This window comes from Dama dama, chromosome 32 (genome assembly GCF_033118175.1).
Source record: "Dama dama isolate Ldn47 chromosome 32, ASM3311817v1, whole genome shotgun sequence".
Classification (NCBI taxonomy): Eukaryota; Metazoa; Chordata; class Mammalia; order Artiodactyla; family Cervidae; genus Dama; species Dama dama.
Genome location: NC_083712.1, coordinates 42828746 through 42889693, shown reverse-complemented (window position 1 = coordinate 42889693; position 60948 = coordinate 42828746). Strand labels below are relative to the sequence as shown.

The 60948-nt window shown below is 54.5% G+C and overlaps 1 protein-coding gene and 1 non-coding gene across 3 annotated transcripts; both read right to left on the bottom strand.

The window, feature by feature from the left end:
• Nucleotides 1-1369: 1369 nt before the first annotated feature.
• Nucleotides 1370-53107, bottom strand: IKBKB (inhibitor of nuclear factor kappa B kinase subunit beta). Of its 2 annotated transcripts, none has more exons than XM_061134870.1 (22): nucleotides 52981-53107; nucleotides 52349-52471; nucleotides 39858-39952; nucleotides 38610-38727; nucleotides 36011-36080; nucleotides 24095-24183; nucleotides 22955-23044; nucleotides 20485-20609; nucleotides 17042-17149; nucleotides 13072-13201; nucleotides 12636-12830; nucleotides 11965-12079; nucleotides 11244-11367; nucleotides 10629-10780; nucleotides 10412-10473; nucleotides 9314-9423; nucleotides 8260-8309; nucleotides 8076-8175; nucleotides 7787-7934; nucleotides 6016-6143; nucleotides 3676-3766; nucleotides 1370-2630 (listed from the first exon to the last, which is right to left on the bottom strand). In XM_061134870.1, the coding sequence occupies exons 2-22, from the start codon at nucleotides 52451-52453 to the stop codon at nucleotides 2565-2567; spliced, it is 2271 nt and encodes a 756-aa protein (XP_060990853.1). In that variant the 5' UTR covers nucleotides 52454-52471; nucleotides 52981-53107; the 3' UTR covers nucleotides 1370-2564. The 2 variants fall into 2 exon arrangements, with proteins under 2 accessions (XP_060990853.1, XP_060990854.1); XM_061134871.1 differs by lacking the exon at nucleotides 52981-53107 and adding an exon at nucleotides 52793-52811.
• On the bottom strand, nucleotides 28534-28605 carry TRNAC-GCA (transfer RNA cysteine (anticodon GCA)). Its single transcript has one exon. It is a non-coding gene; the product is annotated as a tRNA-Cys (tRNA).
• Nucleotides 53108-60948: the final 7841 nt, after the last annotated feature.

Below are 60948 nucleotides of genomic sequence, written 5' to 3'. Positions count from 1 at the left end.
CAGCTCATTTATCGATCATATTGTTTTCCTATTTGTCAATGTCTTTGATTTCTGCTCCCATCTTTATTGCTTTGTTCATTCTGCTTGCTTTTATTTTGCTCTTCTCTTTTTTAAGTCATCCTTGATACCATGAATTTTGGGGAGGGGCTAGATGGGTTCAATGATGGCCCCCAGGAAGAAATATCCACATCCGAATCCCCAGAATCTATAAATATTGCCTTATATTGCGAAACGTGATCAAAGTAAGGGTCTTGAATAGAGACACTTATCCTGGATTATCCAGATCAGCCCTGCATTTGATCACAAAGGTTTTTCTACAACGCACACAGGAGAGATTTGAGACAGAAAAAGTGGTGGCAATATGACCACAGAGGCAGAGATGCGGCCACAAGTCAAGGATCTCCTGGATTCACCAGAAGCTGGAGGAAGCAAGGAACAGAATCACCCCTAGAGACTTTGGAAAACTTGATTTCAGACTTCCGGCCTCCAGACCTGTGAGAATAAGGGTGTGTTAAGCCATGAAGTTTGTGGTGGTCTGTTATAGCAGACCGAGGAAGCTACCAGAGCTGGAGAGCAGCGTCTCTGTTGGTGTCATTGGCTGCTGTTTCCAGCACCCGCCAGGGACACGTGGGGGCAAGAGGAGTTCCCGGGGAGCTCACTGCGTGTGACCGCTCAGGGCCAAGGTCCCCGCTGCTCTGCATCCTTCTCACTATCTTTCAGAGTCTTCTTTGTTTGTAAATAACATCCCAGGGTCTCAGCTGTACTAGAAGGTGGGGAAGTACATCTGCTCCACTTTCTGGAAGTAGGAGTCCAACCTCCAGGGTTTTCATTTTTTTCAACCTATTAGCATTTTCGAGTTATATTACTCTTTTATCATTTTTGTATTTAAAATTTTCTATTTATTTATTTGGCTGCATTGGGTCTTAGTTGCTGCATGCTGGATCTTCCCCTGCGGTCTCTCTAGTTGTGGTGTGTGGGCTTAGCTGCCCCCTGGCGTGTGGGATCTTAGTTCCTCGACCAGGGATCGAACTCATGTCTCCTGCAGTGGAAGGCGGATTCTTAACCCCTGCACCACCAGGGAAGCCCCCATGTTACTCTTTTGAAGCACGAACTTTGGTGATGGTTTCTTACTCAGAATTCTTCAGTGACTTCCAACTGCCATTGAAATCGGCCCCTGACAGTCATTCCCTCCCTGATCTGACCCCATCCCAGCCTACCATTCCGGTCTAAATTCCCACTGTGTTCTTCACCAGTGTTTCCAAAATCATGCTTTATCACACTCTAGTTCTTTGGGAGTTACATCAATGTTACATGCACATGGCAGGAAAATAAAAGGTGTTATCATCAAGCGAGTTGGGAAAACAGTGGATTTAGGCAGAATGAAGCCAGTTTATTATCACGGGACTTTCAGATCCTTCAGTAAACCAGTGCACAATGTGAATCTCTAAGAGGCACTTAAATCTCTAAGAGGTTTGGGGAACCGCTGTTCCCCAAACGTCCTTTACATGGAACCCACGGTACCGCCTCCACAGAAGGCACTCTGTGAAACTCTTCTCGTCTGGCTTTCTTCTCCAACCACACCTGCCTGCTCGGGATCACCCGAGCTCACCATGCAGCCCTTCTGTTACACGGAGGAGAAGCTTTTGTGAGACGACAGAGACACAGTGTGGGCTCTGGCACCGCTCGATTTCTTCAAACGTTCCATCGCAGTTGGGTTTTGAGTTTGTTAAGTCCTAACCAGAGGTATTACAAAAATAGTGAGATCTGAGTCATGTTCCAAAATAGAGAATCTGTTTTTTAAATAATTCACTAAATAACACCGCGAGAGGATAGGAGGGGCGGGACCTCCCCCGTCCCCCCATGGCCGCACACGGGGCAGGGCTGTGGGCACAGGGGGTCAGCAGGCTCGTGGGTGACAGACACCCATTCCTTCTTTCCTTCTTCTCCAAGGCAGCTCACTCCCAGGGACTCTTTGGGACCTGCAGGAAGGGAGATGCTGTTCCCTCCTGGCTCCAGACAGTCATGCTGGCTGGAAGGACCGCAGCCTGGCTGCAGGTCGCAGGTGGAAGGACAAACGTTAGCAGCAGTGAGATCACAGGAGGAAGGAGGATGGGGCAGGGCAGGATCCACGGTTTCGAGGTCTGCGCAAGAGAAGCCAGATCCAGATGAACCGTGAGCCATGAAGACAGGCCTCCTCTGGAGAGCAGGAGGGGTCAGGAGGAGGCAGCCGGCACTGAGCGCCGCTCAGACTTCGTCCTGGGAGCCAGCTGGGTGTGGCCACTGTGTCTGGAGCACTCCTCTCCCCATGCGGGGGCAGTGGTGGCCCCGGCAGCATCTCCTACATGCTGCCCCCCTGCATCCACGTCCGCTGGGCCTCTGCAGCAGAGGAAATCCGGCGAGTGGACGAGCTGCTGGCCGTGCCCACGGAGGGCCACGCCTTTGGTCCACGGTGACCGTCACGGCTGCTGGAGGAGCGCAATCTCCATCTGGGTGCCGAGGACGCCGGATGCGATGACGCTGGGGCTTGGGGCCAGGCGGCCCATCACGGCCAGGGCCGCCCACCGTCACGAGGCCCGCTCCAGGCTCTGCTGTTCCTCCTCCTCCGAATGCAACCAGCTCCAGTCTAGAGACTGAAAGTCAACGGGCACGTTAACAACTCTGCAGCCACCCTGGCACAAGGTTTTCTTCTTCGGGAGGCAACCAGCATGATTTAGAAGGAAGGCAAGAGCCTTTCATTGAGACAGTTGAGTTTCTGTAAGGGACCCCAGAGCCAGAGCTGTGTCTTCAAGACCACGCAGGAGCCTATCTTCAGACGGGCATGGAGCCCCTGAGACTCTGGCCAGGCAATTTAAGTGTTATTCCTACAGCTCACAGCACTGACCTATGCTCACTGCACACCCAGGTGCCCAGGGCTCATCTCAGCTCTCCACCTCCAGCCTCACCAGGTGGAACCGCCCGGCCAGACTTCCTTTTCCTCCAGCAGAAGCAAACAGGCAGTGCAGGGATCAAAACATATAGGGCCCAGAGGAGGAAGAGCAGCAAGAAGGAGACACAGAAAGCCCCAATCCGGAGAAGGACACTTGAAGAAATAAAGAGGTGATCACCACTGGTAGTGATCCCTCCAATCCTTCCCCAAACCAAGAAGTTCCAGTCTCCCCAAACCGAGACTGTATTGGCAGGAAATGGCCATTAAAAGACCCAAGCGGATGATCAAGCATCCTCTCAGCAAGTTCAGCTTTGCCTCGATGTCTCTGCACCTGGACTCATTTTTCTTTAGATCAGCTTCCCTAGAGCTAGTCTTGCTGAGTTCCTAAGCTCCGAGTCCCTGAGAGATGGGGTGGTGATGGCTTTGTCCCTGGAGCCCAGCACTGCACCTCCTATGTGCATGCCCAGCAACCACACGGAAGGAAGAGTGGGAGAGAGGCCTTCCCACGGGGATGCGACCTGCCTCGTAAGGACCAAGCGTGGTGAGGATGAGAGGAGACAGAGCACGAGAGGTACCTGTCCTCGTTCAACAGCCGTCAGCCCTGCTATCAGGATGAATAAAAAGGATGTACCAGAAAATCCCAAGTGTACACCGAGATCAAGGCGGCAAGGCGTCGCCTCTCTCTCAGCTTCTCGTTGGCTGCGGAAAAGGAAAGGTGTGGCGCAGCGGGGGTCCCCGTGGGCTGTTACCCGCAGACTCTGGTCCTGCTCCTTCATGGTGTCCTGCAGGGCGTTCTCCAGCTGGGCGCAAAGGGTGTGCGCTTCGGCCACCAGGTCTTCACTGCAGAGAACGATTGGATTATTAGAACACGGTCAGTGTGAACTTCTCAAAAGTAATAGATTACTGTGTACAGATATGCTAAAGGGCTTCTGGAAAGATTTCAAAAATTAAACGATTACTCTGATACTGAGTGTCTTAAAATATATGACACGGCCTCGGCGATTTCCTCTGTCTTCTTGAGCGCTGTCACAGAAGCTCAAAGCCAGCCGTGAGCATCGCCATTCATGAAGTGAGAAAGCACAGGTCTGGCCTGATGAAAAAGTTCACAACCGAAGAGATCTCTTAGGTTCTCTCTAAACTGCCACAATCTGAAAATCTCTCCCAGATCACCTGTGTCACAGTTTTTGAAACAGACAAAGACCTACAGACCACGAGACTTCCGCCGGCGTCCTCAGCTCTCTGAGACTGGGAGCAGTGTTCTAGCAACTGACTCATCTGCTGCCCTCTCGCCTCTCCTATGATGAGAAACGCACACGTCTCACCATCTCTACGGGAAGAAACGCACACGTCCTGAGAACAGGCCGTGGCAGAGAAAAGCGAGAGCAAAGCAAGCCACCTGTCCTGTTCTAACTTCGGCTCCAGGATGTGGGCAGACAGACGGCAGCCTGCGCCCCCAAGACGCCTTACCCAGCGCTTTGAGGATCTCCTGGAGGAACGGGACAAACCCAGCAGGAAAGGCCCCGCAGTTCCTCCTCTCACCGCAAAGGGGGCGCTGGTGGGAGGAGCAGAGCCCAGACTCGGCCACCGGCCACTGACCAGGCACCAGGCTGGGACACCAGCCCCAGAGGCCCCGGACCTGGTTACCACCCTCAGGGAGCTAACTGGAAGCTGGGGAGAGAATTAGGAATCTGACACGGGGAATCCTCTGGTGGCCCAGTGGTTACGACTCTGCCACTTTCACTGCCGAGGGCCCAGGTTCAGTCCCTGCTCAGGGAAATGCATTCTGCAAGCCAAGAGGCCAAAAAGAGAAAGAGAAAAAAAAAAAAAATCCACAACAGTACAGGCTACAAACTCCCCAGAGTACGGGAACAGGACTTTTTGAAAACAGCTTTACTGAGATAGACTCACAAACCATAAAATTCACCCGTTTGAGGTGCACGACTACATACTTCTAGTGCACTTACAGCGTCGTGCAACCACCGCAGAGGTCTAGTTCTCGACTGTTTGCATCACCCAAGAGGAAACCCTGTACCTGTTGTCAGTCACTCCCCTCCCTCAGCAATCGAGTCTACTTTCTAGCCTGTAGATTTCCCTTAGGAATCGATCTTAACCGTCTCCAGTGCCTGGGGCCCAGCAAGGGATGGCTCTGAAGAAATGGGCGTGAGACTGAACCAGAAACAAGAAACCACATGGGAGTCTCAGGAGACGGCGATCTGTGCGTGTCTGTCTGCGCCGCGGAGGGGGTGGGAGGCAGGGTGTCAGCAGAGCTGGGGACCCGGGACTCCAGGATGCAGGGGTGTCAGCCCGGCCTGGTTACCCAGGGCTGCCAATCCCGAACCTGCACGTCCAGCGAGAGCCCAGAACCCACTCATGCTGCTGGTCTGGACCAGGCTCCAAGACCCCCAGGCAGAGCCAGGAGCTGCTTGGGAGTGGGGGTGAGCCTGGAGAGGACACTTGGAGGCTGGAAAAGGCCCAGCCTTGGCCCCAAGGCAGCGGGCCGCCATGGCTGGTCCCTGAATATCCAGAAGAATAACTCGATCAAAACGGTCCCCCATGAAGACGAATTTGACCAGAGGGGGCCTGGGGTAGCAATGGGCAGTAGACAGGGAGGGAAAACCTCACAGGAAGGGCTCTGAGGCTGCACGCCCAGCTCTGCAGCAGGGGAGTGCGCAGCTGGCAGGGTGGGGAGGGGTGAACGGCGTGGTGGTGGGGAGGGACCACAGGAGGGACCAGCAATGCGTGACTGGGGTGCGCTGACCAGCGGACACCTGGGGACCTGCTTCTATGAGCAGATAGTGATGGACGGACGAGGGGACAGCACGGGACTGGTCAGCGCTGGACAGAAGGTTCCCAGCCAGTGAGAGCAACCCAGCCTCAGATAAGGATATGTGTCTGAGCAGGTCTCAAGCAGCTCTGCGAGCAACACACCACGTCCACCTCCACCGCGCCCGACACAGGGTACAGATGCCAACGGGCGCACATGGAGCTACGGATGGGTGATGCGGGTGACAAGAGACCCGTGCTTCTGTGCCCATGACCTCCCAACGTGCCCTGGACTTCGGCACTGGGCGCCACGGATGAGGACTGACCTCTTCTTGGCAGCCTCGGACAAGCTGTCGGAAGCCGTGCAGTGCTGAGACATCAGCTGGCCAGGGTGACTCAGGCGGGAGGCGTTCATGCTGTCCGGGCTTCCACTGACGGGACCCCGGACCTTGCTCTAGAGGGCAAAACCAGAAAGACAGTCAGTGGTCTGGAGGCTTAGGGATGACTGAAACTTTGCTTTCACGACAGGAGGTTTTCTCATGAGCCGCCTGGCCATGAGACACTTGCTCTTCCTGCACAAATCAGGCAACATCGCTGTCTGATGGTTTGCATTTTGGCTTAGAAACTGCTTCTGCATCTGCAGGTGTAACTTTTTTGATTAAGGGTTCTAAATACAGAGAGATGTGAGGGTTTTATTTCTTCTTCTTTTTTTTTAAATCAACCATTGGCCATTTAAGTTTTTTGGATTCTAAATACAGAGAGATTTGAGGGTTCTATTTCTTTTTTTTTTTAATCAACCATTGGCCATTTAATTTTGGTTTTTTGGCTCTGCAGGCTCTTGACTGCTGTCACAGGCTTCTCTGGTTGTGGCGTGAGGGCTTAGTTGCCCTGTGGCATGTGGGATCCTGGTTTCCCGACCAGTGAACGAACCCTCGACCCCTACATTGGAAGGTGGATTCTCTACCACTGAACCACCAAGGCAGGCCCTGAGGCTTCTACTTCATTAGCTGGATTGCTTAACAAACCCTTACAAGGAAACGAGAAGGAAGGTGCGTTTACTCTTCCCAAGGAAAAGACAAACACACGGAGATCCTAGGTGACTTCCTGGGATGTGCGCCACCTGGGGAACAGACGGGGCCGAGGTGTTCTGACTCCTGGGCCACGGCAGCCGGTGCTCCTGAGGCAGCGGGCCTCCCCCGGCCCGTGGCCGAGCGGCTCTGCTGTCAGCGTCCACAGCCACAGCCTCCCTGCCGCCTGCGCGCCGGGCTCTGTCCAGCCAGCTCGCTTCCAAGCTTTTCTCGGCTCTTCTCCCATCTCTGTCCTGGGCTTTCTTCTGCGCTGTGGTTTCTCTCTGAGCAGCACACAGGGGGATCACAGCCACCTCGGGATGGTGGGCGCACGCAGAGCGGGCTGAGCACTACGCACCACAGGCCTGGCTCAGGGCCCCGCAGGCACGCCCCGCGGGGGCTGAATGCAGGTCTCCAGGAACCCGGGGTGTGACCTCGTTTGGAAAAAGGATCTTTGCAGATGTAGCTAAGGATCCTTTGATGAGATCGCTCTGGACTATCTGGGTGGGACCTAGACCCTGGAACAAGTGTTTTTACAAGAGACGCAGAAGAGGACTTCCTTGGTGGTACAGTGGAGGAGAGTCCGCCTGCCTATGCAGGGGACACGGGTTTGATCCCTGGTCCAGAAAGATTCCACGTGCAGTGGAGCGGCTAAGCCCGCGCACCCTAGAGCCTGTGCTCTGCAACCAGAGAAGCCGCCACAGTGAGAAGCCTGCGCGCTGCCAACTCGAGAATAGCCCCCGCTCACCGCAACTAGAGAAAGTGCGCGGGCTGCAACAAAGACCCAGTGCCCCCAAAAAGAAACAAGTTTTAGAAAGAGAGAGAGAGAGACGTAGAGAAGGAGGCCGCACGGAGTCAGAGGCAGAGACTGGAGTGATGCTGCCACGAGCCAAGGAGTGCTGGAGCCAGTGGCCTCTGAGAAGTGGCGAGAAGGGATTCTGCCCTCGAGCCTCCCGAGGGGGCTCGGCTCAGCTGACACGTGGACGCCGACCCTGCCGCCTCCAGGACGGGCCTGCCGGGGCTCACTCACACATGCGATCTTCAGCAGGTTCCAGAGCTCCTTCTGCCGCTTCTCCTGCAGCCGCACCACCGTCTTCTCGTCCTCGCTCATCAGGCTGACCACCTCCTCCACCTTGGGCAGCAGCTCCAGGGCCTTCTGCTTGCAGACCACGGTCTTACTGTGAAGACCAAGCGCAATGAGCTCCAGCGCGCCTGGGTCAGTGGGGAGCAGGACGCGGGCCCCGGGGGGGAGGACTCTGCTCGGCTGCTTCGGGCGGGAGCGCCTTTGGGGCCCAGGGGAGGGGACGGCAGCCTGATACCTGAGCTGCGTATAAATCACTCGCACTTTCTTCTCAAAGCCTTGGATTGCCTGCAGAAGCAGCCGCACCATTTCCTGGCTGTCGCCGTCAGTCCGCTGGTCTGCAAAGCGGGACGGAGCCACACGGTCTGTGGGGGGCCGGCCCGGTGCCGGGCAGCGGGGGACCCGGAAGGCGGCCCACTCACCTCTCGGTTTCTCCCTCAGCCTGCGGTAAAGCTCCCGCGCCTGCTCTTCTCTGAAACACAAGAGGCAGCGGATCCGTCAGTGCCAGAGGCTAATGAACTCACCTGGAGCACCAGAGCCACTTCCGGCAGCATCACCGACTTCTAGAAGCCAGGCGGGCAGCATGTCCCGGCTGGAGGAAAGGATGCTTCCTGGGGACATCACGGGCGAAGCCCACGACACAGGGAAGCCCGGCTCACTGTCGAAACTCCAACTCAAAGCTCACTGCTGAGACTTCCTGAGAGTCCTCAGGACAGAAGCCCCCTCTGTCCCTCAGGATTCCCCATCCACCTGGCCCCTGCAGTTCAGAGGTGCGGGTCCTGAGTTCAGAGAACGTGGCCCCTGAAACTCAAGCCAGGAGAAGACATGCCCTCCCTGGGGCCCTAAGACACAGTGAGATGGGCTGACATTTTCAGGAGTTGGCTTTTGTTTGAAAACCAGAGTAAAATAAAACGCTGAATAACTTGACAAAATACAGGCTACAAATAATCAGAGCTTCCGGTCCTAAGAGTCCTGGCAGATGCATCAGAGGCCTGGCTGAGCCCCAAGGAGGCTCTCCTGGTGCCCCCATCTGCTCCCAGGATGCCAGTAGGGGTTATTCTGCCCAGCGGGGGGGGCGGGGGGGGTGTCCCTGGAGCTGAGGCCAAGTCCTGATCAGGACTCAAATGAAGAGTCAAGGTCCTACCTTCTAAGACTTGCCCAGCTCCTTCCCTTCCTACTTCCTGCTTCTTGGGCCGTGCCCGGGTTGGGGTATGCTGGGTAGCCAGGCGTCTGACCTGATGCTTTGGAGCTCACGAACCATGGCTCGGGGCCTTATCTGAACTGCTCCCCACAACTGTGAGGTCAGATGGCTTTTCTGCATCAGGTGAGGCTCAGACAGACGGAGGTCTGCCTGGGGTCATCTTCCAGACGTGCCAAGAGGGCTTCCCCGGGGCCGGGCTGCACGGGAGGGCGCGCTCCAGCGGACCCACACTTAAACAGCCTGCCTGCCCCGCACAGACGCATGCACACACTCACAGGTCGTCCAGCGTGCCACCCTGCTTCCGGCCCATGGGGCTGCGCTGCAGGTCCACGATGTCCGTCTGTAGGGCCATCATCCGCTCCACCAAGTGCTTCACCTCGTTCTCCTGGAGACAGAGCTGCTCTGAGGCCAGCCGAATCGGCCAGGGACTCCTGGGACGCTGGGCTCTCAGGGGAGCCCTCGGGCCTCTCCATGGACCTTTAGCTGCCCAGCTAGAAGGGACACGGACTTGGGAGTCCGCAGCTGGGACCTGGGCCTGCCACCCGCCAGCTCTGTGGCCCTGGGGCAGGTCACCCTGGCCCCACGCTGCATTCTCCCCCACTGCAGACTAGAGCGAGATGTGATGGGGCCGGAGAGGACCTGGCCTGGCCCCGGGGTGGAGACCAGCCGGGGCACGCTCCCCTCTCCTAACTCATCCTTGATCTCAGGGGTTACACCCACGAGGACAGAGATCGGGGGGACGGGGGTGGGTGTGGAGTGGTGGCTCGCGTCCCTGTGCCTGAACAAGGGGTCACCCACCTCGAACGAGACACATCGGCACCGATTTACAGAAACAGACGCTACGACATGGAGGGGAGGCTCCCTGCCTGAGTTCACCGGGCAGATGGTGGAAACATCCAGGAAAAGGCCTTGGAGCCCAGGCTTCTGAGTGAGGTCCACCGGGGCACTCCGCCTCCCCAGCCTCATGACCAACACTGTTCAGTGGCGTTTGATTCATAGCCCTCAGACTTGCCCCTTCAGACCCGTTCCTTCCTATGGGTTCAGTGTCCCGAGGAGGAGGTCAGGGCAACTTCTGACATGACCGAGTGCTACTCCTTTAGCCAAGGGCCCTTCTCGCAGGAAGAGGTCTGCACTCCCCGCGACACGTCACGTCGTAAGCCTGACTCTGTGTGGCTCCCGGACTGGCCACACTGGGGACCTCTGCAAGGCAACCCCGCCTCCTGCCAGTACGTGCTAGCTGAGGGTAGAGAGCCTTGGCAAGGAAAATGTGATTTTCGACACAGAAACTGGACTGAGCGCTCAGTGAGAAAGGAGAAAGATGGCAGGGATGGGGGTGCCCTTGGCCGGGCTGGGGACCCCAGGGGGCCTCCTACCCGTCCGCAGAGCTCCACGGCCTGCTCCATTTCCCTCCAGGCTAGCAGCAGCTTGTCTGATGCTGGAGGAAAAACATGGAGGGAAGAAAAAAACACAAAATGAAAACACCCCAAAACCAAGAAAGTAAAAAGGAACTCCACTATAAGAGAACAAAAAAACACTTGAGAAAGAAGAGTTTAATGGTCTCTCCAGACTGATTGCAAAGGACGCACTCACTGATCCCAAACTCTGTCTGCTCCCTGTACTTCTCCAGGTCAATCTGGATGCTGGTCTTAAAGAAGTCCAGCTTGGCCTTGAGCTGCTGGGACATGGAAGCCATCGAGTTCTTCATCTTGGACAGACAGCTGTTGTTCCGCAGCAGATTCATCCTGCAGGGCCCCCCAAGAGACACACCACGGGCGTCTTTGGGATCCAGGTACCACTTCCCGGACAGTAATAAAAGCAGCCTCCAACACCTTGGCAGGCCCCTGCTATAATTAGTATAATCATAACCAGAGCAGCCACTTATAACCCTCACGACAATTTACTGGCCCGTGGTGATGGGTGAGGCTCTGCTCCGAGACCGGAATTAGGTGAAGTGCCACGCAAAGGAACCCAGACCAGCCACAACCCAGGGAAGGAGTCGGCCCGGCCCGGCACGGTGGCCGACCCACAGTGGAGCCGGGCCAGCCCCCCGCCCCGTCCACACCCCTGCTCCGCACGGACCACACCATCCCGCCCACCGACGGCTTCCCGCCCGTCCAGAGCAGTGTCTCCCTCCTGCCCCTCCCGACGACGGCCGACCCCAGGCCCCGCCCCGCGGCCGGGCCACCAGGCGCTCTGGGCACCTACATGGCTGCGCGCTGGCCCTGCTGCAGGCGGCTGCAGTCTTCCTTCAGTGCCTGGATGCTGTGCCAGACCTGGCCCCACACCTTCCGCAGCTGGAAGAACGGGAGGTTCCTCTTGGGCTCTTGCACTGAACGGAAACACAGGCGACGGTCAGGGCGCAGTGCCTGCGGTGGACGCAGGCACCCCGCCCCCGGAGCCCGCTGGCTCAGCTGTTACACAACCGCCTTGGGTGTTGGGCCTGCTTGGGTGTTGGGTGTTGCTCACTTTTGCACCCCGCTGTACACACACACATCCAAATTTACAGAAGCACAGAATACCCTGGAAGGAAGACCCAGGAGCCTGGCAGCAGTCTTCCCTGGGAAACTGGGGACACGCAGGGGCTTACTCTTCACTGTATGATTCTATTGTGCCTTTTGGTATCACGTGTGTGTATTAATTACTAACATACAAAGACAACTTCAAAAATAAAATGGTTTTGCGATTCAAGGTCAACGGCCCGTGGGCCATCTTCTCTGTCCTCTGTTTAGATGAGGCTGAAATTAGCTGAAGACATCCTGTCCTGCCTCTGGCGGGGCTGCTCCTTGCATGTGCGACTGAAGATGGCTGTCTGAGGACCGGGTGGACTCGCCTGCTTGGGGGACCCCTCCCGTGGCCAAGGCTCTCCCCCTAGCTCTGTCCTGAGAGCTGTAAGGGATCCATTTTTAAAAGAACAGGCCGTGCTTACGGATGCAGCTGACGCTTTCAGGCTGGGGCTGTGGGGAGACCTGGCTTTCATAGACGACCCTGCTGTTGTCAAAGAGGAAAACGAGGTCCATGTCCAGCGTGCGGCCCTCGTTCAGCTGCAAAGGGACCAGAGGCAAAATGAGGTCTCGCGGCCCCCACCCCACCGTCTCCCCCAAGAAATGGGGGAGACTACAGAGCATCCTGGGCCAGGATGTGCCAGGCGCCCACCAGGCCTCTCCCAGCACCTCTGGCCTCTGCTGTCCTTGGCTGTGCCCTTTATGCTTACTACCTGAATGCACACCTCATCTACAGCGTAGTACACTCTGCTCTATCCCGTCTTTATTGTGTAACTCAGATGCCTGCCACCTCCTTTACTGTCCAATTCCTCTTCCCCTGTGTTAACTTTGCAGCTCATTTTGTGCAGCGGTCAGCATGGTACTGCACATGTCGGGGGGTCAGAAACAGTTCCGGGTGATGTGGAAGAATGAAGCATCGCTTTGGCAGCAAGGGCAAAAGGCATGCCCAGTGGTCTGGAAGGAACAGGTAAAGTGTGGGGCGACCTGTGTCTCCCACCAAGCCCGTGGGATCTCGTGTTCCCACCTCGGAACGGGCAGGCGCTGCCCGGTGGTGTGGCTGGCGGGCCGCCCGGTGCCCGCAGGAGGCCGGGCTCACCTTGCCGTCCGAGAGGCACTGCGCGGCGGGCTTGTCGGGGATCAGGGCCAGCCCCGCCTCCTGCAGCAGCTCCTGGTCGTCCTCGAGGATGCCGGTGTCCTGGCGGATGCGCGCCTTCAGACTCTGCAGGCTCTCGTCCTCGGTCACAGGGTACGTGTGCATGGTGCCTGTGACCATGTTCAGGACGTGAAGCAGCTGCAACAACCCGGGGGTCACGGGGGGGTCACGGGAGGGCCACGGGAGACACTGCTCGGCGGGGATGGCTGCCTGCTGGCCCGGCCTCTCGGGAGCCCCGCCTGGGTCTGCAGGCCGGGGTCTCTCCCCTCCTGTGCATCCCCGGTGAGCGCCTCATGACCCGTCAGTCAGCAAGGGTCCCATCACACCCTCACAGGGGTCAGGGGGCCCACGGCCTGGGGCGGACCGGGCGCAGGCTCACCTTCAAGTTCAAGATGTCGTCCAGAGCCTTGAAGCAGCCGTTGGGCCCGTAGACGGGGTCGGTGCCCCTCTGGCGCGGATGCCACATCAGCATCAGCTGAAGCCACTTCTCCAGCCGCTGGGCCAGGACGCTGAGAGAGGGCGGGGGTGTGTGTGTGTGCCCACGCACGTGTGCAAGGCCCAGCGCCAGCTTCCTGTCCCACGTGTACGCACGCGTGCAAGGCCCAGCACCAGCTTCCCATCCCATGTGTGTGCACCCACACGCGTGTACAAGGCCCAGCGCCAGCTTCCTGTCACATGTGTACGCACGCGTGCAAGGCCCAGCACCAGCTTCCCATCCCATGTGTGTGCACCCACGCGTGTGTACAAGGCCCAGCGCCAGCTTCCTGTCCCATGTGTGTACATGCATGCGTGTGTGCAAGGCCCAGCACCAGCTTCCCATCCCATGTGTGTGTGCCCACGCGCGTGTGCAAGGCCCAGCGCCAGCTTCCCGCCTGTGTGTGCACCCATGCGCGTGTGCAAGGCCCAGCACCAGCTTCCCACCCAGGTGTGTGCGTGCATGTGCGTGTGCGAGGCCCAGAACCAGATTCCCGCCCCACGTGTGTGCGTGCATGTGCGTGAAGCCCAGCACCAGCTTTCCATCCCACATGTACACACGTGTGTGAAGTCCAGCACCAGCTTCCCATCCCACGTGTGTGCGTGCATGTGCGTGCGTGCGAGGCCCAACACTAGCTTCCCGTCCCATGTGTGTGTGTGCATGTGCGCGCGCATGCATGTGTAAGGCCCAGCACCAGCTTCCCGCCCCATGTGTGTGCGTGCATGTGCGCGCACATGCATGTGTAAGGCCCAGCACCAGCTTCCCGTCCCATGTGTGTGCATGTGCGTGAGGCCCAGCACCAGCTTCCCATCCCATGTGTGTGTGTGCATGTGCGTGCGTGCAAGGCCCAGCACCAGCTTCCCATCCCATATGTGTGTGCCCACATGCATGTGCAAGGCCCAGCACCAGCTTCCCATCCCATGTGTGTGTGCCCACGCGTGTGTGCAAGGCCCAGCACCAGCTTCCCATCCCATGTGTGTGTGCCCACATGCGTGTGCAAGGCCCAGCACCAGCTTCCCATCCCATGTGTGCCCACGCGCGTGTGCAAGGCCCAGCACCAGCTTCCCATCCCATGTGTGTGCACCCACGTGTGTGTACAAGGCCCAGCGCCAGCTTCCTGTCCCATGTGTGTCCATGCATGCGTGTGTGCAAGGCCCAGCACCAGCTTCCCATCCCATGTGTGTGTGCCCACGCGCATGTGCAAGGCCCAGCGCCAGCTTCCCGCCTGTGTGTGCACCCACGCGCGTGTGCAAGGCCCAGCACCAGCTTCCCACCCACGTGTGTGCGTGCAGGTGCGTGAGGCCCAGCACCAGCTTTCCATCCCACATGTACACACGTGTGTGAAGTCTAGCACCAGCTTCCCATCCCACGTGTGTGCGTGCATGTGCGTGCGTGCGAGGCCCAACACTAGCTTCCCGTCCCATGTGTGTGCGTGCATGTGCGCGCGCATGCATGTGTAAGGCCCAGCACCAGCTTCCCGCCCATGTGTGTGCGTGCATGTGCGCGCACATGCATGTGTAAGGCCCAGCACCAGCTTCCTGTCCCATGTGTGTGCATGTGCATGAGGCCCAGCACCAGCTTCCCATCCCATGTGTGTGTGTGCATGTGCGTGCGTGCAAGGCCCAGCACCAGCTTCCCATCCCATGTGTGTGCACCCACGTGCGTGTACAAGGCCCAGCGCCAGCTTCCTGTCCCATGTGTGCACATGCATGCGCGTGTGCAAGGTCCAGCACCAGCTTCCCATCCCATGTGTGTGTGCCCACATGTGCGTGCAAGGCCCAGCACCAGCTTCCCATCCCATGTGTGTGTGCCCACGCGCGTGTGCAAGGCCCAGCACCAGCTTCCCATCCCATGTGTGTGTGCCCACATGTGCGTGCAAGGCCCAGCACCAGCTTCCCATCCCATGTGTGTGCACCCACGCGCGTGTACAAGGCCCAGCGCCAGCTTCCTGTCCCATGTGTGTGCATGCATGCGCATGTGCAAAGCCCAGCACCAGCTTCCCATCCCATGTGTGTGCGCCCACATGCGCGTGCGAGGCCCAGCACCAGCTTCCCATCCCATGTGTGCCCACGCGCGTGTGCAAGGCCCAGCACCAGCTTCCCATCCCATGTGTGTGCGCCCACATGCGCGTGCGAGGCCCAGCACCAGCTTCCCATCCCATGTGTGTGCCCACGCGCGTGTGCAAGGCCCAGCACCAGCTTCCCGCCTGTGTGTGCACCCACGTGCGTGTGCAAGGCCCAGCACCAGCTTCCCATCCCATGTGTGTGTGCCCACGTGCGTGTGCAAGGCCCAGCACCAGGTTCCCATCCCGTGTGCGTGTGCCCACGCGCGTGTGCAAGGCCCAGCACCAGCTTCCCATCCCATGTGCGTGTGCCCACATGCGTGTGCAAGGCCCAGCACCAGCTTCCCACCCACGTGTGTGCGTGCATGTGCGTGTGCGAGGCCCAGAACCAGATTCCCGCCCCATGTGTGTGCATGCATGTGCGTGAGGCCCAGCACCAGCTTCCCGTTCCATGTGTGTGCGTGCATGTGCGTGAGGCCCAGCACCAGCTTTCCATCCCACATGTACACACGTGTGTGAAGTCCAGCACCAGCTTCCCATCCCACGTGTGTGCGTGCATGTGCGTGTGTGCGAGGCCCAACACTAGCTTCCCGTCCCATGTGTGTGCGTGCATGTGCACGCGCATGCATGTGTAAGGCCCAGCACCAGCTTCCCGTCCCATGTGTGTGCATGTGCGTGAGGCCCAGCACCAGCTTCCCATCCCATGTATGTGTGTGCATGTGCGTGCGTGCGAGGCCCAACACCAGCTTCCCGTCCCACGTGTGTGCCTGCATGTGCGTGAGGCCCAGCACCAGCTTCTCGGCGCACGTGGGGACTGAAAAGCACATATGCTTCTCACGCTCCACGTGACCATCACACAATGGGGCTAAAGTGATCCCTGAGGCTGAATCACCCTGAGGAAGGGTAAGCCTTCCCCTAACAAGATGAATCGCTTGGGGGCTCGACCCCCTCGCCCCCACCAGATCTGTGCAAACACACTCCCGTCGGGGGCCTCTGGGCAGAGGGCCGTGCGAGACCCTCCAGGCAGCTTTCCAGGTGCTGAGCAGCCCCCTCCCGCATCGTAGATTCGATCCACGTTGTCAGTCGCTCCCTGGAAAGCATCTGAGGGGTCCATGCCGCACTGCTGGGCACCCCCAGCACTCCTCCCTGCCCCCCGACAGAAGCCCTCCAGAGGCCAACATCGCTACCCGCTGCATCTCCCTGGCCGCCCCCAAGTCTTTCCCCCTTGAAGAGCCTTCCTCTTCACCCACCCGCCCTGCCTATCGGTCCAGATCCTTCCGGGAAGTTCCAGCCCAGCTCCTCCACAGGGGACCCCCTCCCCGTCCTCCAAAGACTCATGGAAACTCTGAGCCGCGCCTCAGCCACGGGGCTGCAGGCTGCTGTCTTCCGAACCATCTCCCGGTTCTGGTAAGAGGACCTGACGGCTCATATTCTGGCTCTGAGACCAGACCGCTATGCTGTTCAAAATGCAAAGGTTTATTTGTTGACAAAAACACAGTGCTGGGCTTCAGGAGGACGGGCAAAGAGCAACAAGGGGCAATTCCCTACCCTTCAGAGGCTTATGGCTGACCAGGAGATAAACCCCCTGCAAGACCAGACGCGGGCAAGGCAGAGCCACCACGGGTGAGGAGGGCGGCAAGCGATGTTGGGAGCCGAGGAGGTGACTCCAGATGGGCAGGGTGGGGATGGCGTGCTAAGACCCAGACGGACGATGGCAGGACCGGGGGTCACAGCTGCCGGGGACGTCGGCCTGACCTCCAGCTTTAGAAAGGCAGGACAGGAGGAGGAGGAGGAGGGGGGCCGGGGCCATACCTGTTGAGGTTGTTGGGGTGCGGCAGCGAGCTGGAGAACTTCACGGCCCCGTTCAGGTCTTCACTCACCACGATGTCCATCTCGCTCTTCTGCCGGACTTTGGAGTGCCTGTGGACATGGACACCCGACCGTCACGCTGTGTGTAGTGACCCTGATGTCAGCAGGCGCCCAACAGCCCCTTACATGGTGACCTTCCATTTGACAATCAGACAGGATCCCCCCTAGGGTGCTACTGGACCACTTGTGAAGCCCAGCAACCCGCTGGGACGCGTCTTTGGGAGGTGAAGGGCATCAGTACTGCCCTGACAGTCAGGAACCTGCAGGCTTGTACTGCTGTCTCCTGACCTCACCCCGGCCCATCCTGCTCGTTCTTTCACTTTCCATCTAACACAAAGAATGAAGACAGGACGTCCTCACCACGGTTCCTTCACGTGAAATCTGCACACACCACGTACTTCCCTCTAAATGCAATGGCTATGCCTGACTTCTGAAGGCGAGTGAAGTGCTAACGTTTTCCAACTTAGGGAGACCCTTTTGATGTATCTGAAATAGTGTTTAAGGAAAAAAGATTTTAAACTGGCTTCACATGTTCTCGGCGACAAGCGTGATGACAGGAGTCTGAACAACACTTCACAGAGAATCAAGCGCTGACAGTGAACGCACCCTTCTCCGCCCGGAGACCTCCGTGGGGCAGGCGGTTTTCAGTCCTCCATCCCCCACCCTCACCAGGTGAGGAAATGACCTGCCCAACGCACACAACTAGAGACAGAACCAGGGACTTGGATTCAAGGGCAGCTGCTCTTTCTACTCTGACTGTCCGCATCCTTCCTTTCCAAAAAGATGCTGGAGATTCAGACAGAAGATGCTTTAGCCTCAAGTCTCATTGGCAGAGAGGGCAGACTGAGACGAGGAGCACACGGAGCCTGGAAGAGCCAGGGTGGGGCTCGAACCGCCTGCGGGAAGCCAGGCGGTCATTACACATGGTGGGATGGTGCTCTGATAGAAACTCAAGTTTGTCCATGGGAAATTACACAGCTAAATAAAAGGACACAGTAAGTGAAACGCTTACTGCTGAGGCTTGTCCTAAAATGTACTTTCAAGACTGGTCCTTCAAAGCACCTTTATGATAGGATAATAAAGCTTAAATTGCATTTGTTCTGCCGTTTGAGATGAGAGCGAAATTGTTCAAGTTGCCTAAGGCACTGCAGGCAGACCAGACAGGTACGTCTCACAAACTCTCGGGTTTCAGAGATGTGTGCTTGGAAGTGGTCACCTGGCCTCCCGGCAAAGTGAGGAAGGCTGGCTCTGCAGATGGCCAGGCCATCAGGGATGGTTTCAAACGGTATTTCCTCTAGGTCTGATGGATTCTGATTCACCTTGCTATAAATGATGGAAACGCTCTACATTGAACGGGGGAACTGCAGTCAACCCTCGGGGAGTTAAAAACACAACGCACGTGCAGACAGTTTACAGTTGCTGTCTTGACCGTCGCGTGAGGCGGTGTGACTGTAACACAAGGAGCTAAGTCAGCACCGTCAGTCCCCACGGGAGGGCACCCTCCGCCACGTCACCGGGCCCCTCGGGCGCGGAGACTGAGCCTGGGTCTTTTCCAGTGTCTGGTGTGTGAACGGTGACCAAACTGGCCTGCGTCATGGAAAGCTAGTCTTCTTGGAGGATTTCAAAGGCTACGTCTTGGTCTTACAGATAAACATTCTCATGATGTAAGTGCCTGTGTCCTTTGAGAAAGTCCGTGTTTTTGGTACTTCCAGAAAGATACTGAGAAACGTGGCGTCAGCCAGTGCTGCCCCAAAGAGCGGGGGGTAGGGGGACCTCTGCATGTTCCTGGTGGAAATGTTATTTATACAAACTGTGCAGCACGTTGTTAGTAAAAACCAAAAACCTTGAACATGTGCACGATCTTTGGTATGTTGCTCCCACTTCTAGGAACTTATCCCAGGGAAACAACTGTGGATGGACCAGGACTTCCCTACAACGAGTTGTTTCAGTTACGTGTGAAAGGCAGGTTCTATGAGAGTACATATGGTAACCTACTTTGTTTTTTGAACAAACACAGGCACACAGAAGAAGAGTCTGGAGATGGAGAGATGTTAGTGGTGGCAGGAGGAAGTTCTCAGTGTAAAAACCCTGGAGGAGCACACCCAGGGTGGCGTGCCTGCGGTGTCATCACCGAGGTGAGAAGGGGCGAAATCCACAAATGAGCCAGCGGACAGACACATGCCCGCTCGCTTGTGGACGTACAGAACATCCCTGGAGACGGACCCAAAGCCAACAGCGCCAGGCGTCTGTGCTGGGGCGGGGTGTGGACCAAGCAGGTGCTGTGGGGGTGACTTCTCACTCTTCTGCTTTCTGAAGGATGAACCCCAGGAACTCAGCACTGCTCCAAACACTAAAGCTGGAGATAAAAAATTCTGGACAATGGTACTATCGTTTCAGTTAGCGTGTGGTCCCTCGAGGAATCATTGTCAATGAACCCTCATTGGTTGAAGGGAATATTAACTTTTAAATGATGCATTTCAGTAATGACTAACTTTTATGTATATAATGAAACACATATTAATATTACAATTAGAAGAAAAGTTTAAAAATACAGACTAGATTTAAAAACCTTAATCATATTCCTTATTAGAAAATATCTTTTTGGCAGTGTACTTGGCTCACATTTTAAGCCACTGTCTGATGCTTTTAAAACCAAATTTCATAGTTTCTGGTCTTACGTTTAGATCTTTAATCCATTTTGAGTTTATTTTTGTATATGGTGTTAGAAAGTGTTCTAGTTTCATTCTTTTATCAATACAGTATATTAACGCATATATATGGAATTTAGAATGATGGTAATGATCCTATATGCAAAGCAGCAAAAGAAACACAGATGTCAAGAACAGACTATTGGACTCGGAGAAGGTGAGGGTGGGATGATATGAGAGAATAGCATTGAAACATGTATATTACCATTAAAAAAAAAAATGTGTATATTACCATATGTAAAAAAGAAAAAAGTTTGTACTGAGGTGCAGTAACATTTGTCAACAATAAACTTTCGTATACACACATCTCATTATTTGTCACATGAACAGGCCCTTTGCTTGTTTACCAACAGAGCGTGTTGCTGGCATAGGCGCGCACCACCCCCCACACACTCTGCAAACACACTGGCCTCCTGCCCCGCACAGAGCAGCCATTTACACAGACTGGATTTAAGGCTGTTGAGGTGCAGGATCCAGGCCGACACTTAACACCACATCTCTCCAGGCTTTAGGAGCTCAGACTGTGCACACACCAGGTCCCGATAGGACTTCCTTGGGGTGACAGATCACAGGCGTCTCAGGCCCAGCGCGGGGCACCCCATGAGACCGGGAAGGCGAGGTGACATCTGACGAAGACGGGGGACACCCTCCCGGGGGGCGGGCCTGGGCCTCACTCACCACTGCACCGGCTGCCAGTTGGGCAGGAAAGGCCGGAAGCCGGTGATGCACTCGAAGGCCAAGGTGCCGAAGCTCCAGTAGTCCACGGTCACCGTGTACTTCTGCTGCTCCAGCAGCTCGGGGGCCTGCAGGGAGGGGGGTGGCGCACACCTGAGCTGAGCCCGCTCTGAGGGGCCACCACAGTGGGGGGCGCCCAGCATTCTGATCTGCCCCACGCTCCCTGGGCCTGCTCTGAGGGAGGAGGCAACCACGAGTCGGGCAGGTGGTACCTAGACTCTCCCTGGATCTCATTCCATCCTGGGGCTGAGACAAGGGCCTGCGGGGGTGCGGCGGGGGCTGAGGTGTGTTGTGCACGCTTCTCCCAGGCGCTGGGCAGGGCCACAAGGGGAAGTGATCCACGCCACACAAACCCGGGCGCAGTGTATGCAATGAATGCCGGCCAGTCCCCTAACGCGGTCCACGGTCCACGATGGGACAGAATGCTACAGTCAGGCAGGAAAGGCCAGCTGCCCGAGCAGTCAGGCTGGGGTGACAGGAAGCTTCCCAGCATAGGCGGGGTGGGGCTGGCTCAGGGTGCCTGAGGGCAGACGTCCCACAAGCCCAGAGGAGAGGTGTGGGAAGGTCAGCTCGGCCTCTGTGTCTGGCTCTGGACAGACGTTTTGGCCCCCCGAGTGGTCAGAGCTCGGGCCCTGCATTCACTGCTGCTGAGCCGACAAGGGGTCCAGAGGACACAGGGTGGGACCCCCAGGATCCGGCTCTGCGGGCACAGATGCTAAGTCACAGCCCCGGGTCCTCAGCCTGAAACCTCTACCCCCCAGAGCAGGGGATAAAAGGACAGCGTCCACTGCCCAGTGGGGGTTAGTGGGAAGTGCAGATGCACTCACAAGGACCTCAATGACTGCTTTTTCTCGTTTTTCTGTAAGACCCAGGTAGGCTATTTCAGCTCATGGAGCCCAGTGGCTTTCAACTTTTGTTTTTCTTTTATAAACGGCAGACTCTGTTATTCAGTCCACATTTCCTGATCATCATTTGCATGCAATCTACTACTAAGTCCTGCTGAGCCTGATCCAGGCCTTGTTTTTTTTTGTTGTTATTTGTTTGTTTGCTTATGTTTCTTTTTTGCCACACTGCGTGGCTTGTGGGATCTTAGTTCCCCTACCAGGGATCAAACTCTGGCCCCTGGTGGTGAAAGCGTGGAGTCCTAACCACTGGATCCCCAGGGATGCCCCTCTCTCAGGCACTTCTTGAGCCATCGTCTACATCCTCACGGCTACCCCCCAGCTCAGACTAGCCCACCCCAACGGCCTCCATACCACTCGCCCACTGCCTGCAAGTCACCCTCCGCATTGTGCCAAGTATGGTCTCTTCGAAGGTAAACCTGATTCCTCTCATGTTTAAGGGCCTTCACCGTCTCTCCAGAGGTTTCAGGATAAAGTCTGGAATCTCTAACACAGCCAGCGAGGCTCTGAATGATCTGTCCCCTGCCCCTCTCTCCAGCCTCAACTCGAGATGTCTTCCTCCTCCTTCTCTGGTTCCGGCCATGCCTTCCGGATGCCTCCTGCCCCCCCGCCTGGAACTCCGTCTTCATCCCCCAGCCCCTGGACCCTCTCACCCTCCAGGTCCAACACCAGGTCATAGAAGGACACTTGCAGCACATCTGCAGGAAGTGAGGAAGAGCTTCCAGGAAAAATAAGTTTGGGAAGCACTGGGTTCCAAGTAAAGTGGCTTTCTTAGTATAAGAAAGAAATATATTTAAGTACAAGTTTGATGTATGAAGCAGGGCACCCAGAGCCAGCACCCTGGATGGGGTGGGGAGGCAGGCAGGTGGGCGGGGGACTCAGGATGCAGGGGCACACGTGTATGCCTGTGGCTGATTCATACTGATGTGTGGCAAAAACCGTAACAGTGTTGTAAAGCAATTATCCTCCAATTAAATATTTTTCTAAAAAAACCTTAAATATATGCACATGCAATGTGGTTCCCCTCCCCCCAAAAAATAAAACGTAAAAAGAAAAACTACAGCTGATCAGTATTTCTTGGATGAATGGGGGACTCAAATAGAATCACAATATTCCAACCAAATAAGAAGAAGAAAGGGTGGGAGCTGGAAGCCAGCCCTCTCCTCATGGCCCCTGAGATTCTGCGTGGGAACGGAGGCCCCTCTAGGGCAGCGAGAACCTGGTTTAAACTGTTTAAACTCTCTGGGTCAAAACACGGCATCACAGGAGGGTTACGGGACACGCGCCGGCCCAGGAGCCGAGCCCTTTAGACACAAGAGGATGACCGTGTCCCGCCACAGGGCCTCTGGGAGGATGAGGAGTCTGACCTCACACACCAGCGTGTTTCCTGCATCCAGGAATCATCCAGAGAGCTGGCAAGCTCAGACGCAGAAGGCCAGGGAGGAAGCAGGGCCCCGCAGCCACGGCCTCCCGAGAGGCTGACGCACGGAGCCGGGAACCCCGCCTCTTACCAGGTACTGCAGGGTCCCCACGAAGGAAGTGCAGAGGCTGCCCTGGTCCAGCTCCTTGGCGTATCCCAGGTCAATAATTTTGTGTATTAACTGAAAGAAAACACAGGGAGGGGGAGACATCTGAGGGTTATGAGAGTCCACTGTCCTTCAAGAATCCTCAACGCCTCGCTGGAGCAGAGGGTGCATCTCTGAATTCCCAGTTCCAAGACCCTAAGCTCCTCAGGACTGCCGAATACGCAGAATGCCTAGATGCGGTAGGTTCAGGCAAAAGAAAACAATGTAAAAATGCCAGGCGCGTGTCCTCCCTTGCCCGGCAATCACTTGCTAGAGGAAGGTCAGAATTAGGAGACCACACACCAGCCGTCAGGATTGCGAACCCCGGAGTTGATGTGACGCGAAGGACCAGACAGGGTTCCTTCTCAGTAAACACCTTAAATTCTCAAACCTCCGATGGACTGCCAGGAATGAGTGTGAACAGGGGCAGAGGTGAGGGCTAGGACGGGCGTGGGTTACGCCGGGATGCTGACGGAAGCCGCGGGGGAGAGATCAGGCGGCCCACGGCTGAGCAGCTGCATTCCACTCTTCTGAGCCCTGCTCCCCACCCAGCTGAACAAACACGGCCCAGCCCTGCAGGGAGGTGACCCCACACCAGAGCGGGGTCCCCCCAAGAGCTCTGGGGAAACGGCAGGCTGGACCAGGCCAGCTCCAAATACATCCTTTCGGCCACGTCCAGAACCCACCTACAGCTGAATTCCCCGTGAGCTTCAAAAGCTGAGGCTCCCAAACAAATGGGAAACAAAAATAGTCCGTTTCCAAGAAGTGTGAGGCCCAAAGGCTGGGGCCGGGGTGGGGGGGTGGCAGTTGGAAGCCAAACATTATTTTTCTTATCAGATTCCTGCAACTTGGGACAGTTAACAATGTGGTCCATTCAAATCGGCTTCAATCTGTGAGCCTGAACTTTTCACCGGATTTTGTTTTGATTCAGAGAGCGCTCCCAGAGAATCAAAGCAAATACGTGAGCAAGGAAACCCAAACGTAAGCAGACCCACACAGAGCACTCCTCGCGCCCGCTGCCTGCCCCCAGGTGCTCGGCCCGCGCTCGCCCACCCCTCCCCGAGGCTGGCCCGCGGGGTCACTCACTCTCTGCTCTCCTTGCTGCAGGACGATGTTCTCTGGCTTCAGATCCCGATGGATGATTCTGTTCTCGTGAAGGTATCGAAGCGCAGAGGCTGAGAGAGGGTGCAAAGCAGGGCGAGTTCCCGTTAAGCCCGGACAACACCTTTCACTCGGCATTTGCCTCCCCAGTGAAAGATGGTTATCGCGTGTCCCGGACGCACACCCCAAGTCCGTGCAGGGGCTCGCGGTGGGGGGGGAGGACAGGCCCACAGACGCCCCGCAGGTGAAGGAAGGGGGACCTGGCTACATGAGCAGAACTGGGGCCAGCACCAGGATCTGCCTGGTTCACGCAAAGAACTCCGAGCCTTCCATCCACGCGGTCACCACCTCCAGTCTCGAGCAGCAGTTCTCAAACGGCACTGCCCATTCCTGCAGCATCAGACTTGGTTCACAGAAACACCAGACCCTCGGGTCCTGCCCCAGGTGGACTGAGTCGGAAAGCGGGGGGGTTACCCCGCTGTCTGCTCTTTACCAAGCCCTCTAGGTGGTGATGACTAACTTTGAGATGGGGACCTTCTCTGGCCTAGAGGCTCGAAAAGTAACTTCTGCAGCGTGGGCAAGGGAGACGGGCCCTCTGGGCAGACAGCACTTGGTCATCAGATGCTGAGGACGCAGGGCAGAGCTGCCTCCGGGGAAGAAGTAGGGTGGGGGGCCTAGAAGGGGAGACTGGGGGACGCCTTCAATACATCTGCCGGTCCAGCGTGCATCTGCCGTGTGCCCCGTCCTCTGCTGGGCTCTGAGGGCCGTGAAATAAGGGAGGACGTGGTTCCCAGCTTTAAAGGGCTCAGACTCTAGCTGACAAGGAAGCAGCCCGCATCACCCGGCTCACTCGCTACCATAGCCTTGGCTATGAAGAGCAAATGTGACCCCATGACCCAGCACGGCCAAGGTTCAGACGCCCATCAGGATGCGGTTTTTACCCTAAGAGAGGTTTTAGCAGAAGCCCTAACAACCTGTATGTACCACAGATGAAAGAAACAAGGAAGTATTGGAAAGATAAAATGATCTTTATCTGGAAATGATCTGACTCAAATAAGCCGAGAAGACTCAACAGACTAAAAACTGGGGGAAACATAGTAAGCTGTCTGGAAGCAAAACAAGTAGATACAAATCAACAGCTTTTGTCCCTGTCATAGATCCAGCTGAAAGGAAAAAAAAAAAAAAAATTCCATTCACACTAGCAGCAAAAATTCTAAAACACCACAGGATAAATTTAGCAAGAAAAAAAAATATAGCATCATGGGAGGAAAATGATATGGCATAAAAAAAAAAGCCAAACAAAAAACACAAAGAGGTTTTAAAAGTTTATGGCCACTAGAGAAGAGAGTATCGAGGGTCCTTAAACAACTAAAAATCAAGTTACCAGGGGAATCACATATTACTCTAATAAAACTCTAATTCAGAAAGATACCTGCACCACTACGTTCACTGAAGTGCTATTCACAACAGCCAAAACAGGGAAGCAACCTAAATGTCCATTAACAGACGAAGGGTCGCAGAAGATGCTGGTATGTGTACAATGGAATGTTACTCAGCCATAAAAAAGAATGAAATAATGCCTTGCAGCCACATGGATGGACCCTGAGATTATCACAGTAAGTGAAACAAACCAGACAAAGATAAATATCACATGGTTATCACTTACCTGTGGAATCTAAAAGAAACTGATACAAGTGAACTTCTATGCAAACAGAAATAGACTCATAGACAGGGAAAACAAGCTTATGGTTACAAAAGGGGAAGAAAGGGGAGGGATAAATTAGGAGTCTGAGATTAATAAACACTCACCACAGTACATAAAACAAGGACCTACTGTATAGCACACAGAATTATATTCAGTATCTTGTAATAAACTAGAATGGAAAAGAATGAAAAATACACACACACACACACACATATATATAACTGCATCACTCTGCTGTACACTTGAAATGCTTTAAATCAACTATACTTCAATTTAAAAGAAAGAAAGAAAAATTTATGGCAAAAGATACTATACAAAGAGCAAAAGACCAAAAAAGGGGAAGAAAAATATCTGTAACACATATGCCAAAAAAGCATGTATTTACAGACAAAAACTCCTACAAACCAATAAGAAAGCAACCCAGGTGTTAGGGAAGCAACACTACTATTTTCAAAATCATAATGTTGTGTTACTTTTCTAAAGAAAAAAATGCATTTTTTTACCTTAAACGAACATAAAAGAAAACAAAGAAGTGGGTTAGATAGGTGCTTCCCAGGGTTTTAGCTTCAGGCCAGCAGAATTGTGGATAAAGACTGAGGATGGCGTTCAAGAGAAGATGACTATGTTTTTATTTTCCAAGGTTAGGTACACTTAAAAATGATATTATCTATTACCAACAGAACTGAGTCATTAGTGATTTAAGAAAGAAAAGACCACTCTAATACACAAACAAAGCAAGCAAACCCGTAGAAAAACTGGCAAAGAACACGTGAAGGGGTAACTTATAGGAATAGAAACGAAACACAGACCGCAAAGAATTATGCAATCACGTAAAAAGTCACTCAAGCTCACTGGCCGTCCACAAAGTACACACGAAAGGAACAACAAAATGCCTTTTCACTTCTTCAACTGGAAGGAATCTCAGATGAGATGTAAAAGGCACTCCCTATATCGCCGGAAGGAGTAATAACTGCTGTGCAATTGGGGGAAAGAAATGTGGCAAAAGCGATTCAATCTTAAGAAGCGCATGTCGTCGGACCCTCTGTTTCTGCCTCTGGCAATCCGGCTTACAAAGTCAACAGCACCCTCACATACGGATACAGGTGCGGGCTGCACAGAGTCAAGTGAAATCATTAGAGACTAATGACAAGTCACCAATCAGGGAACGGCTGAACGAATGATGGGAAATCCACAGTATAACTGGCAATTACTAAAGATTATTTACGCTTCTATTACCTGATTCAGAGGGATGTCAATGGGGTAATGGCATGAACCTCTTTTTTTATTCAAGGCAATAAGAGGTCAAAAGCAAAAGCGATAACACCACTAAGAGAAGTCTCCTAAAGGGTGCTGGGCCAGGGCGCAGCAGGGAAGGGGTGCACCCCCAGGGGGAAGAGACAGCCTTCCAGAACCCAAGGGACCAGATGTGCTGTGTAAAGACTTTTCATGCTGAGTGTTTTCTGAAAACACAGGGAAACCCCTGAGAGTTAAACACCCAACTTCCACCTTCTCGGGGCGTTCCAGCGCACATTAAGTGAAATCGCAAAACCTCTCACTGAATCTGCCCTTAAAATCCAGCATTTGACCGTAGAGTTTCGACATTTCACACTTGTTCCCTCTTCTTCTTTGCTTTCACAACTGGGCACAGCAGATGGGCTTAGGTCCAACGAACGTCCAGATGAAGCAACATGCCCACTGCTCTCAGAGGGTACACCCCATGGGCCACCCACCTTGTTCTGCTGGGGGACTTCCCTGGCCATCATGGCCATGGTTAAGACGCCCGTCCACTGCAGGGGGCACGGGTTCCATCCCTGGTAGGGGAACTGAGATCTCCCGTACCATGGGGTGTGGCAAAAAAAAAAAAAAAAAACCAGACTGGTGCTTCTCACCAGCACTTTCACTTTTGTTTTACTGACTTTTACTAGGGTCAAAGCACAGTGTGAAAACAGGCTCTGATAACCGCCTGGGCACGACCCTGCACACGAGGATGCCATCTCCCCTCACGTGAACTCACGGCTGGCGGGGAGCACCCGTGGGGGAAGACGGGGTGTGTCTGCTCAGCCACCGAGTCCCCAAGGCCTGTGTGGCTGTGTGACATGAGCCTCAGGGGCTCTCACAGAAAGGCGGGGGTCCATCTGTCCAAGGCCAGGATACGTGAACGTTGAGACTCACAGTAGTGTGAACAAGCAGGAATGCAAGGCCTCTGACTCTAGGCGTGAACGTCTCACTGAGAGTGACGTGGGGTAGGACGAGCGGGGAGATGCCCTGAGAAGCCCCTGGGGAAGCAGAGCACTCACATCAGATGGAGGGCACCGCTCGATGCCACGACGCTCGAGAGCCGTGCCTGGGTCTTTAGGGAGGACGGAGGGCAAGCCAGTGACCCAGCCGGTGACCCTGTTACCAGCGGGCTCTCTTTATGCTGAAGCCACTGCATATAACACACCTCAGCTCTCATTTCGGGAAGTCACTCATTTTCAAATACTCTTTGTCAACTTAATCAAATCTGGAATTAGACAATTAGTGTGTGTATATATATATACACACTATATACATATACATGTACTATATACATATGTACACTATAAAGTGAAAGTGAAGTCGCTCAGTCATGTCTGACTCTTTGTGACCCCGTGGGCTGTAGCCCACCAGGCTCTTCCATCCATGGGATTCTCCAGGCAACAACACTGGAGTGGGTTGCCACTGCCTTCTCCAGGGGATCTTCCCAACCCAGGGATCGAACCTGGGTCTCCTGCATTGCAGGCAGACGCTTTACCGTCTGAGCCACCAGGGAAGCCCATGTACACTATATGTGTGTATATATACACACTATATATACATATTGACTATGTATATATTGACAATCCTATGTTTCTTACAGTGAGTGAAATGGTCAAAACATTGACGGGCAAGGGCTTGGTGACAGCGCCGCTTCCAGGATCAGACCTTGAGAGGCTCAGTTCAGTCTGACGGTGGCTGATTTAACGGAACAGGACTGCGGGGGGCAGTGTCATGAATCAGAGTTTTCTCTGAGATGGAAAAAAGAAATACTTGTGTGTCTGAAACTTTCTTAAAAATCGAAGCCCCTCACCGTAGAGATATCGCATGCGTATAAAACTGGAAAAGTGGCCCACCCAGCAGGAAAGCCTACGGGCCCCGTGTTCCCATGTTCCAGTGACAGGAAAGAGGCGCCAAGCGGCACTGTGTGTGAAGTTTACCGCACGTAGCGGCATCTCCTCAGGCGGACGTGGCTCGGGGTGGAGTCTGTGTCAAGCACCGTCCCCTCCTGGGCCCTTGGCGGGAACGGCACCCAGGTCTTGGAGTCCAGCTTCCCGCTGGCTCATGAGGGAGACACGGACATATAACTGCAGACTGTGATGCTCCTGAGTTGTCACTGATGAGCCAGAATCCCAAACCATGCTCCAGAGATGAGGGAACAGACGGGACCAGCGAGACTGCCATCAGAAAAGCGGCTGAGTGAGGACTGTGTCCATGAAGCCTACTGACCACACCCTGAGCTGAAAGGGACCACTGAGCTCTCCTGAGGGTCGCCTGCTCGGGACGACCGCGACCCTCACGCCGCGGGGAAGACGTGCAAACATCGATGGACCAGGGACGCTCCAGGTGGTCCAACGGTTAAAGAACCCGCCTGCCAGTGCAGGGGACACAGGTTTGATCCCTGGTCCAGGAAGAATCCACGTGCCGTGGAGCAACCAAGCCCATGCACCACAACTGACTGAGCCCGTGGGCCTAGAGCCCGCGCTCTGCAAGAAGAGAGGCCCCCGCAGGGACCAGCCCGCGCCCCGCAACGCACAGGGGCCCTGACTCGCTGCAACCGGAGAAAAGCCTGCCACAGCAACGCAGACCCAGCGCAGCCAAAGATAAATAAAATAAAAAGTTCTTAAGGCTTAAAAAAAAAAGATAATGGACCAGCAGGCTGACACACAGACTAGAAGACAGAAAAGACAGTCAGCAGATGGTGGCGTAAGTCCCCGTTACGGAGAAGGGCAAGAGGACGTTCGTTCACTCGGTAGAAGCTGGCTGTGAGCTACTGAGCGCCAGTCGCTCTGAGGTCACTGGGCTTTCCAAGCAAGAGGGCTGGAAGGCCAAGTGCAGATGCGTGGCGGGAGATCCAGCCCCTCTAATGGGTTCTTGGCTAAAGGAGAGCCTGTGACTCACGATCGAGGTAGCAGGGCGGTGCTGCCAGGGCTGAGAGGGAAGTGCAGAGTCACCCTCTTCACCTCGCCGTCCTGAACAAGTGTCTTCTGTGTGGCTGGTGCTGTCAAAAATGTGCTGCTGGGTCGCACCATTTCCTTCACTTGCTGCACAAATAATCTGGTCTACACGGCATGGCTCATATCCTAAAGAAATCCTAAGGAAATCAGTCCTGAATACTCATTGGAAGGACTGACGCTGAAGCTGAAACACCAATACTTTGGCCACCTGATGCGAAGAACTGACTCCTTGGAAAACACCCTGATGCTGGGAAAGACTGAAGGCAGGAGGAGAAGGGAATGACAGAGGATGAGATGGTTGGATGGCATCACTGACTCGATGGACATGAGTTTGAGCAAGCTCCAGGAGTTGGTGATGGACAGGGAGGCCTGGAGTGCTACAGTCCATGGGGTCACAGAGAGTCGGACATGCCCGAATGACTGAACAGAGAACTGAGTCTGATCTATGGGTCCCAAGCCCAGAGGTCAGTCCTTACTGTTGAGGACAGGCAGAGGCCATGCCTGAGTGGAGTACTGGGTAGAGGAGGCCACGAGGGCAGAAGAATCCGAGCGAGAGGCCCACTGTGCTCGCTGGGCCAGGGTGGTCCCCACGGAGGGGCAGACCAGGGGGAGGGGCCGGAGCGGCATTCTGAAAGGCGTGCATGGGCAGAGGCTCAGGAGGGGATCAAAGAGCGGGTTTTGAAGTGAGCTACAGCGAATCAGGAGAGACGGGAGGCTACGAGGTTTGGCCTTGACCCAGCAGGGGATTGTGATGGACGTGTCCTCTCAGAAGCACGAGAGAGGGATCAGTCAATGGGAACAGGCGCCCAGGAGAGTGAGGTGCTAGGACGACTCTTAATGAGTGGAGGCAGTGGGCATAGGAAGGGAAAGTGGGGTGTACACATGAAGGAAAAGACTGGAGACTTCACACGGAGGGGACGCAGGGTGGGAAGAGGGGCAGATTCTGAGAAGAGACGAGATTCAAAGTAGGCACCCGCGTCTGGGTGACTGGCAGGAAGACGGGGCCAGGGACGAGGCAGAGGACGTCAGGAAGGGATCGGGTTTAAGGAGGACGTCGAGGACTTCATCTTGGAAGTGACTTGGGGAGAAGCACCATGGAGACGTGGATACGGAGCTGAGGATGGAGGTCAGGGTTGAACACACAGACCTGGGAGAATATTCAGTGGATAAAGATTGGTGAGAGAGACCTGGCACACGGAATACTGGAAGCAGCGGGTGGTCACCAGGCACAGAGCAGGACACACAGGGTGGGGCAGGGACAGACAGACAGCATCGAGACGAAGCTCCAGGGAGAAGAGGATACAGGAAGAGAGAGGCCAGGGGACCCCGGGAGCCATCAGGCTAGGGCGGCACGGCGAACGTCACAGATATTCCAGGTGGCCTTTCTGAAAATCAGAACCCAAACAGCAAAAATGCAACACTCAGAGTTAGAAGGGACCCTGGGGCTCACCCAGTCCAAGCGCTCATTTCAAGCCGAGGACACGCAGGCCCAGAAAGTCACCTTGGTTTCCTAGAGAGGAAAGGCCCCTGAACGAGGAGGCAGAGCCGGGGGAGTGGGGAAGGCCAGGACTGAGAGCAGCGCTTTTATTCTGATTATGTTCGTTAAACCTGCTTACTTAACGATTTTCCAGGTACTCTATACACAAATAAGCTGAATTTCTGAGATCCGGTAGTCACCTTTCAGGACAATCAGCAGTGCAATCAGAATGCAGGTATTCAACAGAAGCAGCAAGTAAAGCCACAGTGAAAGAAATCAGAGCAGAGAGCCCCGGGCCCTGACTCCCGAAAGCCCTGCGCTCCCTCTGGAGCCCTCCCCGTCCTGTGAGGTGGACGGGCTGGACCCCTGCGAGGAGACGCTCCGCCGGGGACCGACAGTGACTCAGAGCTGAGCCCACACGGAACAGTGAGCGGGGGCCCCCGAGGCTCGAGGACAGGGCGGTGGGTCCCCACGACCCCCCGGCCGCCCGAAGAACCAAGATCGCTGCAGAGCCAGGGTCCAGGAGGGCCCCAGGGATCGCTCACTGTCCCTTCCGGCTGGCCTGGGCGTGGGCAGTCCCCACACTTCAGGCAGCACAGACCTGGGCCTCCAGAGCGGGCAGGAGTTTGCTGTCAGCCGGCAGAAGGAAACACATGGCAATGTTTTCCAGAGGATAGTGAGTCCACTGAGTTACAACTTCCTTGAGCTATTTTAAGGTCGCTTTATGTGGAGGACAGATCGCTTCCAGCTTCCTCAGCACCTGTCTCCAGACCTCTCAGCAGCATAAGGGCAACATTCCAACAGGCCCGCCTGTCCCGGCACAGGAAATGGGCTCACCCACAGGCTTCCTGGGCGTCCACTCGCTTGCTCATGTGCACTCTGCAAGACCGTCTCGGGCAACGTGAAGCTCCCTGGGAAATTCCTGCCTGTGTCTATCATCCTGATGCTGCTCTGCCTGGGCATCTCTGGGAGACCAGCGGCACCGGAGAGGTTAAAGCTAAGCAGCGGTCACCAGCCAGTCAAAGCTATGGTGTTTCCAGTGGTCATGTATGAATGTGAGAACTGGACCACAGAGGAGGCTGAGCGCCGAAGAATTGATGCTTTTGAACTGTGGTGTTGGAGAAGACTCTTGAGAGTCCCTTGGACTGCAAGGAGATCCAACCAGCCCATCCTAAAGGAAATCAGTCCTGGGTGTTTACTGGAAGGACTGATGCTGAAGCTGAAACTCCAATCCTTTGGCCGCCTGAGGCAAAGAACTGACTCATTTGAAAAGACCCTGATGCCGGGAAAGATTGAGGGCAGGAGGAGAAGGGGGCGGCAGAGGATAAGATGGCTGGATGGCATCACCGACTCAACGGACATGAATCTGAGCAAACTCTGGGAGATACTGAAGGACAGAAGAGCCTGGTGGGCAGCAGTCCGTGGCGTCACCAAGAGCTAAACACGACCGAGCGACTGAACAACAACAAGAACGAGGCGTCATCCAGGGCGTGCCACGCACCGGCCCCGTGGGCAGGGGTGGGCTCTGGCCATATCTGCGGTCAGCCTGGCAGGGACCAGTGGGGCAGCTCCACAGAGGGACGTGGGTCGGCCCCTGGGACTAACTGGAACTAAACAGGCTCAGGAAACATTCCAGAGTACAAAAGCGTTATGTGAGAGGAGCTCCCAGAAACCCTTTTGAACTCGGGCTCCATGACGACATTGTGCAAAAGAAAAATAAACTTCATGAATCTTGTACACAGGTCAGAAAAGGGACAGAAAGGACAATCTGAGCTTATCAGCAATCCCCCAATCAGGCGGCCGGATGGCATCCAGGAGGCAGCGAGGGCGGTGGTCTGAGCGAGGCCGGACACTTCCAGGGAGGGACGTCCTGGAAGACAGCCACCTGCCCGGCTCACTGGACCTCAGCCCTGGGTCACACAACTGAGGACAGTGGAGGTTTTCCAAAAGGGGTGCTGTGAACCCACACCCGGGGGGCGGGGGCAGAGAGGAGGGACGAGCACAGGGCAACTGCCCTAGACTCCTGACGCTTCTCACCAGGCGAGTTATGTGCCCGTCTCAGCAAATAAAGCTGCTGCCCTTAAGAAGTAACAGGGGACTTCCCTGATGACCTAGTGCTTAAAAGTCTGCCGGCCAATCCAGGGGACACAGGTTTGATCCCCAGCCCAGGAAGATTCCCACGAGCCTCAGGGCAACGAAGCCTGCGAGCCGCAGTTACTGACCCTGAGTGCCGCAGCCGCTGAGCCCTGTCCACACAAGAGCCTGTGCTCGGCAACAAGTGAAGACGCTGCAGTGAGAAGCCCACGGACCACAACGGGGAACAGTCCCAACTCGCCGCAGCTAGAGGAGGCCCAACTGCGGCATTGGAGACCCAAATTCCATTAAAGGAAATGTGCCGAAGGTCACGCGGCTAACAGGCGGCAAGAGCTGCTATCTGACCCCCGACAGTTCATTTAATCATATGTGAACAGCTGTCCTTTTAAATAAAAAGTAGGCCCTTAATCTAATTTCCTTTGGGATTTATCTCATTCACTGACAAGTATGTATAAAGCAGCTGCTACGCAAGGGACTACTATTGCAGATGCAGGAGACACAGCGATGACGAATTCTTGGCCTTCACGAGTTTAATTCTAGCGGACTAGCACTTCAAAGAAAGCCTCGTTATTTCCAACTCGGGGCCAGAGAGGAAGACAGGGAACAGGCGACCTAACGACCTTTGACACTCATCCACTGACAGGAGAGTGGGACCACACACGCCTCCCTGGGGCTTACCTGTCCTCACTATTCTGACTTACGTGTAACTCACACACACTCACCTCTTGAATACGTAACAGAAAGCTACCACAGGAAGTACCTGGACACGACATGTGGCCACACCGAGAACGTAAGACCCGCAGAGGCTCCTTAAGTATCCCGAGGGTCACTGGAGGATGCTAAAGGTACAGGAGGCAGTGGACAGTTGTGGGTGCCTGAGACAATCACGCAGAGACTATCTTAACAACAATTTCCTGAATGCACAAATAACCTACTGAGCGAAAGCACAACATTTGAAGAAATAACATACAGAAAAGACTTGAGGCTCTAACCAGAGACAAAAGCTGTCCACAAAGAGCAAAACAACATGCTCCAACCTTCTGACCTGCCTTCGACTCAAGAGAATAAACTGTGATGTGGCCACCGGCGCAGAAGACACGTAAACGTCCGTGCCCAGCGGGGATGGGCCAGCGTGGGGCGGGGTCCAGGGGGCAGGTGGGATCTTGGCCGAAGGACTGGACTCTCTAGGGAGTCAGAGAGGGCGCCTCCCTCTTTGAAGCAGTCTGGCTGATGATGGACGCACACTCAGGCCACATAAAACTGCTGCAACGTCTTCACGCTGCACATCTGAAACTCACGTGTGTCAAACGTCAATTACACCTCAATGGAGCTGGAAAAGAAACCCCAAACTGCTGCCACGTCACCGTGTCCTCACCGTGAACCCCATCCACAGGACAGACACAGGCTCGAGACTGAGCGGGAATTTTCCACGTCCCACTGCTCGGATCCTAACCGTAAGCACGTCGTCACTCCACTCCCCGTCGGTTCCTTCTCGCCCAGAGTGAAGAGGCGGCAGGGGCAAGGCCGAAGCCCCGGGCACTGCAAGCCCCCCTACCCTCCCAGGCCAAGCGTCAGCAACGCGGCTTTACAGACGGGGCGAGGTGGCAATAACTGGTGAACCTGGGTGAAGGGCGTATGGGGTTCACTGCACTGCTCTTCCGACTTTCCTATATGCTTGGTATTTTCCTAAAAAGAAAGTCTGAACATACCAAAAGAAAAAACACACAGCTTCCAAGAGGGTGCGGTGGGCGAGGGGTGAACACGGTGTTGTTCCCCAAGCTGGGGGCAAACATTGAGTGACGAACCCTGGCTATTTCTCAACTCCAGATCTCGGACTGGCACCTGGCACCATCAACCCTGCAGATTTACCCCAAAAGGGCAGGCGCCAGGGCCGGGGAGGTGGTATCTGACCGCTGCACGCCGAGGTCAGGCTCCTGCTGCCCAGGCCAGCCGGGCCTTCTCAGAGGGCCGTCAACACCCTCCCTGGAGAACGCCAAGGGTTAAACAGGGTTTAAAGGAGCACCGTTTTTTCCTATGCCTTCGGCCAGGAAGAGAAGTACCAACAAGGCAGTGGAAAAATTCACTGCCAAGGGATGAGATGCATTCAAAGGACAACCAACTCCATCGCTGGCCGTGCCGGGAAAGCTGGGAGTGGGGCTCTTTAACGGGAAAGGAAACTTGCTCCTCTGTGCACATTAGTCCGGAAGGAAGGGAAATCTGAGTTCAGCGCCCGCCTGACTAGTCCCTGTCGACCGCCCCCCGACCAGTCTCCTGCCACCGTCTGTCCCCACCAACCCCACCTCCGCAGAGACCGGCAGACCCGTCACCTCCCCTCTGCCCTCGCGAGGCCCATCCCTGGCGGGCACAGCCAGATGTCCGGGGCTGGGGTTTACCGATGTCGCTCAGCAAGGTGAGGATGGCTCCTTCCCGCAGGCCACAGCAGTTCTCAAACTGGTTCAGGTACTGTCGAGAAGGGGGAGAGGTGTCAGGGGGAGCAGTCACCAGCCACCAACGTGCTATCCACAAGGGTCCTCTGCAAGCCAAGGCCATATGAGCGCTCCCCGGGTCCTGGGTGGGCAGGCGGCTGGGCGGCAGGACTGGCGGGGTCGGGGCCCGGGTGGGGAAGGAGAAAGGAAGCCTGCGAGCTCCTGGAGGTGCTCATGTGTGCGACCCTGACCCGTTCTCAGAGCCTCACCTGAGCCACAGTCTCAGGGAAGCGGGCGCAGCCAGATGAGCCACTGCTGATCCACTGCTCCCAAGAGCCCTGGGGACCCACTGAACCCCTCCTTCCGACCCCTTCCCCTTGCCCTGGGTGGGGACGACAGCAGGGACCACGTGGCAAGCACTCGCCACGTGCTGGCACCAGGACAGGGCCAGAAGAGCAACGGGGAAGCACACGACGCTGGGTCTGGGAATGGCCGAGCGCAGACACAGTGTCACCTGGCTGTCCGGCCCCCCAAGCCCCATCCCTGCCCCAAACCGTGCACCTTCTTCCCTAGGGAGGAGTGAGGGGATGTGGGTGGAGGCAACCTCGTTTCGGTACAAAGCCAGCTTGCACCCAGAGTCCGCACGGCCCTCCTGCTCTTTGCGGATGGAGAGCTGCGTGGATGCGCTCCATGGAGCCTTGCTGCCCCGTCTCACTGCACCCTGCCCTGCCCACCTCTGAGGCCAGCATCGGCGGCCTTCCCAGTTCATGGGTGAAGATGCCAGACCGAAGGCGTCTGTCCACCCCCACGGCCGCTGCAGGACGGAACTGCCTCAGGATGCGAGTCCACCTGAGGCTCGTCCACCTCCTGGCCCCAGTAGCTTATCGAGAGGCTCGGTCTGCTGTGAGAAGCCGGCCTCAACTTCAGAAAGCAACTCCCAGACACGAGGGGCACCGATGTTAAGTCCATGAGCTACTCCCATACCCGGCACACACGCCTCACTCCTCCGATAAGCTCTGGCTTCTACATTCGCTCACGCACTGGCCGACCCTGTCTCCCCGTCCAGGAGTATGGATTTTGAGTGTTCAGGAGCAGGGAAAGACAGGCCACTCCACTTGGAACCGAGAGGATGGACCCCGGGCACCGGGACAGCAGCACGCCCCCACCCCCCACCGATCTCCCCTGGGGACCGCGTGGACGCAGGCCCCGTGGGACGCCACCCCGCCTCCGCCACACCACCCTGCACCCCGGGCCGGGTCAATCATGCCCCAGTCTGTGTCACTGTCTTCCCCGGTGGCCCAGCTCCCCTGCTGCCCATGAGATGACGTCGGAGGCCCCCCGCTGCCGTAAGCTGGTCGCCTCCCACCTACCGCCCACGCTGCCCGCCAAGGAGTGTCCACTCGGCTTCAGGGACACGGCCTTATCTCCCTAAATAGCTGTAGTTAGTAATCCAATGGCTGTCAAAGGTTAGGAAAATAAGTGAGGAAAACGGAAGTGCTGTCCAGTCCCCGTTTCTCCTATCAGTCCCTGCCCGTGGGCCGTGCCAGCGCCTGTGCTCACATCCTGCCCTGACACCCCCGGGCGGGAGATGGCCGCTTGGGCACATGGGCCTCATGGAAAGTCCCTCTGCAGAGGAACAGTGGCAGGGGACAGGAGATCAGCGGGAAAGTAGGCGCCGCTGGCTCTGGGAGCGGCCGAGGGGGCACGGGGCACCTGCTGGCTGTCCTGCCCTCCCCATCCCCATCCCTGCCCATAACCGTGCACCTTCTTCCGGGGTGAGGAGTAACGGGTTTGCACAGACAGGCAACCTCTCTGCAATACAAAGCCACCTTCTGCCCAGAGCCTGCACGGTCCTCGGGCTCTGTCTCCACACTACTGTCCTCACAGACGGAGCGGGGCCCGCGGCTGGGACCTGCAGGTGAGACCCGGGCTCTGCCACTGCAGCTGTGGCGACCCAGCCCCTCTGGGCCACGATGCGCCCCCCGCTTCACTGGGGATCCCATCTGTTTCCCCTGCATCGCGGGGCTGCTCACAAGGCCATGAGTAAGAGCAGGTCATGGTACCGTTTCAGAGATGGGACACAGACTGCCCCATACAGAGATGTGCAGACGTGGCGGGAAGGCAGGCACGGAGCGGAGCCCAGAAGCTGCGTCAGCGGCGGCTCTGGGTCCCTGGCCCGGCCCGCCAGGGCCGACTCAGTCCCTTCCTGCCCCACTCCGTGACCCCGGGCGGCCACGTCTGGGAGAAGCTGTGCTCACAGGGACGGCGACCATAGGGCACCGAAGGGCTGACACAGCCCTGCCTGCTGGGGGAGGAAGGTCTGTCTGGGGCTGGTCCGGCCCCACCCTGGACTCAGACCGGTGGCATTCCCTCATCACTCAAGGGACAGCCGCAGCGTGCACGCCAAGCCCTGCCCTGACCTCCGCGCCCCACCCTGGGTGGCCCCCAACCCCGCCCAGGGCCCCGCAGCCTCACCTTGCCCCCCAGCCCAGGGCACCCACCCCAGGCCCCGCAGCCTCACCTTGCCCCCCACCCTGGGCGCCCGCCCCAGGCCCCGCAGCCTCACCTTGCGCAGGTCCCCGCCCTGGCAGTACTCCATGGCCAGCAGAGGCAGGTCGTTGGGAGCCAGGCTCTGCATGCCTTCAGGGACGTCCCGGGCGGCCACCACGTTGGGGTGGTTCAGCCTAGGGGGGAAGGGGAACGGGTGAGGGGGGCGGACACCGGGCCTACCCCTGCCCCCCAGGGCCTCGAGGTGCCAGGGTCTGGAGGGTGCAGGGGCGAGGGCACGGCTGGCCCCTCGCCCAGGGCCCCGGCGGCAGCACTCGGTCAGCACCATGAGCCCTGGCCCTGCAAGGGCCCTGGGGGACGTGGTTCTCCTCAGAGGCCCCCCAGCAGGACCCCCGCGCCTCCCAACTGCACGCCACTGGGTGGGGATGGGGTGTGTGTGCGTGGTGTGTGGGTGGCGTTTGTGCATGTGGTGTGTGTGTGTGTCTGCATCTGTGTCTGTATGTGGAGTGTCTGTGTATGGTGTGTGTGTGGTGTATATGTGGGGTGTGTCTGTGTGTGTGTACGTGTGGTGTGTGTATCTGTATGTGGAGTGTGTGTGGTGTGTTTGTGGCATGTGTGTCTGTCTGTGTGGCATGTGTGTGTGCATGCGTCTGCGTGTAGAGTGTGTGGTGTGTATGCACGTGGCATGTGTGGTGTGAGTACGTGTGTGTGTACATGCAAACAAGGAGACACCCCTTCCCCAAGGTCGGGAGGGAGCCCCCGCTGGGCTGTGACTCCCCCAGGCCTTCCCAGCTGGGAGGGCAGTCCCCCAGCATCCCGCCCCGGCCCCCCTGGAGGAACAGACTCTGGCAAAAGGTTCACAGCAGGGAGACTCACCTACCAGCTCACAACTGGAAACACTGGGGAAAAAGGATCTTTGCTGACAAAGGAAAGCTCGGCGTGACGGCTACTTTATATCATATAACAAAAGAAGCCCACCCAGAGCCCTCGGCGGGGCCGGGTGCTGGGCTCCCACTGCCGACGCTCCGGCGGCCGCCCGCCTGGACAGTCTGGCTGGGGCCCTGATGCCTGAATCAGGGTATCAGCGCTGGGACTCATGCCTCTTTCCAGAAAGCTGGGGCTCCAGATTCCGAGGCCCAGCTGGCTTCCTCCAGAGTCACTACAGTGTCCCCTGAGCCGCACTGGTCACCCCGAGCGCCGCGGTCCCCCAGCCCCCACGGTCACCCCGAGCCTCTGCGGTCCCCTGGCCCCTGCACCCCGAGCCTCTGCGGTCCCGCCCCGAGGATGCTGGTGCCCAGGCCCTCACCTCCTCATGATCTGGATCTCCAGGCACCAGCGCTCGCGGTTCCGGGGACTGAGCTCCTGCCGGCACTGCTTGATGGCGATCTGCTCGCCCGTCTCCTGCAGAGGACGCGCGGATGATCAGAGACAGCCAAGGGCCAAACCCACAGCCGTCACCTCTGGGCACAGCACACAGCCCGCGCTCAGCTCCAGGCTCCCGAGGCCGGCAGCAGGCCTGCCTAACAGATGTCCCCGAGTCCCCTCCAGCCCGCCTCCCAGCCTGCCCCTGCTCATCTCTATGCACCCCACGTCTGCACCCAGGCTTTGCTCCGTCCCCACCTCCCCCTCGAGATCTCTTTGGACCATTTCTGCCCAAGAGAATCCTCATTCCTTGACCCCGTGGCACTACTGGACTTGACCTTGGACCCAAGCAAAAGGCACTTCCCTGAGCTTCAGCCTAAAGGTTAACGCCCTGGCTTCAGGTTTCATGTTTCTCCCACTGGGGGCGGGCGGCGGGGGGCGCTGTCTCTCTCTCCAGAGAGAAGGCAAGCCTGGTATAGGACACGGAACACATGCTGATTCAAATCCCAACACAGCCGCTTACCAGCTCTGTGACGCTGGGCAGACCATGGGCTCTGGCTCAGCTTCTCTATCTGTACAGTGGGAACACTGACACCAACCTTCTAGGGGGTGCCTTGGAGCTGAGCCCCTAGCAGCGTCCAGCCCTTAGCAGGCACTGGGCAACACGCCTGGGGGTGGACCCACGCAGGCACCGCTGGCATTTAAAACTCCTTAAAGCTGGGCTCCAACCCACCTTTCCATCCTCCTCCTGCGACTCCACCCCAGGCCTCCGATGCCCAGTCAGGGTCAGACCGCTGGCCCGGCCTGTGCCCTCTGGTCTCTGCTCTGGGGCAAGGCCCGGGTGCCCCCCACGGCAGGGACTCCTGCCCTCCTGTCTCAAGAGGGCACTCCTTCACGGCACTTACCCGCCAAAGACTTATTTTCTGCAGGGTCACATGGTTACTTCCCCTTTCCTCTGTTAAACTATAGGCCTGTCCATCCTCAGGAGTTTAACCTCTAATGCAATAACTGACATAGTACCCTCCGTGGAAGCTTCGTGAACGGGAAGGAGGGAATCACTACAATTCTTGTGAAAGACAGATGGCCTGGGTCCCCAAGATTAACACTTCCCTCCCCCTGGGTGTCCAGGCAGCACCCAGGAGAGCCCATGGCTGCCCCCTCCTGGGCCCCCAGGGCTCCCAGGACGGCCGAGGGACAGCAGCAGCCTCGGCCACAGCTCTGGGAGCAGCAGCCGGCCGGCCCTGCCATCAGCGAGTGAGCCGACCTCCGCCCCACCCGGCGGGTCCCAGGCCCCTGCGGTGTGAGCCCCCTAAGAGCCCATACGCCCTGGGACCAGCCCTGACCTGCAGGGTAGGCAGAGGAGAAATCCAGCAAGAAAAGGTTTCAGAATGGTACCAAAATTCCACTGGTGCCCAAATGAAAGATGGGAATCCTAGAGGCCCCATTGGACCATTTTCTTTGCTTATGAAAACATGCGTTACGAGGAATCCTAAGTTTTATAAGTGCAGGAATTCATTCGGTCCAGATTGGGACTCAACGGATGCACGTTGAGGTAGTGGCAAGGCCCCCAGGGACACGTGCTTCCTCAGGGTGGCAGACGTGCATCGAGGTCACAGGTCCACCAGTCCAGCCACGATCCCTGCAGACCAAGGGCCCACCTGGGAGAAAAGGACAGTTGGAGCCAGGGCTCCCCAGGTGGTGCTAGTGGTAAAGAACCCGCCTGCCCATGCAGGAGACGTGAGAGACCTGGGTTTGATCCCTCGGTGGGGAAGATCCCCTGGAGGAAGAGATGGCAACCCACTCCGGCGTTCTTGCCTGGGAAATCCCATGAACAGAGGAGCCTGGCGGGCTGCTGCCCACAGGGTCGCAGAGAGTTGGACAGGACTGAAGCGACTTAGCACACACGCACGCAGACAAGAGACAGACGGTGTCCATGAGGACGCCTGACTCCATGGTTAGCAGACCCATCCCTAAAACCGACACTCACAAATGAAAGCTTCGGGAATGAGGTGGAGGCATCTTTTGACCGTGCCGGGTCCAAGGCCAGAAGCAGATACTTCCAGCACCCCCAGGGCACTCTCCCAAGTGGCTTCTATCAAGTAAGTCCCCATGCGGCTGTGGTTAAGCCTCAGTCACGCAGTCAGCTTATATGCTTACTCTTTTTTTTTTTTCAACAGCTCTACTGAGGTATCATTCACACACCATTCAACTCATCCATGGAAAGCACACACGCTGATGGTCTGGGGCACACTCAGAATCACGTGGCCAAAGCCGCAGTCAGTTTTAGAACACGCTCACCAGGACCTCCCTGGTGGTCCAGTGGCTAGGACTCGGGGCTCGTGGTGCCGAGGGCCAGGGTTCCGTCCCTGGTCGGGGCTCTAGACCCCACATGCCACAACTAACAGCTTCACATGCTGCAAGTAAAGGTCCCGCATGCCACACCAAGACTGAAGATCTCAAGTGTTGCAACTAAGACCCAGTTCACTCAGTTCAGTTCAGTTCAGTTGCTCAGTCGTGTCCAACTCTTTGCAACCCCATGGACTGCAGCACGCCAGGCCTCCCTGTCCATCACCAACTCCCAGAGCTTGCTCAAACTCATGTCCATCAAGTCAGTGATGCCATCCAACCATCTCATCCTCTGTCGTCCCCTTCTCCTCCCGCCTTCAATCTTTCCCAGCATCAGGGTCTTTTCAAACGAATCAGCTCTTCGCATCAGGTGGCCAAAGTACTGGAATTTCAGCTTCAGCATCGGTCCTTCCAATGAATATTCAGGACTGATTTCCTTTAGGATGGACTGGTTGGATCTCCTTGCAGTCCAAGGGACTAATTAGTTAATTATTTTAAAAGAGAACATACTCATCATCTCCCAAAGAAATCCCTACCCCCAGGCCTAGACAAGCACCCATCCACACGCTGCCTCTACAGACTTAGCCGTCTGGATGCTTCACATAAAGAGGATCGTACAAGATGTGGCTTTCTGTGATGGCCCCTTGCCTGGCAGTGTTTCGAAGGCTCACTCTGACGGCCCACGGCTGCTCTGAGCCATGCTCCCCGGCATCGCCCATGGCAGCAGGTGCTGACAGCCAGGCTCTGCCACCGCGTCCACTTACTGCGCCGTTAGAACCCCGATCTCTGGCCAGGATTCGGAGGTGCCCTTGAAGAAGAGCTGACCTCTTTCAAAAACTGGCATCCTGCTGCTCTTGAACCCACCAGGACAGCTGGACGAGCGACCCTGGCTGGACATCCAGCTAGCACTGCTCAAGAGTTGGGGTGTCAAGAGGCCACGATTTCTTTCATCGACAAACAACCAGACTGCGTTACATCGCACGAGACTTTCCACCCTCTGCAGCAGGAACTTCCCAAATCCCCTGCTCTCAAACTGATTCGAATCTGCTTTCGAGTTTCACTTCCCGTTACGGTTCAGACTCGTTTTTTTTTTTTCCCCAGTTCTCTGGTAACTCCACCAACAGCCATCCCGATGCATGTCTGGAAGCTTGTTTGCAGGTGGGCGGGATCGCACAGAAACCCGAGCTCCAGCAACGAGAGGGGACGGATGGCCACGCTGCAGAGGGAGGTCAGGCCGCTGGGAGTGTCTGCTGAGCATGTGATGTTGAGATGGACGGTTGTTTTAAGCAACCGTTCAGTAGAAGATATTGCAACTCATGGTTTGTTACTGCAGAACGTCTCCTCGAGTTTATAAAAATCTGCACCTACTTTCACATACACGACCACGCACTTGTTTTCTATTGCTGCTACAAGAAACTGCCACCAGCTTGCTGGCTTAAAACGACACCAACTTAGTTCCTGATGGTTCTGGAGGTGCAGAAGTCTGGCAAGAGTCTCACAGGACTGAAATCAAGCTGATGGCGGGCACATCCTCTCCAGAGGCCCTAGGGAAGAATGCCCTTCATGTCCGCCCTAGAAACCGGGGTCTGCCTGCAACCTGTGGCCCACAGCCCCTTCCTCCAGCTCCAAGCCAGCAGTGACCAGTCCAGCCTTTGCGGCTGCGCTGCTGACACTGACTCTCCAGTCTCCCATCACTTTCAGTGACCCTCGTGGTCACACTGAGTCCACCCAGATCACCCAGGATGAGCTTCCCAACTAAGGTCAGCTGATGAGCAACGTTGATTTCCCTCTGCAGCGTAACCTAACACCTTCACAGGCTCAGGGGGTTAGGACGCAGACACCTTGGGAGGGATCACTAGTCTCCCGAGCATAAACAGTACGCTTCCTTCATGAGGATGACGGATAGGGCTTCCCTGGTGGACCAGCGGTTAAGGATCTGCCTTGCAGTGTGGGGGACACCAGGTTCGATCCCTGGTCCTGGAAGATTCCACATGGCGTGGAGCCACTAAGCCGTGTACCACACGACTGAGCCTGTGCTCTAGAGCCCACGACGCACAACTACTGAAGGCCGTGTGCCCAGAGCCTGTGCTCTGCAATGAGAAAAGCTCCTGCATGAAGGGCACGCATGGCGGGCATGAAGGCCACGAAGGGCAGCCATGAAGGGCAGCCTGCACTTGTTGCAACGAGAGAAAAGGCCGAGCAGCAGCAAAGACACAGCACAGCAAAGCCAAAGTAAGAAAGAAAATAAATGATTGAAGCTTTTTTTCATTTCAACCTTTGTCAATTTTTTTGAAAAAAAAAAAAAAAAAATGACAGAGAAGTCAAACCCAAAGAGTAGACATTACATGACTTAGAAGATCTTTTATAGAATCCATCTGTCTATACACTGGGTGATTGCAGATAGCTGTAATTTGCTGCCCAACGCAAATACCGGAGCTCACACACAGCCATCTCCTGGCCCATCCCAGAATCCACTAATAGACCCCAATACTGAAGACTGGTATTCAATACTGAAGAACAGTCAAACTCAACCTAAAGAGTGAATTTCGTACGTGAACGTGGAACACACATGGGGTTAAGTGGGCACAGGCCCCAATGCTGAGTGGGCAGCTCAACCTGGCCCTGCAGTGCCAGGGGAAACCCTGCCTTCCCAGGCCTGAGGGTCCCACACAGACACAGACATGTCGTACCCTGTGACCCTCTAGGAAGTACTCTAGAACATTCCCGTCTTTCCAGGACTGATCTTTCACTTGAAACAAGAAACCCAGTCAGAAGGACCTTCTGTGGCTAAACACGTACTTTCTCTGAAAAGCAAAATTCAATTAATCATGAACAGACTGTAGGAAGTTGATTTTGAAACTCTGGGGGTGTTTCCTCCAGCAGCAACAACACGTCAGGGCATGGATGACGCTCTATTTGTCCTGCAATCTCCCAGTCTCAGCTCAGTTCTCTGGAATCCCAGACTTGGCCAGAACCATCTCGGTACCCAACTCCTAGGGAGTTGAGACAAAATTTAAAAGCAGTGTCTCTGGAGAAAATGGAGAAAGGGGCCCAGGATGGTGTCTCCATGGAAGGGAGTTGATTACAAAGGTCCTTCCAGTCTCTGCGACCTTTTTGCCTTTTGTGTACAAAGGTGAGTGTACCCTGAAGTGAGGGCAGCTTGGGGGACAGGCTCCCCCAGACTCCTGGGACCCCTGGACAGCACTACAGGAGAAACAAGCCAAAGGCCAGTGGCAGCCTTTTTCTGATGGCTGGGGGGCCACAAACAGAAAGCCAAGGGGTCTGTCCACACCCTCGGGTCATGAAGTCACCTCCTGTTACCAAGGCAACCACTCAACAGGCCTCTGTGGTCTAAGAGGGGGACTGCAAACACCTTCCATGTTCCTTCTCGGATCCCCCCTCCCAGACGAGTGTTTCAGGAAGGAGGGCCCCAGAGAAAGCATCCCCCAGAGTCAGAAGGCTGAGGTCTGGCTGCGGCCCCGCCCCTGGCTCAACTGGTCCACAGGGAGCCAGCTGACCCCGCCCACTGCCTTCGCCTCCAGGCCCACCCACAGGGGCCCGGAAGGAAGCAGGTCAGATCACCTGGTGACTGTGCGACCTCCAGCTCATTACTTAAGCCTCTGGGTCTTTGTCCACAAGGTGGGGGTGACCGTACCCCTTCTGGTGCTGTCGGTCAAATGAGACGGAGCGTCTGACCCTCGGGGGCTACTTCCTCTCCCCACCCGACCTGCCGCCTCTGCTCCCCCCACACTTGGCAGCTCTGTGCCAAGTCCCTTCAGGCCTGTCCGACTCTGTGCGACCCTACGGACTGAAGCCTGCCAGGCTCCTCTGTCCACGGGATTCTCCAGGCAGGAACACCCCACCTCCTGTCAAATCCTGCTTGAGAATCGCCTATCACGCCCCAGCACGCAGGAGGCAGTGTGGGTAAGGCACCCAGAACACGTGGCAGTGACATCCTCACTGAACAGGAGCCGTGATGATTTCCGCACGATCTGGTGCTCGTGTTTACACCTATCTGACATGTTCCCGAGTGTTCATTTCATTCCCTCGACTAGAGCGTGAGCACACAAAGTCCAACAAAAAGATGGACCCCTGATGGCTCAGGCCAGCGCTCAAAGCCTGTAAGACCTGAAGACACACAGACAGGCTACAGCGAGCGTGGTGTCGTCCAGTGAGGGGCCAGGGAGAGCTGGCCCGACTTCTTGGGCGGTGACCAGTGTATCCACAGGGATCAGGCAGCACTTTGCAGCCTTTCCCATCGCAGCGCACGGAGGATGTGGCATTAGCAAGGCGCCCTGGGACATCTCACTCGCCTGACTCAGGATGCCAGTGCTTGTATCTGCAAGGTGCTCTGGAGGCTTCCGGCCCAAACAGGCTGACAGCAGAAGGGACCAACATCTTAGCTTCTTCCAAATCCACGTGGGAGGTTGTGGCGCAAAGCCCCGAAGCTGCCCACACCAGAGCCGGGACCCGAGCCCGGGTGCGTGTGATGCAAGCTCTCAGTCCTGGAAGGAGTTGCAGCTGAGGTCACTGAGGTCACCTCCTCTTCTCCTTCTTCCTTTGTGTCTAACAAAACATCCTATTGAAAATACCAGCCCATCTAGACAGTACTTGGGCTGAAGATTTAAGACAGTATCCACACAACAGGGACTGTCGAAGCCCATGCTTGTTAAGAAAAGCAAAAAACCTCAGGGAAGCGGGTGGGGTCATTTGTTCCATTGTCCCTCCTCCCTCAGAGATACTCATTTTCGGGGTCTCTGCTTAGCAAGGAAGACCTACATATTTTGTCATCCAAAGGCGGGTTTTCACTATAGTGCTTCAAAACAGTTTAAGACTGACGGTGGACAAAACTGAGCCTTTCTGGGGGTGTCCTTGACCTTGGATCCCCACCTTGGAGAGGCCACACAAGCCAGTGGATGAGGCGTGAGGCTGGGATTCAAAGAGGAAGAGGTTCAGAAGATTCTGGCTCCTTTACCTACTAGCTCAGCCTCTTTGGGAAGGGGTTAACCTCCCTACACTTCAGTTTCCTCGGTTACAGAATGGGAGTCAGAACAACAGTACTTCTGCCATGCTGGCTGGAGACAAAGCAGGTGAAACCCATGCAGGCACGCGGAGCGTTCTCCACAAATGTGGGTCTGATCATTAGGTGTCTCTCATCCCAGTGAGGGTGCCAACGCTTAGGCTCTCGCATGTGACTTCCTCTGAGGAAGTACAAGTATTCTCTCTATGGACAAGGTACGTGGCGTGTTAGGCAAACATGCATAGCTGTCACACCCACTAGAATCCATGGCTCTGCCCGACTGGAGTCACACAGCCACCCCTCTCTCCTGGCTGCCTTCCTCCAGAGGCTCAGAACACAAGGGGATCTCCCAGAGAACACGCCACTCGTGTTCTGACAGTGAACACTGATGAAAGACCCTCCCCTGAGTACCCAGAGCAGCCCAGGGATTTCCCCGATGGGGGGACCAGCCCGGGAGGACCTGGAGTGCTTCCCAGACTGAGCCAGGGCACGGCTAAGTGCTCACCACACACCTGCGAACGCTGGACGCCTCCCGCCAGCCCCTCATGTCCACCCCACCCCTACCTCCTGCCGACTGTCACCCTGAAAACAGCTCTTAAATCTACCCCCTCCACAACCATCAGCCTCATCCAGTCTCATGCCTGGAGTACTCCAGAGACCTCATAACTGGTCTCCCCAGTGGACGGGGCAGGACCAGTGGGGTCCCAGTACCAGACCCCAAGAGCTGACGGCTAATATCCAGGAATTTGGAGAGAAACGTGGTCAAGTTGCCAGCGGTTTGAAATAAGCCGGGTGGGAGTTGTTACCCCATAGAAGTCAGGGCGTTTTTTGGCTGGGAGCTGACTGCCCTGCCCAGCACTGCCTGGGCCCCTTCCCATGTGTCCCCCCCACCCAAAGCGGGGATCCCTGCAGCGGCACCCACCTTCTGCATGTCAGCCTCCTTTGCCCCCGGCTCCCCTCTCAGCCCACCTGCTCACACCTGCTGGCCAGGACCCACCCTTGGCAAGGGCTCGGAACAAGCCACCCCCTCAGCCTGGACCCTCTTCCCATCCTCCCCACCCGGCCAGCACCCACCAACTCTCAGGTTGCTTCTTCCTCCTGCCAGGCGATGCCCCCCAGGGCAGCCTTCCAGACCCCCAGACCCGGGCCCCGGTGTAAGGTCCCACCGCCCTGGGGTCCCTCTACCAGGTCACAATGACCATAGTTGGGAGCTTACGTTTATAATGCTTGATTAACGGTGCTTTCCTTTTTCCAAAAAAGGCCTTCATCAAACAGTGGCTGACTCTTGTGTACCCAATACATGCACAACATAGAGTTTCCGTGAGGGAACTGAAACAGCCCCAAAGGCAGACAGGGTCCGGGCTGACAGGCACCCTCCTCCGCAGATGCAGGGGCCGCGCAGGAGGCTGAGGAGCTCCGGGAGAACCGACCCCCGACCGGCGGTGGGCCTCTGACTGACCTGCTGGAGCCCGGAGGGGACAGGCAGGGAGGGCAGGGGCCCCAGACGGCGGGAGGAGAGCTTGGCTTTCAGTTCGTTTTTTTTTTAAATAAGGTTTTTGAGCAGGAGAAGAAACTTGAAATAGAAGACACACACACACTCTCTCTCTCTCTCTCTCGGGCTCGCAGCTATAAAGCCAGAAACAGCCTCCATCTAACAACCATACCCCAAGCCCAGAGAGCCCATGGGGGCCCTCGGGGGTGGAGACGGCAGACAGTGGCCCACCCGAGATGTGGCTGCCTCGGGACGCGGGCTGGAGCCGAGACTCTGAAGGCCTCGGCCCGTCTGAAAGCGCCCGGCCCGGGTCTGTGTAGGGCTGAGGAAGGAGCTGAGCTCCAGGAGTTGGTGATGGACAGGGAGGCCCGGCATGCTGCAGTCCACTGGGTCACAAAGAGTCAGACACGACGGAGAGAACTGAACTGAGGAAGGAGCTAGCTCTTCCGTCCTGATGCCAAGGCTCTGGTTGCACCCCCCACCCCCCTGCCCCCCAGCCGTGGGGTTTGCTGGAATCGGGAGTTTCCCAGGTGACTGTGAGAACTACCATCTGCGGGACTGTCCTCTGGCCCCTACGTTCCTCCAGGGGCTGCTCCACCCATTCAGAGTTCCACGTCTTCCAGCTGATAGGGGAGGGTGGGGGTCTGAGATGACCTCTGCTGTGACTGGCCAGAGGCCGGCATGACTCTTCCTGCTGGCTGCAGCCAGGCTCCTGGGAATCCGTGTGAAATACGCCATCTCTTCAAGTCCAGAAAGATGCTAGAGGCCCTTGATTAAAAAGTGGGTACCTTCACTCAAGGGCTTCAGTGTATCTGAATTTTGGGTCAAGAAGCTAGTATTAGCTATAGGGTGAGAGAGGGTTCCCCCGAGCAGAGATCTCCAAACTCAGTATAGGCAGGGGTTACTCAAGACAGGAATCCAAAAAAACATACACAGGAAATGAAGCTTTCCTGCTATTAACTGTGCAGCACCGACTCACAGCGTGTCAGGTCCCATGTCACTTCTAACACTCGGGGGATCCCAAGGACAACGGGCCTTCCACCGGCAGGGGCGGACAGGGGCAGGTGGGGACACGCCGGAGGTTCCAAGTGCCCCACTTATGGAGAAATATGGAGAGTATCATCCGATTTTAGTAAGTTCAGTTCAGCTGCTCAGCCGTGTCCTACTCTTTGCAACCCCATGGACTGCAGCATGCCAGGGTTCCCTGTCCATTACCAACTCCCAGAGTTTACTCAAACTCATGTCCATTGAGTCGGTGATGCCATCCAACGATCTCATCCTCTGGCAACCTCTTCTCCTCCTGCCTTCAATCTTTCCCAGCATCAGGGTCTTTTCAAATGAGTCAGTTCTTTGCATCAGGTGGCCAAAGTATTGGAGTTTCAGCTTTAGGATCGGTCCCTCCAAAGAATATTAAGGACTGATCTCCTTTAGGATGGAATGGTTGGATCTCCTTGCAGTCCAAGTGTCTCTCAAGAGTCTTCTCCAACACCCAGTTCAAAAATGTCAATTCTTTGGCGCTCAGCTTTCTTTATGGTCCAAGTCTCACATCCATACATGGCTACTGGAAAAACCACAGCTTTGACTAGACGGACCTTTGTTGGCAAACTAATGTCTCTGCTTTTGAATACGCTGTCTGAAGTGAAGTGAAGTCGCTAAGTCGTGTCCGACTCTTTGCGACCCATGGACTGTGGCCTACCAGGATCCTCAGTCCATGGGATTTTCCAGGCAAGAATACTGGAGTGGGTTGCCATTTCCTTCTCCAGGGGATCTTCCCAACCCAGGGATCGAATCCCGGTCTCCCACATTGTAGGCAAACGCTTTACCGTCTGAGCTACCAGGGAAGCCCCTATCTAGGTTGGTCATAACTTTTCTTCCAAGGAGCAAGCATCTTTTAATATCATGGCTGCAGTCACCATCTGCAGTGATTTTGGAGCCCCCAAAAATAAAGTCTCTCACTGTTTCCTCATCTATTTGCCAGGAAGTGATGGGACCAGATGCCATGATCTTAGTTTTCTGAATATTGAGCTTTAAGCCAACTTTTTCACTCCTCTTTCACTTTCATCAAGAGGCTCTTTAGTTCTTCTTCACTCTCTGCCATAAGGGTGGAATCATCTGCATAACTGAGGTTATTGATATTTCTCCTGGCAATCTTGATTCCAGCTTGTGTTTCATCCAGCCCAGCATTTCTCATGATGTACTCTGCATATAAGTTAAATAAGCATGGTGACAATATACAGCCTTGACGTACTCCTTTCCCAATTTGAAACCAGTCTGTTGTTCCATGTCTAGTTCTAACTGTTGCTTCTTGACCTGCATACAGATTTCTCAGGAGGCAGGTCAGGTGGTCTGGTATTCCCATCTCTTGAAGAATTTTCTACAGTTTGTTGTGATCCACACAGTCAAAGGCTTTGGCATAGTCAATAAAGCAAAAGTAGATGTTTTTCTGGAACTCTCTTGCTTTTTTGATGATCCAATGGATGTTGGCAATTAGATCTCAGGTTCCTCTGCCTTCTCTAAATCCAGCTTAAACATCTGCAAGTTCATGGTTCACGTACTGTTGAAGTCTGACTTGGAGGATTTTGAGCAATACTTTGCTAACGTGTGAGATGAGTGTAGTTGTGCAGCAGTTCGAGCATTCTTTGGCATTGCCTTTCTTTGGGATTGGAATGAAAAGTGACCTTTTCCAGTCCCGTGGCCACTGCTGAGTTTTCCACATTTGCTGGCATATTGAGTGCAACACTTTCACGGCATCATCTTTTAGGATTTGACATAGCTCAACTGGAATTCCATCACCTCCACTAGCTTTGTTCGTAGTGATGCTTCCTAAGGCCCACTTGATTTTGCATTCCAGGATTTTAATAAAAGGACTCTCATAAAATGGATGAGTGGCTTAAAGAGATTCTTGTGGAGAATTTCAGTGCATGTAACACCAGGACAAACAGGAATATGGAAGCCCTAACACTTGTGGGGTGAAGAATTCATGTGTCAAAGACATTAAGAAAGCAAAGAGGATCTATGAGATGTAAAATCGGCCCCCAAAATTCAAAATTACAAAAATTACTTGAAACGCGCATGTTCACCCACCATCCTCAACAATAATTCTCATTTTCGTGTGCTTGTGTATAACTCTTGCTGTGAGGTATTGCAAACAACACTGGGAAGACCCCATAACTGGTAAGTATTTAAAATGTTTTTTAAATTAACTTTTAAAACATTTAAAAATATTTTCACACTTTAGACTTTTCTAAAGTATGAAAACATGTTTGCATGTTTCATAACATCTAATACATTAGTACACAATACATTAGTAGGTGATAATAGGTTAGCAAAGATAGGTAATTTTTTAAATATATATTTGCAGCTAAAAACTTAAACTTTTTTTAAACTATTTATTTAGGTGATATAGTCAGTAAAACTTGGAGACCACTAACCTAGAGTCAGCTTAGGGCCTTCCCAGGCCCTTTCTCTCCCAAGAAGCCCAGGGCCAAGATGAGTCCCATTTACAGGGTGGGGGAGACTTAGTCTGCACCCCCCAACCGTGCCGCACCCCGGCTCCTCCCAGCAGCACATAGCCTACCTGATTGTGCCATCGGATGACGTTCCCAAATCCCCCTGTCCCAAGCCGCTCTTTCATTTCCCAGGCCCCACATGTCTGGGTTGGTAGGGAAGGTGACCAGCTCATACTGAAGTCCGGCTAACGCTGCAAACAATGTGGAGCGGGGGGGACAAAAGGTGATGGTTAAGGAAAAGTGGGACTCGAGAAGATGGACAAGGTTAAGAGATGCCACAGCGCTTCGATGGGAAAGAAAAATCGGAACTGATTTTTCATCTCCGAACATAAAAGCAGGTGGCTGGGTCTGATTTTCGTTTGGGAAGCCAAGTCCTGTCTTCCGCAGCCCCCCCACCCCACCCCGAAGCTGTATGGAAGCAATAGGGGGACGGGTCCCGCCCAGAACAAGACGCCCCCGCGCCCAGGACCTACCAGGGGATCCCCGGCCTGAGCCCCCGCCCCGCCGCCTACCCGCTCAGCCCCCCGAGGCTCCGACGAATCACCGCCGCGTCCCGGGCCCCTGCCTGGCACCACCCCGCCGGGGCCTCCCAGCCCTCCCCTCCCGGGAAGCCTGGGACTCGGGGCCGGTCATGCGCGTGTCTGGGAGCCTCGGAGACTGGGGGCGGGTGACACCGGGGGCGCCAGCCCGAGGCACTCACCTGGCGGCGGGGCGCGGGCGCCGCCCCGAAGACATGAACGTGCGGGGCCCTAGGAGCCGCCAGAAGGGCGCCACTTCCTCAAACACTTCCTGCTCTGACGTCACGGGACACGTGGGTCGCGGCCTTAAAGGGGCCGCCGGCCCAGACGTCACCGCCCCTGCCCGGTGACCGACCCCGGGGAAAACGCCCCCGTGTGCTCTAGACCTGCGATTCCTACCTGAGCGCTTTCTGGGACGAGGAAGATGGGGATTTCCTCACCCGCCCCGGGGTCAGCCTGACCACGCTTCCTAGACTTTGAAGTGGGGGAATTTCCCGATCCCCACCCCCCACCGCCGCTAGAATGGATTTAGGGACGGTTTACAAGAATTACCCTGGGCCTGCGGCTTTTCCGGCTGCAATCCCTCCCCTGGTCTGGAGACTCCTGGGCTCATATTGAGAATGATAAATCACACCTGTAGTCCCTAGGCGTGACAACCTCCGCTTCCCCTTTTAAAAAAATTAAGAGCGGGGGGAAATCTAATAGTGTAACGCAAAACTGCAGGTTCATCCAGTAACGGGCGGAAATATTAGACTATCTCTCAGCCTGTTAATCCTTCATCTCCTACCTGCTTGGCATCATGATTCGATTTGATTATTGAGTTTCTCAGTTCGAGGGCAACATATTAGCAGACAAAGGTGTGTGTGTGTGTGTGTTATTACTCAAGCAGGGATAAAGTATCAAAGGCAATCTGAAGATGATAGCTAACTTTACAGAGTGACAGAGTGCTTAAAAAGTCAGTCAGTTCAGTTCAGTCTCTCCGTCGTGTCCAACTCTGTGACCCCATGGACTGCAGTACACTAGGCTTCCCTGTTCATCACCACTTCCTGGAGCTAGCTCAAACTTACTGCCATCGAGTTGGTGATGCCATCCACCCTTTTCATCCTCTGTAATCCTCTTCTCCTGCCTTCAATCTTTCCCAGCATCAGGGTCTTTTCCAGTGAGTCAGTTCTTCGCATCAGGTGGCCAAAGTATTGGAGCTTCAGCTTCAGCCCTCAGTCCTTCCAATGAACACCCAGGACTGATCTCCTTTAGGATGGACTGGTTTGATCTCCTTGCTGACAAGGGGCTCTCAAGAGTCTTCTCCAACACCACAGTTCAAAAGCATCAATTCTTTGGTGCTCAGCTTTCTTTATAGTCCAACCCTCAAATCCATATATGACTACTGGAAAAACCATAGTCTTGACTAGAAAAGAAGTGGAGTCGCTTGGTCGTGTCCAACTCTTTGCGACCCTATGGACTATAACCTATCAGGCTCCTCTCACCATGGGATTTTCCAGGCAAGAATACTGGAGTGGGTTGCCATTTCTTTTTCCAGGGGATCTTCCCAACCCAGGGATCGAACTCAGGTCTCCTGCATTGCAGGCAGATGCTTTACCATCTGAGCCACCAGGGAAGACGGACCCTTGTAAGTGAGTGACACTAAATTCTGTACTTAGGTTTCCTCATCCAATCCTCAAGGCCACCCTACAAATTGGACTGCGTTATTATTATCTCCATTGTACAGATAAGACTGAAGCACAGAGAGAAAAAGTCTTCATCCCAAAGTCACAGGCTTTTAAGTGGATAATGATCTGATGTTCAAACCCCAGCAGCTGTTTTTGAGTACAAGTTTTTAATATGTAGCTAAAAGTAGCATACTAGTAAGTTCAGAAGGATTTTAAATCCAGGTACTGCTGTTGACTACCTCTGGGACTTTAGGGCAAGTTACTCAGACCACTCCAAGCAGCCAGTTGCTCTTTAAAAGGCAGGCAACATGGATGGATGGACTTGGAGGGCATTATGCTTAGTGAAATATGTCAGAGAAAGGCAAATACTGTATGATATAACTTATATGAGGAATCTAAAAAAATACAACAAACTAGTGACTATAACAAAAAGGAAGCAGAGTCACAGATATAGAGTACAAACTCATGGTTACCAGTGGGAAGAAGGAAGGGGGGAGCCACATGATGGGGTAAGAGAATTAACAAACTACTATGTATAGGATAAATAAGTTACTGAGGGTACATTGTACAGCATAGGGAATATATTTAATATTTTGTAATAGCTATGAAAGTGAAAGTCGTGCAGTCATGTCTGACTCTTAGTGACCCCTTGGACTATACCGTCCATGGAATTCTCCAGGCCAGAATACTGGAGTGGGTAGCCTTTCCCTTCTCCAGGGGATCTTCCCAACCCAGAGATCGAATCCAGGTCTCCCACGTTGCAGGCGGATTCTTTACCAGCTGAGCCTCAAGGGAAGCCCCAGAATACCAGAGTGGGTAGCCTATCCCTTCTCCAGTGGATCTTCCCAACCCAGGAATCAAACCAGGGTCTCCTGCAGTGCAGGCGGATTCTTTACCAACTGAGCTAGAGTATAATCTGTAAAAATTTTGAATCACTATGTTGTGTACCTGAAATTAATATTGTAAATCAACTGTGATGCTTGGTGCTAAGTTGCTTCAGTTACATACGACTCTCTGTGCCCCCATGGACTGTAGCCAGCCGGGCTCCTCTTTCCATGGGATGGATTCTCCAGGCAAGAATACTGGAGTGGATTGCCATGCCCTCCTCCAGGGTATCTTTCAGAGCCAGGGATCGAACCTACATTTCCCGTGGCTCCTGCATTGCAGGCAGATTCTTTACTGCTGAGCCACTGGGAAGTCCCCAGATCAACTATACCTCGATTTTAAAAAATGTAGACAGCGTCAGGTTGAATTGCATTAAATGATCATTTTTTAAAAATAAAACGAAACCAGTTGAAACATCAGCAACAAAGATTAGCAGTTTTATGTGGTTCAGCCTGAAAGCAGCAGAACGCACAAGTCAGAGATGGGAGGGGCTGGGGAGCTTGTTATGAAGGACAGGTGATAAATGATAGAAGCCGTGCCTGACAGAGAGGAACCTGGACACAGCCTGGGTCTGAAGTTAGCTCTTAGGAACAGGCATCAACACAAGCGGAGGGGTCAGTGCGACCAGGGTTGACCCAGGCGTGCCAGGATGCTCAGAGTCTCGTCCTTTATGCTATTGTCTCTGCTAAACAACACACTTGACCCCAAAGCAGAACGAGAAAGGAACATGAGTAAATCGTTGTAAAACACTTAGAATAGTGCTTGACATGTTTTCAGTGCAATATGTTCCTTTAATAAATCAATTTTTAAAATAAATTTATTTTCATAAATAAAATTTGATTGAACTCCTATGGGTGCTGGGCCCTATGTAGAGTCTGTTTCCTGTGCGACATCACAAAAGATTTCCTTTTAATCCTGTCCTCTAAAAATCACTGTCCCTGAGAAACTTAATGAGACATCCATTGAAATGCTAAAAGTTCACTCTGTGCCACTATAATTTAAGCATTCTCACTTGCTCAGATCAGAATAACTTTGTTTTCAACTGAATATAAATCTCTCTGATAAGTCACATATTGCTGGATTAAAAAAAAAAAAAAAAAATGACAGGCCAGAAAGGAGTCTCTGGGTTTTATCACATCCCAAGATGTTTATCTTGTTAAACCCCTTATTCCCTCCAGATAAGATGTACTCACTGCCTACATCTGGTCTTTATCCTGTTCTAGAGATGAGTGAGCTGATTATTTACACAAATGTTCAGATGAAGAAGAAAAATCTTTCTTTTTCTTCCTGTTTTGAGGCTGAGTATGCTATTTTGGGTAATCCAGAAGCACTGAGCAGCCTGAGTGCCTGGCACAACCCTGGGTACCACTGTACCAGGAGCTCCAGCTCTCATCAGAGGTATCTAGAATCTTACTGGAGGCATGCGACTCCCTGAGAGTTACTGTGATGAGAGATGGGGACCAAGCCATACAGAGTCCAGTGGTAATTTGTTCTGCTGTAGAGGCCTTACGGCACTGCTGATAAGGATACCATTTCCAAGGGGGGTATTTTACAATAAAAATATTCTTCAGCGGCTAAGTTAAAGATAACCATCCTCTGGCTCCATCTTTGAGAACCAAGCAGAACTGAGCTCCTTTGAGTAAGGAAAAGACTGTTTTCTGAGCAATCTGGAAGCTGACTCATACATAGTAAGAAAAGGCAGATTGAAAGATAGGAAGGCGATAAAACAGCCCCTGGGCGGAAGGAGGAATTCCCCAGGCCCCCAGCCCCGGGAGTCAGCTCTGGTTCAGTGATTTCAGCAATTCTTTCATTATCGTTCCAAGTTTGTCTTATCCCAGCCCTGCAGGGAGAGGACTCTGCAAGTCAGGACCCATTCCTGCAACAAACAAAAATTCTCTTGTCACAAAGGTTGGAAAACATGTTTAGTTGGAGGGCGTGAAGACATCCACCTTTCTTCTAGGGAAGATGGTGGGAGGCGAGGGTGGGCTGACAGAGACTGATGGTAAGAATGAACTTGAGTTCATCTTGAGCACAGAGCCAGCTGCAGTGAGGAAGGGAAGAACGTGCAGTCAACCTCTGCCTCTGTGAATGAGACCTGGGCCAGCTGGTCTTCGTGCCTCAAACCATGGGTGAAACACACAGAGCTGGGATTAGGGGCCCTGAGTCACCCTTCTTGGAGGGATGATACTGGGGAAGGAAATCAGTTTGTAAGCTCCCTTCAGTTTTACATGCATAGGTTTTTATTCCCGTAAATTCAAATGAAAGAGGAAGAAGTTGCCCATCCCTTGGCCGTGGTGGTGGGGAAACTGTGAATGTGGGTTGGGCGTGTGTGTTCTTCCTGGTAGGATGTCTCCTAGTACACCTTAGTTCTGAGGTCTTAACCTGTACTCCATGGAGGCAGAGATGTAGTTTGCTGCTGCATTCCCAGTGCCTGGAACATCACAGGTGCTGAGTAAAAAATGTACTGAATGAATGGGGAATTGGCTAAGGCAGACTGGTGGTACTGGTGGTACCTTTAACATTTGATTAAAAGTGGTCTCTGGAGTCAGAGATGTGATCGTAACCCTGACTCTGTATTTTTTTGGTTTTGTGAAGAGGCAGTTCACTGAACCTCACTGAGCTTTACTTTTCTTATCTCTAAATTGTTGTTCTTGCTAAACTGCTCAGTCATGTCCAACTCTTTGCCACCCCTTGGACTGCCGCATGCCAGGCTTCCCCGTCCTTCACTATCCCTCAGAGTTTGCTCAAACTCATGTGTTTGAGGGTCTCCTATGGAGGCACAGGTCAGCAGTGGCCTTCTGTGGGGACCAGGGCTCTGGCTGCAGCAGACCTGGGAGGCATGGCATGTGGCATAAGTCCTCTTGGGGGAGGTTGACATTAGCCCCACTACAGAGCTGCCGGGTAGGCAATCCACACACTGGAGAACAATTATATCAAAGAAGTTCTCGAACTGTTGCGAAAGTTTGAGGCCCCACAATAGACGTCCCTACCTGGCAGTCTGGTAAAAGGACTGGGAATCCCCAGGGAATCTGACTTTGAAGGTCAGCAGGAGTTTGTTACAGAACTTCCAAAGGACTGGGAAAACACAGACTCTTGGAGGGCACAAACAAAACCTTGTGTGTACCAGCACCCAGGAGAAAGGAGAACTGACCTCCCAAAAGACTGAGCCCTACTCGCCTGTGAGTGTTTGGGAGTCTCCGGCGGAAGCCTGGGTCAACAGGGCCTGCCACAGGGTCAAGGTCACAGGCAGCAGCAGTCCTGGGAGGTGCAGCATGCCGGCATAAGTCCTTTTGGAGGAGGTTGCCGTTATCCCATAGAAAGTGAAAGTGAAGTCGCTCAGTCGTGTCCGACTCTTTGTGACCCCATGGACTGCAGCCTACCTAGCCTATCAGGCTCCTCCGTCCATGAAATTTTCCAGGCAGTAGTACTAGAGTGCGTTGCTGTTTCCTTCTCCAGGGGATCTTCCCAACCCAGGGATCGAACTCAGTTTCCCGTGTTGTAGGCAAACACTTTTACCATCTGAGCCACCAGGGAAGTCATCCTATAGAACCTGTAGCCTCCTATAGAGACTGGAGCTCCTAGGACTGGGCCCCTCAGGCCAAAATACAGGGAGGGAGCACAGCCTAACCCATCAGCAGAAAACTGGATTAAAGATTTACCCAGCATGGCCCTGCCCACCAGAGCAAGACCCAGTTTCCCCCATAGCCAGCCCCCGCATCAGGAAACTTGCAGAAGCGTCTTATCCTCATCCGTCAGAGGGCAGACAGGATGAAAACCACAATCTATAAAGTGGGGGCTAGTAATCATTAAAAAGTCTGCAAATAACAAATGCTGGGGAGAGTGCGGAAAAAGGGGAACCTTCTTACAGAGTTGGTGGAAATGTAAATTAATGCAACAGCTATGGAGGGCTTTCAAAAAACTAAAAATAGAATTACCATATGATCCTGCAATCCTACTCCTGGGCATCTATCTGGAGAAAACCATAATTCAAAAAGATGCATGTACCCCTATGTTCATTGCAACACTGTTTACAGTAACTAGGACATGGAAGCAACCTAAATATCCGTTGACAGATGAACAGGTAAAGAAGATGTGGTACATATATACAATGGAATACTACTGAGCCACAAAAAAGAATGAAATAATGCTATTTGCATCAACATGAATGGACCTAGAGAGTATCATACTAAGCCAAATAAGTCAGATAAAGACAAATACCATATGATTTCACTTAAATGTGGAATCTAAAATATGACATAAATGAATTTATGTATGAAATGGAAACACTCACAGACACAGAGAACAGACTTGTGGTTGTTGAGGCAGAAGGAGGTAGGGGAGGGATGAAGTGGAAGTTTGGGATTAACAGATACAAACTATTGTTTGGAGACTGGACAAATGACAAGGTCTTATGTATAGCCCAAGGAACTACATTCAATGTCCTGTGATAAACCATAATGGCAAAGAATATGAAAAAGAATATATATATATGTGTGTATAACTGAATCAGTTTGTTACATAGCATATAGTTGTTAAATCAACTGTACTTCAATAAAATTAAACAAATAAATTGGGGGGCTAATAAAACCTACTCCTTGTGGTTGTATGGTTTAAGTGAGATAATATATATAAAGTGCCTAGTACAGAGCTTGGTGCTTATTAGGACCTCTTTGAACAGTAGCTATTAATACTGCTGTTTTTAAAAATGCAGTAATCCAGAATGCAACTGAGATCCTTGTCCTTGGTGATTCAGGTGGAATGGGCTCCAGCCCACCCCCACTTACAGTGAAAAGCCCTGTTTCCCTTTAGCTTTCCTGTCTTTCCAGAAATTTGATGCCAGAGGTGGTGTGTGATGCTAGGTGAGATGGTAGTATGTTCCACATGCTCCTCTGCTTCTGAGCTCCTGCTTTTGCTCAATTCTTAACTGTCCTTTCTAAGTCGCTCTTCCTCTTTACCACTGTCAGCTATTTTGTCTCCACACCCTCTTCTAGTCCCCAAGAGCCGTGACCACTAGTTGTTTGTTTTTTTTTAATCTTCAGCTTTTTACTGACCCATGTTACGAAAGAGGTTTAATCAAAAAGAAGCAAGCCCAGGTCATCATCGGACCCCTAGGATTCTTCTGTCTTTGCTTTCACTCTCTTCTCTTCCTCCGGGCAGCAGGGCTGGAGGCAAAGGGCCGCGAGCCCCTGTGCTGTCCCCGAGGCTCCCCAGCACCGCTGACCAGGGCCTTTGCAAATCAGCCTGGCCAGAGGCTTCAGCATGTCCACCGGCTGCTTGAAGGAGGGCGTTGCTCTTCTCTGTGATGTCACTGCAGTGGCCCAGGATGGTGGCCCAGGGCTGGGCTGGTGGCCGCAGGCCTGGTGCCGATGGCTGCGTGCAGGGATGGTCCCCTCTCCCAACATTGCCAGCGTCCTGCCTGCCTGCTCTGTGCCCCGCTGTCCACGCATCAGCTCCTGCTGCCCAAGGCGCAATAACAGCAAACAGGAAGGCACCACAGTACCCGCTCAGTCATTGTTTCCGCCTCAGAGGAGTTTCATCAGTTTCAACTAATCTTTTTGCCACCCTGGGTTTGTGTAGGTTTGTGCTCCGCCCAGGCCT

Coding starts and splice junctions, on each gene's coding strand:
- IKBKB (XM_061134870.1), bottom strand. CDS start 52,453: ATGAGCTGGTCACCTTCCCTACCAACCCAGACATGTGGGGCCTGGGAA. Junction 20,610..22,954: donor TGGGGACCCTGCAGTACCTG/GTAAGAGGCGGG, acceptor CCCTCCCTGCAG/GCCCCCGAGCTGCTGGAGCA. Junction 12,080..12,635: donor AGTGCCTCTCGGACGGCAAG/GTGAGCCCGGCC, acceptor GTCCCTTTGCAG/CTGAACGAGGGCCGCACGCT.